General features: G+C 35.0%; 1 protein-coding gene across 1 annotated transcript; it reads left to right on the forward strand.

The window, feature by feature from the left end:
* The first annotated feature begins 11477 nt into the window (after positions 1-11477).
* Positions 11478-17545, forward strand: LOC118062683 (peptidyl-prolyl cis-trans isomerase CYP57). The gene is made up of 10 exons (XM_035076516.2): positions 11478-11844; positions 12294-12472; positions 12555-12659; positions 12988-13094; positions 13190-13331; positions 13908-14163; positions 14834-14870; positions 15469-15664; positions 16250-16390; positions 17038-17545. The coding sequence occupies exons 1-10, from the start codon at positions 11625-11627 to the stop codon at positions 17176-17178; spliced, it is 1524 nt and encodes a 507-aa protein (XP_034932407.1). The 5' UTR covers positions 11478-11624; the 3' UTR covers positions 17179-17545.
* Positions 17546-72089: the final 54544 nt, after the last annotated feature.

Genomic DNA, 72089 nt, shown 5'->3' on the forward strand with positions numbered 1-72089 from the left:
ACAACCTCAATCTTGCACATCTAGCACAATAAATTTTTGTAATCGCATTCTGAGGTAGAGCGGGAAAGTACTTTTTCAATTTTTCAAGAGTGGTGTCCATTTTCAAATGAGAATTGGAGGAGAGATTCAAAGAAAGGAGAAAGAGCAAAGAATTGCACAAATATATACACTGATATCAATTATCATGGGAAACTGAAAGAACCGACTTAAGAGTCACGGAGTATCGTTATCCGCCATTTGACTGAGGTGAGAGAAACTAACAAAACAAAAATCACACAAAAACAATGTGAGAAAAAGAATCAATCTTTATATACAGGATCACCCAATTCAATAGAGTCATTTTCAACTGAAAAATTATCAAAATAAACTTTCAAACGATTGACATTTACCATTCTTTGGATTTTCGATATCACAGGCCCCATATGGATACACATGTTTCACAATAAAAGGACCGCTCTATCTTGATCTTAGTTTTCCAAGAAATAAATGGAGTCGAGAATTATAAAGTAAGACTTTTTGACCAACATTGAATGTTTTTCTCAGTATTTTCTTGTCATGAAACTCTTTGATTCTCGCTTTATGAATTCTTGAATTGTCATATGCATCATTTCTTATTTTCTCAAGCTCATTTATTTGTAATTTTCGCAGCTGACTGGCATCATCAAGGTTTGAATTGAAAGCTTTAATAGCCTAATAAGCTTTATGTTCAATTTCCACAAGCAAGTGACAAGGTTTTCCATAGACTAGTTTATAAGGTGACATACCTAATGATGTTTTATAAGCAGTTCGATAAGCCCAAAGTGCATCATTAAGTCTTAAAGACCAGTCTTTCCGATTAGGGTTCACTGTTTTCACCAAGATCTGTTTGATCTCCCTATTAGCAAGTTCTACCTGTCCACTCGTCTGAGGGTGATAAGGGGTGGCAACTTTATGTGTGATTCCATATTTCTTCATTAAAGACTCAAACGGCTTTGTTACAGAAATGTGTTCTATCATCACTTATGATGGCTCGAGGGATACCAAATTAACTTAAAATATTTTCTTTCAAAAACTTTATCACTATTTTTTGATCATTGTTTCGATTTGGAATTGCCTTTATCCATTTTGAAACATAATCTACTACGACTAATATGTACAAGAAACCAAATGATGGAGGAAATTGACCCATGAAATTCATACCCCAACAGTTAAAGATCTCAATGACAAGAATAGGATTTAAAGGCATAATGTGATGTTTTGAAATAGATCCCAACTTTTGATAATTTTCACAATTCTTAATGAATGCATGTGAGTCCTTGAACATGGTGGGCTTGTAAAATCCGCTTTGTAAGATTTTTGCAATTGTCTTTCTTAATGAGAAATGGCCCCCAAATGTCTCAGAATGATAAAATTTAATGTCACTACTTACCTCATTATTAGGAATGCATCTTCGAAATATTTGATCAGAATAATATTTGAATAAATAAGGGTCATCCCAATAAAAGTTCTTCACTTCGTTCAAGAACTTTCTTTGGTCTTGGGTACTCCAATGAGCTAGCAATTGTCCTGAAACAAGAAAATTAACAATATTAGCAAACCAAGGCATTGTAGAGACAGAAAATAAAGATTTATCAGGAAAGTAGTCATCAATTGTTGTGATGTCAGATCTCGAATCGGTTGTCAATCTTGACAAAGGATCTGCAACAATATTTTCGGTGTCTTTCTTGTCTTTGATTGTGATATCAAATTCTTGAAGTAACAAAATCCACCGCACCAATCTAGCCTTAGAATCTTTCTTGGAGAGAAGATATTTCAAAGCTATATGATCACTAAAAATGACAACAGGTGAGCCAATAAGATAAGATCTGAACTTGTCACATGCAAATACTACTACAAGTAATTCTTTTTCATTGGTAGTGTAATTCATTTGAGCACTATTTAAAGTTTTACTTGCATAGTAAATCACATAAGGTTTCTTATATTTTCTTTGTCCCAAGATAGCATCCATGACATAATCACTAGCATCACACATTATTTCAAAAGGCAGTGACCAATCAGGAGGTTGAATAACAGGAGCAGAAGTAAGCAAGCTTTTAAGTTTAACAAAGGTTTTTTCATATTGTTTAGTCCATTCATAAACATTTTCCTTTGTTAGAAGGTTACATAATGGTTTAGATATTACACTAAAATCTTTGATGAACCTTCTGTAAAAACCAGCATGTCCTAAGAATGATCTAACATCTTTAACAGATTTTGGTGTTGGCAAGTTAGCAATTAAATTTGCCAACCTCAATTCCTTTCAATGAAATAATGTGACAAAGTACAATGTCATTTGTTACCATAAAGTGACATTTTTCCCTATTCAGTACAAGATTCTTCTCTTCTCACCTGTTCAAAACCTTTTCCAAGTTAGTTAAACAATCATCAAATGAATCACCAAAAATAGAAAAATCATCCATAAAAATATCAAGGAAACGTTCAACCATATCACTAAATATGCTAAGCATGCATCTTTGAAATATGGTTGGTGCATTACATAATCCAAAAGGCATTCTATGATATGCAAAAGTACCAAATGGACATGTGAAAGTAGTATTCTCTTGATCTTCCAATGCAATTTCAATTTGGTTATAACTTGAATAGCCATCTAGGAAACAATAAAATTCATGACCTGCAACTCTTTCTAGGATTTGATCCATGAAGGGTAAAATGAAATGATATTTTCTAGTTATTGAATTAAGTTTTCTATAATCAATGCACATGCGCCAACCACTAATAGTTCTAGTTGGAATTAACTCATTTTTCTCATCTGTTATCATAGTGACTCTAGACTTCAGGGGTAAAACTTGGGTAGGACTTCCTAATTGCTGTCAGAAATAGGATAAATGATTATATTATCTAGAAGCTTAATGACTTTATTTTTCACTACTTCTTCCATATTAGGATTAAGCTTTCATTGCAATTCTCTAGAGGGTTTGACATTTTCCTCCAAATAAATCCCGTGTGTGCAAATCAAAGAGCTAATTCATTTTATGTCAGTTATGGTCCATCCTAATGCATTTTTGTGCATTTTTATAGTTTGTAATAACTTACCTTCTTGATGTGCATTAAGTTTGGAAGAGATTATTACCGAAAAGGTTTCATTTTCTCCCAAAAATGAGAATTTTAGATTGAATGGTAACGCCTTCAAATCAGGTTTTGGTGGTTGAACACTTGAAGGTATGGACTCAATTGATCGTGTTGCCAATTCTTCAATTTGTGGTCTTCAATTCTTTAAGTTTGATTCTTCCTGAAAATAGATCATTTGCAAATCGTCAGGTTCATCAATCTCAGTTTCACTGGAAGTGGTTTGAAATTGATCATGAACTAATTTTTCAATAATGTCCACTTCCTATAAATCATTATCATATCCAGGTTGCTTGCAAATGTTAAAAATATTCATCTCCAATGTCATGTTTCCAAATGATAGCTTCATCAATCCATTCCTATAATTAATCAATGCATTAGAAGTTGCAAGAAATGGACGTCCTAAAATAACAGGAAATGAATTACATGCTTCAACAGGTTGTGTATCTAAGATAACAAAATCTACAGGGTAAATGAATTTATCAACTTCTACTAACACATCCTCAACTATTCCTCTAAGCACTTTTACAAATCTATCAATAAGTAAAAGAGTTACAGAAGTTGGTTTTAACTCACCTAGATTGAGACTTTTAAAAACCAAATATGGAAGTAAATTCACACCAGGTTCAAGATCAAGTAAAGCTCTTTCAATTTTATGTTCTCTAATAAGGCAAGAAATTGTAGGCCAACCAGGGTCTTTATATTTCAAAGCATTATTGTTCTGAAGAATGACACTTACTTGTTCAGCTAAAAAGGCTTTCTTTTTCACATTCAGTTTTCTCTTCATAATGCACAAATTTTTCAAAAATTTAGCAAAGGAAGGTACATGTTTAATAGCATCCAATAAATGTATATTGATCCTTACATGTTTGAAAGTTTCAAGGATTTTCAGAATTGTGATTGACTTTTCTTTGTTTGGTCATGGCATGAGGAAATGGAAGTGCTGCCGGGGAATCAGCCTTTTCTTTGCAATATTTAGATTCAACCCCTTCCTTACCCTTAAAGATTAACTCATCATCTTTCTCACAAGGTTCAAGAGTGGGTTTTTCAATAACCTTACCACTGCGAAGAGTGATGACTAATTTGACTTGATCCATGTATTGGCTTCCGGAACTACTTGCATTTGCATTGTATTGCCCCTTTGGATTTTGCTGTGGTTGAGATGGAAACTTACCTTTCTCTTAAAAACTGAGAGTAGATGTGAATTTTGCAAGAGCATCTTTAAAAATTCTCATGCTTTGAGCAAGTTGAGTGTTGATTTTCTCTTGCTTTTCAATGAATGCATGCAATGTTTCCTCAAGATTTATTGTAAGAGGTGGAGCATAAGGAGGTGCATATCCATGAGAATTTTAAAAATTATAGTGTGCTTGAAATGGTGGCTGTGAAGTTTGTGCATTGTTGTTATCACTCTTCCAACTTAAATTTGGGTGATCTCTCCAACCAGGGTTGTATGTTTGCGAGTATGGGTTATGATTGGGTCTTTGGAAACTGTTTAAAGCATGGGCTTGTTCATAGAGGCATTCCTTGAAAGAAGGCAAAGTTGGACAGTCATTAGTTGCATGTTCATTTGTTTCACAGATTTGACACAAAATGTCTTGAACAGATTTTAATTGACCACTCTTTTTTAATTCTAGTAGCTCGACTTTTCTAGCTAGAGATGCAAACTTGGCTTGGAGGTTATGATCTTCTCTAAGGTTATACATACCTCCATTAGATATATGAGATTGAGTTTTACTTGGTGCCTTATAAGTGCCTGTAGTGTCCTAATTTTGCGCATTTTTAGCTAGCAAGTCTAGGTACTTAATTGCTTCATTAAGGTCTTTATCTTCAAAAGTTCCATTACACATCAATTCAACCATTTGCCTATCTTTAGGTGTTAACCATTCATAAAATTGTGAAACCAATCTCCATGTTTCAAAACCATGATTAGGGCAAGTATTAAGCAAGTCTTGATACCTATCCCAACATTGATAAAATGTTTCACTTGGTTTTTGAATGAAAGTGGTGATTTGTCTTTTGAAAGAGTTTGTTTTGTGAGATGGAAAAACTTCTTTAAAAATTGTTGTTGCATTTCATCCCAAGCACAAATGGATCCTGACCTAAGATTTTGTAGCCATGTTTTAGTTTTATCTTTTAATGAAAAAGGAAAAAGCTTTAATCTAACGGTATTCATGCTACAATTTAAGTCATTATAGGTTTTACAAACTTTTTCAAATTCTCTCAAATGCAAGTATGGATTTTCTAGATCTAAGCCATGAAAAGAAGGTAAAAGTTGAATAATGTTTGGCTTAAAATTAAAATGAGATGCATTAGGAGGAACAACTATACATGAGGGTGCACTTGTTCTTGTAGGATTCATGTGATCTCTAAGTGTTCTAACTCGGCTATTCTCATTATTTTCATTATAAAACAACTGATTATCTTCTTTGACCATATTTTCTAAAAATGATGAGGATACCCTACAAAGTCTACAACTTAATGTACGTGACCAAACACTTATACATGTGTAAAAAGAGAATAAAAGGAAGAAGAAAACAAAACAAAAAGAAACAAAACAAAAAAAAAGTTAAAGAGGACTTTGAGATGTAAAATTAATGTGAGGATTAAACAATGATAAAAACAAATGTCAAGGTTAGAGGATCCACTAATGGTATTTCAAACAAGTATAGTATAAACTCTTATTATTCAACTGGAAACCACACACAAAGGAGGTTCTAATCGAATGATTTGTCATTAATAGCTCATTATACATTGTTAACATGATCATATTAATTATCTTATTTAAGTAACACCAAACTTTTAAATATAATTAGGAATTCATGATGCTAACTTATGTTAACAACAAATCAAGTTCCTTTCATAGCACATGTGTAGGTAATGCCATACAGTTAAGCTACGAGAGTGCCAAGCATTTGTTGTACCAAGTGTTATACAACACAAATCTAGATTAATCACTTAACAAGCAAGGTATTAAGAATTAGTAAGATAAAAAGATAAGACATGTTAATATTGAACATTAAGGTCCATGTTGAGTTTACAATATACTTATTCTTACACCATTAGTGTAACGTTTTCACCTTAACATAATGAATTTAGCTAAGCACAATGAAGAAGAGAAACATAAATAAGATACAAGTTAACTAAGTAAAAGAAAGGAAAGGAAATGAAAAGTATAAACAAGATATTAATGAGAGCAAAACTTAAGAATTACAAAAAAAATATAAAGAGAGATAGCAAGAGCAGGTTCTTGATCTGAACAACCAAGCTCTTAAATGCATAGCAAAGGCCTCCTTTTATAGGCCAAAATTTAAAACTATTGATTTGATGACTAATTTTTGAGTGGGTGGCCAACTCTTGACTTGGTGAAAATCCTTATCTTCTTGTTTGAACAAATTGTCATTCCTAACATCAGAACTAGAACCAACTGTACTCATGAAAGTTATAGGAAATTGTCTTATATTTCCAGGAAAAAAAAATTAAGGTCATTTGGACTTCTAGAACTCAAAATATGGGTTGAACACTGAACAATGTCTAGGCTACAGTACAGATTCAGACTTCTTCGTTATTGCTATAATTTGGACTTGAAAACGACCTTTTTAAATCTTGGACTCTACATGAAAGTTGTAGGCCTATGTCTTACCTTTCCATCCATATAAAGAAGACCTAAATCCAAGATCTACAGCTCCAAATATGACCCAATTACCGAACAATATTCTAGTTTGGACTACACCAACATCTCTTTTCTAAGTTTGGCCCTCTCTTTGTCCTTTCAATTTCAGTACTTAAACTCATCAATCAATCCTTTCATTTATGTGATAGGCCTACATTTAAGATAAACATTTCCCATAAATTAAAGGTATCTTATATTATTAGATATGTTATTATAAAACATGCTTTAGTTAAGGAGTTATTGATACTTCAAGTGCAAAATAATGATATAAAACATTGATAAAAATGCATTTTTAAGTACTAATCAGGTCCATTAGGGTTTTTTTAAGTCTAGAGTCAATATAAATAAAGGCATAACCAAACATGTAAGGTTACACAATATTCAGATTAATAAAAATTCTTATTTATCATACTTTGTGTGTGTGTGTGTGTGTGTGTTAGTGAGATAATCTCCCTTCCTTGGTTCTTTAAAGAATTGAAAATGACTTATTGAAGAACAACTGACTTCATGGCATCATCCTTATACTTCTCGTTTGCGAATCAATATTCATTGGGTGGGGTTTTTCTGTTTCCAATAATGTTGGTGCATAGGTACAAGTTATCTTTTTTTGTCACACTCCTATCAAACCTGATTTACTTGGCTTTTTGAGAATTGATGTCTTTGCGTGTGGGTTATGTGACTACTTGATCACGAGTTTTGCATCAGCTATCATCTTCTCCACACAATAATTTTTCTTCTATTCATTTAACATATTAGGTTTCTTACTATTTGTGTATATTTTATCATAAGCTTTACAATTTTCATCTATTTTTATTTTTTTTCCTTAAACAATTTTGTTTTTCGATTGAATCCTTTTTATGGCCTAATTAGATGAGATTAAGTTTAAAATTATGGTAGAAAGACCAAATTAAAATAAAAAATGATGAAAATGTAAAACACTAACAAAATACATGGCTAATTCTAAAAACATTTATCATTTTTATTATGGTCTAAAAGTTTATTTTGTTAATTTTTTTAGTTCATAATTAGAGAAATTAGAGAGAAATTCATCAAAAAAAAAAAAGGTGGTAAAGAGAATATGAGTCAGCGAACATAACCAAAAGATCCATTAGATGTATCAATTAGGTTTATTACAAGGTTTGAAACTAAGAGGATTCAAGAGAAATTGATTAGATTGATTCTGAATATTTGGGTTAACAAGTTGTAAATCTGTTAGATAAGACCTTTATGTACTTTATGATCATATTTAAAGCTACAAGTGGAGTTTTATTGCGATTTCAGTTAGGTGAAAAACTGGACATCTCAAGCTTTTTCATCTATATATGGTAGGACTAACAATTCATCCATATAAGAGAAGAAAAATACGTTTGAAGTCATAATAGAAGTTGTTGAACATGATATGTTATTTTATTTTTATGACTTGTGGACTTTTTATTTAGCAATAATTCATTTTCTATAATGAAAGCATTGATAGTATAAATCATGATTATTTTGGCAAGGGTTTCCATGTTAACAACTTATGTTTCCTTTTGTTTTGTGGATTTCTTCAATAACAAGGTTTTTTTTTTTTTTTTTTTTTTTTATATCATTCAAGGATATTATAGAAACATGCATATATAATATTTGATCTAATATTTGGATCAGACTATTTTACTTCAAATTTCTAGAGGTCTTGTTTTATATCTAGTTAAAATTACAGGTCAATTGGACACAAGAAATCCTTGTGATAAGGTCTATAAACTATTGAATAATATTTGTATTAGTTTCCTAGTTGATTTAAGATTTTATTTTATATACAAAACTCTTTTGTTGTGTTTTTCAATATTGTTTAAGATATTTGTACTTAGTATAAATATGGTTATTTAGCTTGTATTTAGTTTCTTTAAAAAAATATTAATAAGAGATGGATTTGTTACTCAGAAATAAAACTTGTATGTGAGAATTTGTTCTTATTCTTGGTTCCTCATAGAACTACTCTGACTTATTGAATAACTAACCAAGTTTCATGACGTCTTCTATACTTCTTATTCACATCTCAATTATAAGCATCTGGTGATGGTTGGTTGTCTATAGTCTTAGTCTCTCGGTATAAGTTATTATTGTCTCAAGCTCAATTACAAGCTTGAATTTAGCTTTCTTGGATATGGTTAATTTGACCGTGAGTTTTTGAATCTTTATATTCATAAGTTCGCATAAGAGAAAGTTATATAAAAAAAAAATGGTGGAAGAGAGAGAAAAATATTACTTGTCATGATTTTAACAACCAAAATGACAAAATTTGGTGTTAAATGGTTCCATTTGATGAGAGGAGTTTGACAACACTAGTTTTTAGTCTTTATTTTACTGGAAAAGGTAGATCGAAGCTTGAGAAGTTTTTTGGTTTCAAATTATTTGTGCAATTGTTTGTTTGTTTTTTTGCTATTTTAAGGTTATAAATAAGTTTGTTGATGTTTATAGTGTGTTGTTTTCATGTAAAAATTTGGTTAAAATGGTTTTTTTGGTCTAAAAGTAAAATACTCAACTTTCTAACAATTTTCCAGCCACCTAAGATGGCTAGAACTAGACAATAAAAAACATATTGTTTGTTTTATTTTTTAAAAATAAAAAGGAATGCCCAAGCACATGGGCCTCGGTTTACAAGCTTGGGTTTATAGGCGTAAGTATGTCTGGGCCTGGGTAGTTGGGCGACCCAACACTACCTAGCCTTTCTCTTTGTTTTTTTATATAAATTTTTAATTAATAAACTCTCTTTTGTATGTTTTTTAGTTTACATAATTTTTTTTATTTCAATTTAAATAATACTCTCTCTCTTTTTAAATTGTTTTGTTAAACTTTTTTTTAAATATTATTTATTTTTAATTATTTATAATATTTAAAGAGATTATTGTAATTTATATTTTCATTATTTTTTATATTTGATATAAATAAACTGTATTTGTATGATGTATTTTTTTAAATCATTAGTTCTTGGTGAGAAAAAATAACCTCTAAAATAAAATAAAAAAAGCTTAAATTAAAAAAAAGTGGATGTTAAATGCTTACTCATATTTCTTTTGCATTTAGAAGAAATATTAGTTTAATAATTTAGTATTCAATTAATATTTATAACTCTTTTATAATGGATCAATTTAACTATTTTTAAAATTTATTTTATTAAATATAAATATATCTTCACATTTATCAATTAAAAAAAATGATATAGTAAAATATGTAAATAATATTAGTATATTCTTTTATTATATTAAAAATTAGCTTAAAAATATATCCACATTGTAACGTGGTTTTTTAAAATTAATGTGTATTAATGCAAAGCATGTGTTGTAATTTTCAAACAAAATATTTGTTTAGATGGGATGAATTTGAATGGGAAATTTTTATTTGTATTTTTTTTTCTTTCTTTTACGATAAATAATTTGTTTATTTTCTATTAACATGGATATGTGTTTATATATGAGATGGCATACCTGGACGTTGCGGCGAGCTATGAAATAAATGTGTCTGATAGTGTTATAATTGTGAACTAGTGCTAGATAAGAAATAGAAACTAAATGTGTGATGGAGACAAATTCCATGACAGAAAAAAAGTTGTGTTGGTAATAAAAAATTTAGAGACTGAATAGAATGATTTATAGCAATTCACAGTGTTTTGTAAGGAAAGATACAATTCTTTCCCAATATGATTTATATTTTCTGTTAATAAAAAAAAAAAAAATAGAAAGCTAAATTCTTTACTAGCTTAATATTAAAAAAAAAATCAACAAAGACAATTTTGGAAAAAAAAAAACCATGAGGGGAAACACTGTAGCAATCCACCGTGTTTTGTGAGGAAAACTACAATGTTTTTCCTAGTAAAATTGACAAAGATAATTTAAAAAAAATTTATAATAAAAAATAAACCATGTAGGGAAACACAATAGCAATCCACAATGTTTTGTGAGGAAAGCTACACTGCTTCCCCACATGATTTAACCTTGCTTGTAATTGTAATTCTCAACCAGATAAATATTAAAAAGATAAAATCGACAAAGACAATTTTAAAAATCATAAGAAAAAAAAATCCACATGGAAGAAACAGTAGCAATCCATAGTGTTTTGTGAGGAAACCTACAATGATTTTTCTCATTTGATTTAGCTTTATTGTAATTTTCAACCATATCAATATTAAAAAAAAAAATTGACAAAATTTTTTTTAAAAAAATCTTAAGAAAAAAAAAAAACCATGTAGGAAAGAAAAAATTCTTAAAATTAACATTATAGAAATCCGCAATGTTTTAAAGCTAAATTATAACAAGCTCAATATTAAAAAAATAAAATTGATAAAAATAATTTATTAAAAATCATACAAAAAACATAAAAAAAAACCATGTAGAGAAACATTGTAGCAATTCACAATATTTTAAAGAAAAAAAATTACGTAGTTAAATTTTCATTTAACTCAATATTAAAAAAATAAAATTGACAAATAATTTTTAAAAAAATCATAATAAAAAAAAACTATATGAAGAAACAATATAACAATTTACAATATTTTAAAAAAATTATAAAACTAAATTTTTAACTAGATGGATATTAAAAAAATAAAATAATTTAAAAATAAAATCAATAAAAATAATTTAAAAACAAACTAAAAAATACACGGTAGGAAAGCAAATAAAATATATAAAAAAAAGGTTTTCCCGCATGTTTATATATATATATATATATATATATATATATATCAATAATTAAGCGAAGAAAGCTCGAAGGCAACCAATTCACAGAAACAATAACACAAACACCTTTTGCTCATTAAAAACTCCGCAACCTCCCACTCACTGCCCCTCATCCTGCTCACTGGCCCTGCTGAATAATGTCATCGATTTACGTGTCAGAGCCACCAACGAAAGGCAAAGTAATACTAAACACAACGTACGGACCTTTAGACATCGAGCTCTGGCCTAAAGAAGCACCGAAAGCTGTTAGAAACTTCGTCCAACTCTGCCTCGAAGGTTACTATGATAAAACCATCTTTCACCGTATTATTAAGGGCTTTCTTGTTCAAGGCGGCGACCCTACTGGCACTGGCACAGGTAGGTAACTCTGTAATTTCTCTTTGTGTTTCATTGACGGGCTGCAGTTTTTATTTTTGTATTAATATTGGATTTGCCTTAGGGTTTCAGGGTTTCTTGTAGTTTATATAGACTATAGATTGGTGATTTGTAGTGTTTGTTAATATAATTATTAATTACTAGTGATTGAATTTTGTATTGCCATAGCACCTTGTGTTTGAATTTGGTCAAATTGGGATTTATTTACATGTTAGTGAATTTCTTTTTGGGGGGTTAATTTGTGGATAAGGAATTAAAAATTTGTTTAAAGTTTGTTGCTTTGTTTAACAATTGAAATGGGTTTTTTTTCCTTGTTCAATTTTGTAGTTATTAGTAATTTTGGAAGGAATTACTTTTGTCTTTTAGCTGATTTTTTAATTTTTTGGGGTGATATTGTTAATTAGAATATTGATGCTTGTCAATATTCGTAGGTGGTGAAAGTATATATGGAAGTGTGTTCGCTGATGAGTATCATTCGCGTCTGAGGTTTAACCATAGAGGGCTAGTTGCATGCGCAAATGCAGGTAGGCCGCATTCAAATGGGAGTCAGTTTTTTATCTCGTTGGAAAAGTGTGATTGGCTTGATAAGAAGAATACTATTTTTGGAAAGGTAATGTTGGTTTTGGTTTTTGGGTTTGAAATTCTTTGGTGTATTCTGATTGCTTTTTGGAGCTAAGTTTCCTGGTTATCAGGTTACTGGGGACTCGATATATAATCTTCTGTCACTTGGTGAGGTTGAAACTAATAAGGACAATGATTGGCCATTAGATCCACCTCCAAGAATAATATCAGTTGAGGTAGGCTCGTTAGTGCTCTGAAATGCTAATCTCAGATTATAAATGCATAACAACTTGTGAGCTGTTCAAACTTCTATCTTTTATGAAATTGTGATTGATGATCATGTAATGACATGCATGTAGTATGGATGTTTAGATGTATGATATATTGCCGATATTATGGTTATTCATTTTTTTTTTTAAAAAACTGCATCCGCTACATGATATGTCAATGTAATATGCTTTTGCATTTTGCATCAACTTTGATTCTTCATTCTCATGATAGTCCATGGCACAAATTTTACAGGAAGTTTTAATGCGTAGCTATATTATTGAAATTCCTTTTTAGGTACTGTGGAACCCTTTTGAAGATATCATTCCAAGGGTAATTCCCAAGCCCTCAAACAAACCTGCAACTGATACTGAAAATAAAGATTCAAAGAAGAAAGCTGTGAAGTAGGTTCCCCCAACCTAGCATAATGTCATAATTTGAGAATCCAAAGACATTTATTGCTGTCCCTGTTACTATATTAAGGCTTTTCTTAATGCAGAAAGCTGAACTTACTTTCGTTTGGAGAAGAAGCTGAAGAAGAGGAGAAGGAATTGGCAGCTGTGAAGCAAAAGATCAAGAGCAGTCATGATGTATTGAATGATCCTCGTCTCCTAAAAGAAGAAAATCCAAGTAAAGAAACGGTAATGATGCCATACTTACTATGATGCTTCTTATGATAAATAAAAATAGGGTATACCCATGATTAAAGGGCAACTAAAAATCTAGACAAAGTGCATAGAGAAGAAGTGCATGCTTGTGAAATTCTGTTATTGAACATGTAGATATTGCAGTGATTTAGTGTTATAACAGTGATTTAGTGTTCAGATATCTTTAAAATACAGCAACTTTTGCAGAAATAATATCTATGTTCAAGTTTCTGACAAAAGTATGAGGTGCATTGGCAATACTGCATGTTTTGGGGTTCAAACTATTATTTATGTGCTGGTTTTTGTTGGATTAAGGTCTTGCCATGTCCTCAAGTGTCAAACATTCCAAGTATTCAGGAGGAAAACTCTCCTTTGAGTCACACATACTGTAAAATCTGTAGGTGCTGAGTTCGTCCCACCATTATTGCTTAGTAAAAGCAATTCTATGATTTCAATAGATCTACTTTAGAATGATATCCTCTTGAGTTAGCAGGTAAATTTATCCACTATACATGTGAAAGTGGTCTATTTTTATTTTATTTTATTTGAGATGTGTTTGAATCAATGCAGAACTCTTCTGAAGGTAAAACAACTAGGGATATTCAGTTATCTGTTAAAGAAGTTCTAAGCTCAAAGAAAGGCACTTTATCTGTTAAAGAAGCTCCAAGCTTGAAGAAAGAAGCATCATGGAGAGATTCAGCAGCTGAATTTTCCAACAGTGATGATAATGAAGAAGATGAGGGCATGTTTGATGCACGAATGCGCCAGCAAATACTTCAAAAAAGAAAGGAGCTTGGGGATGTTCCACCAAAGCCAAAGCAAAATGGTACCATGACACTTTCCTGTACATTTTCATTTGGTGAATTTTGTTAACAACATTGAGCATGTCTATTTTCCTTGTTTCAAAACAATGTCCCTTTCTATTGTGATTTTTATTCTTTATTTTCAGCTGACTTAATATCACAATGGCAAAGCTGAAAACAGTGGCAGAGAAAGCCTTGCGAATTGTATAGGTTATCGCCATTTCAAAAGTGATTTCTCCTAAGTAACACTAGTCTTATGTTACCTCAAATACAAAGAAGTGTATAGGCACACACAGAGATATACAAACATATACACAAGAAGCTCACTTAGCTGATTGATACAGGCAATTATTAGAAGTTGTCAATAAGCAATTAGTAAACTAAATGCAAATATGCAACTTCTTGATGGAAAATGAAACATAAAATGGAATCGGCGAATGACTTTGACGCTTGATTTATCTCATAATGGGTTTTATTTATTTTATTATTATTTCAACTTTACTCGATGGAAGCCATTGCTAGAGAGGAAATTACAGTTTAGTTGATATCCCAAAGAAGGTCACTATGTTAACATCTTATTCGTTAATAAGTTATCAAAATAATTTTTTTATTCATCATTCTTTGCATGTCCAAATTAGAGTCATCGCATCCTAATACTACATCAAATGCCTGTATTTTTTTTTGGGTGTGCAGGGAGCTCTAGCTCAAAGGATCGTCAAGTCTCTGCAAGGTTAAATATGAATGATTTTCTTTTTTCACTTATGGAATTTTCACTATTTTTTTTGAGATCTCATCCTCAAAAGATTATTGTGATGTGCTCTTTCTTCACTTGGCATTTCAAATTTGCTTATAAACTATATCAGACATATTGTGGCTAGACTTTCCCTGGCCCTCTCCATCAGTGATGCTATACTATTTATCATGATTGACCATGAAATCTTACTAGAGGTTGTGATGGTGGATGGGAAAACTTTTAGTTTCATGAGAGGAAGTGGCTAAGATGTATGATTTAGAGTTTAGTTAAACTGCCAAGTACCCATGCCTACCAATAGAAAGGTGGTGATGTCTGCCACAAAACAATTATGTGGTATGAGGATCAGTGTGATTCATAAATGTTCAAAATAACTTCTGCTTGAATTGGGTTGGTGTGGTACATGTCTCCAGCATAAGTGTTTGTCATATATTTTTGTTTCTCTGTCATTATGATCAATAGGTTTTGTTGTTGGAGTATTTTTACCTGGTTAGTTGGTGAAATTGTTTCTTGTATTTGCAGAATTCTGAAACCAAGGTTAAATCATGAAATTGAATTATAATTTTGTTCCTGCCAGATCCAATAGTGAAAGCTTCAATGATGACCAACCAAAGGTGGAAAAATTGTCAATGAAGAAAAAGGGAGTAGGATCAGAGGCCAGGGCTGTGCGTATGGCTAATGCAGATGCAGACTTACAGTTGTTGGGTGAAACTGAACGAGGAAGACTATTGCAGAAACAAAAGAAGCGCCGACTTCAAGGCCGCGAGGATGATGTATGTTATATGATTACAGTTTATCTGTGGTGTAACTCCCTTGTCTGATTTGTTCCCTTTATATCCTCTTTTTAGCTAGAAGAATTTTGAAGTGATTGATCTTTGTTTGGCCATTGAAATTTTAGTTGCTAGGGAATTTTGAAGGTCAGGAATGTGGTGCGAAGACACATGAGTGAGGACTGATGCATGTTAGCACTGGTGAATATAAGAACACAGATGGGAGAAGTGGATGAAAATATTGGTGAAACTTGGAAATTGATGAGGATTGCGTGAACATGTTTTTAATATTATAGGCAACTTAATATGTTTCTGTTAATTTTCTCTAAGATCATTTTTCTTATCATATTCCTTTACAGAATCAAAATTTTTGGACAATAATTGGTACCATTTTCCCCCTACATCACAGACACGATGAACAATAATTAGTCTAAACAAGGATGAATTATAGATCATGGAGCAAAAAATCTATGCATTTATTTGTTTCTTATTTATCTTCTCATTGTGTGCTTATATAAGCTGACCCCGTTTTTTTTCCACATGTAATACTTAGCTGTTTATTTTAATCCTTTTCTTCTGGCTAATTAGGTTTTAGCAAAACTCGAAAAGTTTAAAAAGGCCCTCTCTACAAAGGCTGATGCCGCAAAGAGCGAATCTGAAGATGCTGATAATGAAGATTTGTCTGACTGGAGAACTGTCCCCCTAACATTTGCACTTGAACGTGGCAAGGTAAGCTTCAGTATGAATTCTATTAATTTCTTCTTATGGTTTTGATAACCACATGACATGACATTATTATATGTTTTCATCATTTTTTGCACTTTAATGTTATAGTTAATTTATAGTGTTGCCAAATAAACATAAGGTTGAAATTGGTAAAAAATGCCCAGAGTGAAATTAAAGATGACTACCTTCACATGAACGGTAATTTTGAATTTGTAAGAGTGTTTTATCTTGTGCTTACATGTATGGTGCTGAAAATATTATATTCATTCTCAAAAGCATTCTGACTCAGTCTATGCCAGACAGTGAAGCCATAACAGAATGAACTGCTTACTGTTCATTTATTGCTTACTGAGTTTCAATTTTGTAAATTAGCATCAACTTACTTGAGTCATGTTATTCGGTATTTCCCCTTTCAACTTGTCATTGTCATTTCATTGAGTTACATTGGACAGTGCAAATCATGCTAAAAACATTAAATAGTTGATATTGGATCTTCTTAAACAAGAACCCTGAATTTCCCAGCATATGCAACATATAGGTTTATATATTCAAAGGTAAAAACCATGGTCATGACAGTAATTATAGAAATAGTATCACTCTTTGTTTTAAATATCTTAATCAATGTACTTACTCTTCTGCAATTGTAACAGGATGGTATGTCTCGCAAAGAGGATCCAAATGACTATGTTGTGCATGACCCTCTTTTGGAGAAAGGGAAAGAGAAATTTAACCGGATGCAAGCCAAGCAAAAGAGACGAGAACGAGAATGGGCTGGAAAATCTCTTGCTTAGACTCTAATATGAAATATGCAACATGAGTTGGTTAACTTGCCTCCTTATATTTGCTCATAGTTGGCTACAGATAATTCATTATTTCTGGCCAAAGTCACAAGAAACTATGGAAAATGGTTCTTGGAGGTGCATTGTTGACCTCCAATTTGTTCTCATTGTGAAGGTTCACTTGATGAGACCACCGTTTTTACCTGGAAACGATGCTACTGAGCAGCTGCCTCATGCTATAATCTTCGGTACTTGCTCTTTTAAAATGCATTTTCCTGCCTTTTTCCTAACTTAAACCTGTCAAATTAACTTTGGTAACAGTACTAACTGTTGTACATCTGCTAAATATGTGTGATTATTAGATTGAATTTGAAAACAATTACTTGTCTGAACAATCAGTAATTTGGTCAATTGTTGCAAATGTTTTTTTTTATATATATATATATATATAAACCAACTCCACTAATAAAATCCTTGAATTTTTCAAATGTTTGACAATGGAATGATGGACGAGGCTTTTTTTTTTTGTTTTCCTGATTTACCTTTGGGAATAGGAATATAGAGTCATGATAGTTTAGACTTGTTGAATGGCCAAAAGCGCACATTGTTGTTGTGGAAGAACATATCGCTTCGTTAGACCTGATCTTGAGTTTTGAGGATTGGCCATATTGCTCATCCCGTCAGATTCAAACAGGTGGTGGCACACGTAAAAGAAGTGCTTCCATGTACTCGAATTTAATTTGAAGCTAGTATTATTATCTTTCCCTGGAAAGTCTTTCAAAAATCAAGTTCATCTAGTTGTTCACTGTTCAATAATTTTAGCAAGACTGCTGAAGGTCAAGAAAAGATTGGTTGCTGTTAACTTTATCGTTTTGAACTTAGCAACTTTAGTAAAAGGAAAAATGACCATCCTTACTATTATTATTTGCCCGTTGCTTGTGGTTTGGTAAAAAATAGCGGGTAATGTTGAATTTGTAAGCGTGTTTTATCTTGTGCTTCCATGCATGGTCCCGAAAATATTATATTCATTCTCAAAAGCATTCTGACTCGGTCTATGCCAGACAGTGAAGCCATAACAGAAAGGACTGCTTACTGTTCATTTGTTAATTAGTGAGTTTCAATCTTGTAAATTAGCATCAACTCACTTGAGTCATTTTATTTGGTATTTTCCCGTTCTACTTGTCATTGTCATTTCATTGGGTCACAAATATAATTAAAAAAGGGAAGGCAGTAAATCTTGCTGACTCTGAGGACTAAATTGTTCCATTGTTTTATATGGATACTGGAATAATCTTATACGAGATCCGCTTAGCTTATCGATCGCCAAGCCTAATTCTGTTTTTTTAATTATTATTATTATCATTATTATTATTATTTTAAGAAATTTCAGTGCTAGTTTAGTTTAATATTTAATATTCACAGCCAAATCGAACATGATTCTTGCAGCTTTGCTAGAAGTTACTTAATGAAGAGAGATCCAAAGCCATGCCATTTTTATGTGCTTGATTTTGGATTACTTTTTTTTCTCTGTAGCCTGGGCGTACATTTTTTTTTACTGGTAAAAAAAAAAAATATTTGTGTTAATGTTGACCTGATTGACAAAATAAAATTGATACATGGACCAATTTAAAAAAAATCATGAAACCTAAAAAACAAATTGAAAAAAAAAGAGGAAATGAAGTTAAGATTCTAGTTAATCAAATGGAAAAGAATAAAAGTAAAAAAAAAATAAAGTGACCTAGATCAACTTGATTAATGCAAGCAAGTCATGAGACTAACATAAGTAATTATAAATCAAATAAAAAAAAAGCTAAAGTTGAATTCTATACAAATCCAACGTAGAAGGATGAATTTAAAAAGATGATCAATTAAAAAAAAATGAAACAAACAAACCAATCTTGTGATTCAATCATGCAAATGAGATAATCGAATAGAAGGTAAACGGAGAAACATCATGCCACTCAATTTCAAAACAACTTAATGCTAAAGGATGAAGCACAAAAAATGTTAAATTTTAAAAGACCGAACCTAAAAAAATCAAGTCAACCTACAAAACTTGCAATCCAAGCGATGAGATCAAGATAGACAAATATAAAGAAAATTAGAGAAAATCATGAAAACCTAATATCAAAAAACCTCAACCTTGAAGGATGGAGCCTAAAAAAAAAATCAATTCCCAACCAGTATAATGTTGAAGGATGTGTTATAACCCATTTCTAGGTTATTCCTTAATTTTTTTAAAAAAATAAATAAAATAAAATAAAATAACAATAGCAAGAAGATTGGTATTTTGGTAAAAACAAGTTAGTAGAATTTCAAATGTAGAAAAAAATCAAGCTGTAATTTTGGATGGAATCGAGAGCATACTTGTACTCCATTATACCCGGAACTAAAAAGACAATGCAAATTCAAGGTCAAGTTACATGATTATTGAACGAATCTGTATAAAAATTAAGCCTAAGAATATAATTAGATTTTTAATAAGCTAATTTGATTTAATCATTGACCAAATTAAAATTTAATTATATTTAATAATTAATTTGGGTCTAATTGAAGGATTTAATTAGATGTAAGGACTTAATTATATTTTAAATGAGTCAAATTAATTTTATTAAGGGCTTAATTGATGAAAAATTAAGTTTGGAAGCCTAATTTGGGCTTAATTGTGAAAATTGAAATTTTTGGAGATCAAGTTTGATTTTTACCAAGTTAATTCATTCAAATTATGGGTATAACTGCAACAAAATCAAAGTTTTCAGGTCAATTAAGGGTTAAATTAAAAAAATTCATAGCCAAAGATCATTTTGCAGAAGATGCCGACCTATGATAACTCAATTTATTGAAATCAGGGGTGAAATTGAAGAAAATTAAAAGTTTAATGGTCAATTGAAGGTCAAATTGTACAAATTCAAGAACAAGGACCAAAATAAAAAAGACATTGAAATCTAGAGCTGACATTAAACTTCACCAGGTGAAAATTGCATAAAATTGAAAGTTTAAGGCTAATTAAGGGTGCAATTGAAAGAAATTAAAAGATGAAGGACCAAATCAAACTTTGGCCAAATTCCTAAATTTAAACCCTAAATCCTTAAAACGAAAATGTTTTGAATAGTAAGAAAAAAGGACCAGACGACGCGTCGTGGCCTTTTATTTTTCCAGGAAAAGCTACTTGAGCTTTATCTCTCCACCAAATTTGACAAAAGTTGCATACAAAATGATGGACCTAACATCTGACTACACATTAGTGTGGTCATTTCTAGCCAATTAACGCTACAACGATTATGACACCGCTTTAAAATGGCTAACCTAACCAGCCCTTTTGCAATAACTTTAGTAGTTTATGATGGCTACTTTGAGCCAACAGTTGAGATTTTAATTAAGGGCCAAGATTTGACACAATTATAGATTTGAGCCAAGATTTTATGGCATGAAGAGGAAGAATATTGGGGGTAAAAATTGAAAAAATAGCCTTCCCCTTAGTTTTTTCTGCCATTATCATCTTCCCCTTTTTTCCCCCACCGTGTTCCCAAATGCCATCACCTCAACACCGCCATGACTAGGTGTAACCAACTTCCTCCACTAACCCATCCTTTCACCTACGACAAGGGTAGCTGCCACAAACTTATTTCCCTCCGCCACAAGTTTTCTCCCAACAGCCAACGCTAGCATCAGTCGCAAGCGTCTCCACCCATAACTCCACCACCAGTCGACAACAAGAGCAACCAGACACTCCCTCTATGCCAGGTAATCCACTCCTCTTTTCTTCTCCATCTTCTTCCCCTTGAAGGTTCGACTCCTGCATGCAGAATGAGAATTTGTTCTGTATGCAAGGAATGAATTATAATTAATATAGTTGTTAGGCATGAAAACAACCATGTTGGCCTGGCCTGGACCCATTTCAGCCCAGCCTAGATGGATGGGCAAGGTCCAGCCCACCAATAAAAAAAGAAGGGTCTATTGGGTTGCTAGTCAGCCCAACCCGATTGGGTCGGGTTGGACCTGTTTTGGCCAAGCCCTCTCGGCTGGGCCAGGTCCAACCCAATTTATAACAACAACAACAACAACAATAATAATATAGTATTATATATATATTATATATACAAAAACAAAAAAAATCCAAAAAATTCCAAGGGTTATTTAAAAAACAATTATGATTTTCATGCATATTTTTCCAATAATTTTACATAATATCGAGCTGTATATTTATATTGTAAGATATAAATCCGGTATTAAAATACCTAGTTTTCTTCAGAACCTGTCTATTTTTTTAAAAAATAAAACATTTTTAAAAATTAATTTCCTCTTAAAAAACAAAAAAAATATTTTGTTTTCATGCATATTACCAAATCCTAAAAGTTTTCTAACTACATATTTTATAAAAAAAAACAAAAATACATTGTTCTCATGTTTTGAAATGAAAAAAAAAAAAGGATATCGTAACTAGTTTATGATTATCCGTTAGGATTTGATTAAAATGTCAAAAACCCTTAACCAATCACTTTGTTCATTTTGTATTAGGGTTTAACAATAGACTTTAATATTTGAAGATGTAAAATTACTCAGTAGAGTATACTCTTAGGTTTTAAAGATACAAAGGAATAAATGTGATGCTATAATTTGGACTTTAGAATGACTACGATTTCATCCAATAAGGTAGAGACTCTCACAAAAGAGATTTATCTTGAACCTTAGAAGAGACCAACAAATAAAAACTTGACCTAGGAAAACAATTAAACAACAATGCAGTTACCTTAGGCATGGTGCACTAAGGGTGATGCATCTTCCCCTTGTACAACCATACCCATACTCTCATAGGCCATAGGTTTTCTAGTAACCATAATACTAGGTGGCGACTCCTGAATCTTATAATCATAATTTTATGATTATACCTAGACCCTTTACTTCTCCAACACCTTTTAGGAGGCATTTTAGCATGTGCTGTCCGATGTCGTTCTGTGATAGGATGACAACTCCACTGGGGAATACCTTATCTAGTGGGACTAAACTTTACTTGTTTGATTGTTCATTAGTTTTGGTCCATTTAATTTTAGCATGTATCTTCACTGCTTTAGCATTTTCACTTCTTGTTCATGCATAAGTATATTAGGTATGGATTAATTTTCTCATGCATTTTAATTTCATAATTGTAGGTTAGCTGGGGAGTAGCGGTCCTCCTCATGACTTTTAGTCAGGGTTCAGATTCGTGAAATATCTAACTATGAGTTGAGTGTTTATTCGGTAATAGCAGTCACATCATGCCCCAACCGCTCCTTGTAAACCCCTATACTACCTTCACATAAGGTGGTCATTAAGTAGTTCATAGACTCTTTTGAAACCAAGTAAAAAGTCTACCCGTCATGTAATGGCCTAAAACCTGCCATTAGGGTATGGATTCCTTAAAAACTCATTTTGCATAAAGATGAACCTTAATAATCCTGAACTCTGTAGGATTTTCTGACCTAAAACCAAGACTTTTCTAAAAAGAGTTTGAGATGATCAGACTACGGGTTTTCACCATCCATACCCAATGTGCATTTGCATCCATACACATACATCCATTCATTATAAATAACATACATGCATGTACTAGGTTGAAATATAGGTCCCTAAAGAGTCTACAACACCCGACTTAAACTGAGAAATATGGAAAATGAAGAGTGTGCTCACTGTGATGCTCATTTCTAAGAAGAGTTAGAGTCTTTAAAATTTAGTGTGGTTTGCCTTACTAACTTACTCGAGCAAGCACTTAGAAATGTCTCTGGTGAAGGACTTTCCAACTAACCTATCACTTTTGTTTAGATCCCAACAACAACTTAACCTAAAGAAAGAATGGGTGTATGTAAGGCCTAACCCACTCCCCTTTGCAGAATATTGTTCACTATGACTTAACCCAACCTGACTTCCACGCCTCATGATTGGCAGCCCACAAGCCCCAAAACGCGTCTTATAAGGTTAGGTACCAACTGCCTTAATATGGCCCGGCTCTAAACACTTTTCTTTCAATGTGGGATGTTACAATCCCTCCACTTTAAGAATGAGTTGTCCTCAACTCTGATACCATATGTAAAGCCCTCATAAATTTTCAGTGCAATCCGACGGTTGGATTGAACTTTATACTTAATAGTGCTAAATTGGTCAGTAGGTGATTTTTATGCAAGAAATATCCAAATTTTCTTGTTTAACCCTTTTATAAAACATATACATTAATCCTCTAAACCCTAGGGGTAATTTTGTCATTTATACATAAACCCCTTGACACGACTAAAAGCTTGATGTCTTCTCCCAAGTGCAGGAGCGTCGAAGTAATAAATAACCCGGCAAGACCGGGGTCGAACCACAGAGAGGTTACTTGTATAAATTATCAATAACAACGCAACAATAACAATAATAACGATAATAATAACAAAAGTAGTACTAGTAATAGTAATAATAATAATAATACTCAGTACGTGGCGTTGTTATACCTGAGAATGATCTAAAAGATCGGGTCACAGGTTTCTAGCCTATATACTGAGTTTATGAACAGATAATAATAATAATAATAATAACAACAACAACAACAATAATAATAAAGAAGAGAAGGAATAAATTAATGAGAACTTTGAGTTGAAAGATTAATGTAAGGATTAAACAATAAATGTCAAGGTTAGAGGATCCACTAATGGTACTTCAAACAAGTATAATATAAACTCTTATTACTCAATTGGAAACCACACATAAAGGAGGTTCCAATCAGATTATAAATTGTTAACATGATTACATTAGTTATCTTATTCGAATAAAGCTAATACTTGTAAATGTTGGCAGGCATTCATGATTATAACTTATGTTAACAACAAATCAAGTTCCTTTCATAGCTCAGGTGTCGGTTATACCATACAGTATGGGCTATGAAAGTGCCAAGTATTTGTTGTACCAAGTGTTATACAACATAAATCTAGATTAACCATTTAACAAGCAAAGTATTAAAAGTGAACAAGATAACAAATATAAAACATGTTAGTATCCAACGTTAAGGTCCATGTTAAGTTTATATTATACTTATTCTTACACCATTAGTGTACCCTTTTCACCTTGACATAATTAACTTAGCTAAACATAATGAAAGAAAGAAACATAAATGAACAAGATAAGAACATAAATGAGAAAGAAGTTAACTAAGTAAAGGAAAGGAAATGAAGTGCATAAACTTGATATTAATGAAAGCAAAATATAAGCAATACAAAGAGAGAAAGCAAGAGCATGATCTTGATCTGAAAACCAAGATGCCTCAATACATGGTAAGTGCCTCTTTTTATAGGCCAAAATTTGGAACTATTGATTTGTTAATTAATTGATGAGTGGGTGGCAACTTTGTGTGTGATTCCATATTTCTTCATTAAAGAAGCAAATGGCTTGTTGCAGAAATGTGTTCCACCATCACTTATTATGGCTCGAGGGATTCCAAATCGACTCAAAATATTGTCTTTCAAAAACTTTATCACTGTTTTGTGATCATTGTTTCGACTTGGAATTGCCTCTATCCATTTTGAAACATAATCTACTGCGACTAATATGTACATGAAACCAAATGATGGAGGAAATGGACCCATGAAATCTATACCCCAACAGTCATAGATCTCAATGACAAGAATAGGATTTAAAGGCATCATGTGATGTTTTGAAATAGATCCCAACTTTTGACAATTTTCACAAGTCTTGCAGAATGCATGTGAGTCTTTGAACATGGTGGGCCAATAAAATCCACTTTGTAAGATTTTTGCAGTTGTCTTTCTTGATGAGAAATGACCCCCACATGCCTTAGAATGACAAAAATTAATGACACTACTTACCTCATTGTCAGGACTGCATCTTCGAAATATTTGATCAGGACAATATTTGAATAAATAAGGGTCATCCCAATAAAAGTTCTTCACTTCGTTCAAGAACTTTCTTTTGTTTGGGTACTCCAATGAGTTGGCAATTGTCCTGAAACAAGAAAATTAACAATATTAGCAAACCAAGGCATCGTAGAAACGGAAAATAAAGATTCATCGGGAAAGTAGTCATCGATTGGTGTGATGTCAGATTTCGAATCTGTTGTCAATCTTGACAAATGATCTGCAACAACATTTTCGGTGCCTTTCTTGTCTTTGATTGTGATATCAAATTCTTGAAGTAACAAAATCCGCCGCACCAATCTAGCCTTAGAATCTTTCTTAGAAAGAAGATATTTCAATGTTGCATGATCACTAAAACAACAAACAAGTGAGCCAAACAAGATAAGATCTGAATTTATCACAAGCAAATACTACTGCAAATAATTCTTTTTCAGTGGTGGTGTAATTCATTTGAGCACTATTTAAAGTTTTACTTGCATACGAAATCACATAAAGCTTCTTATCTTTTCTTTGTCCCAAGACAGCACCCACGACATAATCACTAGCGTCACACATTATTTTAAAAGGTAATGACCAATCAGGAGGTTGAATGACAGGAGCAGAAGTAAGCACGTTTTTAAGTTTAACAAAGGCTTCTTCACAATGTTCAGTCCATTCAAAAATATTATCCTTTGTTAGAAGGTTACTCAAGGGTTTAGATATTACACTAAAATCTTTGATGAATCTTCTGTAAAAACCAGCATGTCCTAAGAATGATCTAACATCTTTAACAGATTTTGGTGTTGGTAAGTTGGCAATTAACTCGATTTTAGATTTGTCAACCTCAATTCCTTTCGATGAAACAATGTGACCAAGTACAATGCCGTTTGTTACCATAAAGTGACATTTTTCCCAATTTAGTACAAGATTCTTTTCTTCACACCTGCTCAAAACCTTTTCTAAGTTAGTCAAACAATCATCAAATGAATCACCAAAAACAGAAAAATCATCCATAAAAATTTCAAGAAAACGTTCAACCATATCACTAAATATGCTAAGCATGCATCTTTGAAACGTGGCTGGTGCATTACATAATCCAAAATGCATTCTTCGATATGCAAAAGTACCAAATGGACATGTGAAAGTAGTCTTCTCTTGATCTTCCAATGCAATTTCAATTTGATTGTAACCTGAATAGCCATCTCGGAAACAATAAAATTCATGACCTGCAACTCTTTCTAGGATTTGATCCATGAAAGGTAAAGGGAAATGATCTTTTCTAGTCATAGAATTAAGTTTCCTATAGTCAATGCACATGCGTCAACCAGTAACAGTCCTAGTTGGAATTAACTCATTTTTCTCATTCGTTATCACAGTGACTCCAGACTTTTTGGGTACAACTTGGGTAGGACTTACCCATTTGCTGTCAGAAATAGGATAAATGATTCCATTATCTATAAGCTTAATGACTTCATTTTTCACTACTTCTTTCATATTAGGATTAAGCCTTCGTTGCATTTCTCTAGAGGGTTTAGCATTTTCCTCCAAATAAATCCTGTGTGTGCAAATCAAAGGGCTAATTCCTTTTATGTCAGCTATGGTCCAACCTAATGCATTTTTATGCATTTTCAGAGTCTGTAATAACTTACCTTCTTGATGTGCATTAAGTTTGGAAGAGATTATTACCGGAAAAGTTTCATTTTCTCCCAAAAATGAGTATTTGAGATTAAATGGTAACGACTTCAATTCAGGTTTTGGTGGTTGAACACTTGAAGGTATGAGCTCAATTGATCGTGGTGGCAATTCTTCAATTTGTGGTCTCCAATTGCATGCCTTTGATTCCTGAAAGTAGACCATTTGCAAATCATCAGATTCATCAATCTCAGTTTCACAAGAAGTGGTTTGAAATTGATCATGAACTAATTTTTCAATAAAGTCCACTTCCTGTAAATCATTATCATCTCCAGGTTGCTTGTAAATGTTGAAAATATTCATCTCCAATGTCATGTTTCCAAATGATAGCTTCATCAGTCCATTCCTACAATTAATCAATGCATTAGAAGTGGCAAGAAATGGACGTCCTAAAATGACAGGAATTGAATTACATGCTTCAACAGGTTGTGTATCCAAGACAACAAAATCTACAGGGTAAATGAATTTATCAACTTGTACTAACACATCCTCAACTATTCCTCTAGGCACTTTTATAGATCTATCGGCAAGTAAAAGAGTTATAGAGGTTGGTTTTAACTCACCTAGATTGAGACTTTGAAAGACTGAATATGAAAGTAAATTCACACTAGCTCCAAGATCAAGTAAGGCTCTTTCAATTTTATGTTCTCCAATAAAGCAAGAAATTGTAGGACAACCAGGGTCTTTATATTTCAAAGCATTATTGTTTTGAAGAATGGCACTTACTTGTTCGGCTAAAAAGGCTTTCTTTTTCACATTCAGTTTTCTCTTCACAGTGCATAGATCTTTCAAAAATTTAGCATAGGAAGGAACCTGTTTAATAGCATCCAACAAAGGTATATTGATCCTTACCTGTTTGAAAGTTTCAAAGATTTCAGAGTTGTGATTGACTTTCCTTTGTTTGGTCATGGCATGAGGAAATGGAAGTGCTGGCGGGGAATTAACCTTCTCTTTGCAATGTTCAGGTTCAACCCCTTCCTTACCCTCAGAGATAGACTGATCATCTTTCTCACAAGGTTCAAGAATGGGTTTTTCAATAACCTTACCACTACGAAGAGTGATGACTGATTTGACTTGATCCATGTGTTGGCTTCCAGAACTACTCGCATTTGCATTGTATTGCCCCTTTGGATTTTGTTGTGGTTGAGATGGAAACTTACCTTTCTCTTGGAAACTGAGAGCAGATGTTAACTTTGCAAGAGCATCTTTAAAATCTGTCATGCTTTGAGCAAGTTGAGTGTTGATTGTCTCCTGCTTTTCAATGAATGCATGCAATGTTTCCTCAAGATTTCTTCTAGGAGGTGGAGCATAAGGAGGTGCATATCCATGAGAATTATGGTGTGCTTGAAACGGTGGTTGTGAAGTTTGTGCATTGTTGCTATCACTCTTCCAACTAAAATTTGGGTGATTTCTCCAACCAGGGTTATACGTTTGGGAGTATGGGTTATGGTTCGGTCTTTGGAAACTGTTTAAAGCATGGGCTTGTTCATGGAGGCATTCCTTAAAAGAAGGCAAAGTTGGACAATCATTTGTTGAGTGTTCCTTGGTTTCACATATTTGACACACAATGTCTTGAACATATTTTAATTGACCACTCTTTTTCAATTCAAGTGCTTCGACTTTTCTAGCTAAAGATGCAAACTTGGCTTGGAGGTCATGATCTTCCCTAAGGTTGTGCATACCTCCACTAGATGTATGAGGTTGAGTTTTACTTGGTGCCTCATAAGTACCTGTGATGTCCCAATTTTGAGCATTTTCGGCTAGCAAGTCTAGGTACTCCATTGCTTCATTAGGGTCTTTATCTTCGAAAGTTCCATTGCACATCAATTCACCCATTTGCCTATCCTAGGTGTTAAACCTTCATAAAAATATGAAACCAATCTCCATGTTTCAAAACCATGATGTGGGCAAGTATTAAGCAAATCTCGATACCTATCCCAACATTGGTAAAATGTTTCTCCTGGCTTTTGAGTGAAAGTGATAATTTGTCTTTTGAAAGAGTTTGTTCTGTGAGATGGAAAAAACTTCTTTAAAAATTGTTGTTGCATTTCATCCCAAGCACGAATGGATCCTGGTCTCAAATTTTGTAGCCATGTTTTAGCTTTATCTTTTAATGAAAAAGGAAAAAGCTTTAATCGAATGGTGTTCATGCTACAATTTGAGTCATTATATGTATTACAGACCTCCTCAAATTCCCTTAAATGCAAGTATGGATTTTCTAAGTCTAAGCCATGAAAAGATGGTAAAAGTTGAATAATGCCTGGCTTAAAATTAAAATGAGATGCATCAGGAGGGAAAACTATGCATGAGGGTGCACTTGTTCTTGTGGGATTCATGTGGTCTCTAAGTGTTCTCATACGGTTATTCTCATTATTCTCATTATGAAGCGATTGATTATCTTCTTCGGCCATATTTTCTGAAAATGATGAGGATACCCTACAAAGTCGACCACTTAATGTACGTGACCAAACTCGCATGCACGTGTAAAAAGAGAATAAAAGGAAGAAAAGAAAAATAGAAGAAAAAGAAACAAAACAAAACAAATAAAACAAAAGTTAGATAAAATGAAAAGTAAAAAGAGAAAATAAATTAAATATTATAATTTAAACAAGAATTTACCTCCCCGACAACGACGCCAAAAACTTGACACGACCAAAAGCTTGATGTCTTCTCCCAAGTGCATGAGCATCGAAGTAATAAATAATTCGGCAAGACCGGGGTCGAACCACAGAGAGGTTAATTGTATAAATTATAAATAACAACGCAACAATAACAATAATAATGATAATAATAACAAAGTAGTACTAGTAATAGTAATAATAATAATAATAATAATACTCAGTACGTGGCGTTGTTATACCTGAGAAATGATCTAAAAGATCGGGTCACAGGTTTCTAGCCTATATACTGAGTTTATGAACAGATAATAATAATAATAATAATAATAATAATAATAATAACAACAACAAGGAAGAAATTAATGAGAACTTTGAGTTGAAAGATTAATGTAAGGATTAAACAATAAATGTCAAGGTTAGAGGATCCACTAATGGTACTTCAAACAAGTATACTATAAACTCTTATTACTCAATTGGAAACCACATATAAAGGAGGTTCCAATCAGATTATAAATTGTTAACATGATTACATTAGTTATCTTATTCGAATAAAGCTAATACTTGTAAATGTTGGCAGACATTCATGATTATAACTTATGTTAACAACAAATCAAGTTCCTTTCATAGCTCAGGTGTCGGTTATACCATACAGTATGGGCTATGAAAGTGCCAAGTATTTGTTGTACCAAGTGTTATACAACATAAATCTAGATTAACCATTTAACAAGCAAAGTATTAAAAGTGAACAAGATAACAAATATAAAACATGTTAGTATCCAACGTTAAGGTCCATGTTAAGTTTATATTATACTTATTCTTACACCATTAGTGTACCCTTTTCACCTTGACATAATTAACTTAGCTAAACATAATGAAAGAAAGAAACATAAATGAACAAGATAAGAACATAAATGAGAAAGAAGTTAACTAAGTAAAGGAAAGGAAATGAAGTGCATAAACTTGATATTAATGAAAGAAAAATATAAGCAATACAAAGAGAGAAAGCAAGAGCATGATCTTGATCTGAAAACCAAGATGCTTCAGTACATGGTAAGTGCCTCCTTTTATAGGCCAAAATTTGGAACTATTGATTTGTTAATTAATTGATGAGTGGGTGGCCACATCTTGACTTGGTGACAATCCTTATCTTCTTGTCTGAATAAGATGTCATTGCTAACATCATAATTTGCCCAGAATCCTCAAGAATGTTCTAGGAAATGGTCTCAGCTTTCCAACAAAAAAAAGATGAGGTCATTTGGACTTCTAGAACTCAAGATATGGGTTGAACACTAAATAGTGTCTGGGCTGCAGGACAGCTTCAGACTTCTTCGTTGTTCCTTCAGTTTGGACTTCAAAACGGCCTTTTTAAATCTTGGGCTCCCATGAAAGTTGTAGGCCTTTGTCTTACCTTTCCATCCATATAAAATGGACCTAAATCCGAGATCTAGAGCTCCAGATATGATCCAATTACCGAGCAATGTTCCGGTTTGGACTGCACCGCCATCTCTTTTCTAAGTTTGGCCATCTCTTTCTCCTTTCACTTTCAATACTTAAACTCATCAATAAATCCTTTTATTTATGTGATAGGCTTGCATTTAAGATGAGCATTTACCATAAATTAAGGTATCTTATAGTATCAAACTTGTTATTATAAAACATGTTTTAGTTAAGGAGTTATTGATACTTCAAGTGCAAAATGATGATATAAAACCTTGATAAACATGCACTTTTATGTTCTAATCACCCCTAACCTTCTGTTATTTGAACATTGACCCCTCTTAGTCTTATGTATTTGTTTTGTCCCTATAAAATTTTTTTTTTCCTAACAATTTAGCACTATATTCACTTTTCATTTCATTAATTTCACCATTTTTATCTTGATTTAGGTTTCTTTAATTTAATTTAACCTATTTTACTATCGATTAAATTTCTCATATTTTAGTAACCTAGAAAAATTATAACCGAGGGTTTACATTCCTCCATCCTTATAAAATTTCATCCTCGAAATTTAAGATTCATACCTATTTGTGAAACAATTTTTGGATTCTTTTTCATCATTTTGGACACCCATATCCACGTTTCTTTTGCAATTTAAGAACTCTTTCGTAATTTTTTTTTCTACAGGAACTGTCTTATTCCCTAATTCCTTTACATGTCGATCAAAATCCTCATTGGTGGCACATCCACAGTCAAATCATCTCAGATCTTAATAGGAACTTATGGCGACACCTTTGTGGAATCTAACTCGAATTCCACCCCAATCCTAATATATTAATCTTACATGCCTTCTATATTCAGGAAAATTAAACCGTCAATCTAATTATTATTATTATTGTAAAAGTTTTGGCCATATATATAGAAATTCAAAGCAACCCATTTTCAACCTTTCAAATCAATCTCCACACATGTTCATCAAATTCCCACACTAGCTTTTAGCAAATCATTTTGGTTACCAATTCATCTACTCTATATAATCATTGGTCAAGTCATTCAATCACTACTTCAATCACTAACTAACTTATCTCTCCCAAGTATGTATCCACCTCATGCACATAATTTGCATTTAATTATTCCTTACTTAATTATTTTACATTTCAAAGATATATCAATAATGGTTCAACTATCACCATTCAACATATCTTTATTCATTCATTTAACAACGAACACACATTCTATTTTAAACCGTCGTTCCTTAAAGGATATGTGTGTGTGTGTGTGTGAATTCATTTTCTCAAAACATAACAATGATTCCATACATCATTAATCAATTTACAATGAAATTTACACATTAATTTCATCATCATTTCATATAATTTATATAAATTCCAATACATAACTTCAACTCAAAATGTAAACTGTAACATCTCCCATTTCTTCCCAACATAAAGGGGTATGACACTTTTAGTCATACAATGCTTCAAAAAAGTCATTCCTATATTCCTAATAACTATTGTTATACATGAATTCCACTAGAGGCAAGTATTCTTCCTAACTCCCTTCAAAGTCTATTATACATGTCGTCAACAAATCCTCTAAAGTCTGAATGGTTCTCTCGGTTAGTAAGTCTGTTTGTGGGTGGAATGTAGTGCTTAACTTCAATTCCATCCCCATAGCATTTTGAATTATTGGCCATAATCTAGATGTGAACCTTGGGTCACGGTCAAACATAATAGATATTGACACTCCATGCAACCTTACAACCTTTTTAACATACAATTTGACCAATTTATCTATTGGGTCAACCATCCTTAGTGGTAGAAAAAAGGGCTAACTTAGTTAAACGGTCCACAATCACCCAAATTGCATCATTCCACTTTTTTTCCTTGTCAACCTTTACGGTTTCACCTTTACATTGTAAAGAACTAGTTTAAACTGTTCCATTATGTGTTGTCTAGCAGCAACCCTTTATATGGAATCCCACCATTAAAACTATTACCTTCTGCATACAATTATATTAGCAAAATTCAGCCACCATTCTCACTCCATCATGATGTTGTTAAAACCATAAATCATACATCATTAAGCTATCCATCATGATGTTTGTTTGTCCGTAACTTATTTATCAAAATAACTACTTCGTCTCCCCCTTTAAGGCCTTCATCTTAGTTCTCATTCCTGGGATTCTAAACTATATTCACCACCCTTGGTTCTTCAGACTTGTATAAATTTTAAATTTGTCTATGCTCCCTTCACTTTCATTGTACTATGATTTTTTTTTGTTCTATTTGTATGGATTATCTTAAACCACTCTCATTACGTGACTTCTAAGCGCACTCCATCATCCTTATTGATCATATTACAAGATGTGTATCATCTTATACTACAAACGTAACATCCCTTTTTATGCACAACTTTCATTTATCCCAAACATTCTCGGTAGGAATACTATTTGGTATAGTACTTCATGTGATATTTTGCTGAAAATGGTTCAACCATCATCATTTTTTTGTAATAAAATATTCAAAACAAGTACAAAATGAGCATTTCGTTGCAATTCATGTGCAGAACCCCATTTCACCACTTCCTCCTTTTATTTCCTATTTAACCGGATTTTCCATTTAAGAAAATCATACATAATCCCTTACATTTTCTTATCAACTTTCTACACATTTACTTGAGTCTACAAACATATTAAACCTTTTCAAAACACAACTTCCAGAATTCTCCGTACTATAGATAGTTAGCTTCCATACATTTCTACATTTGCTAGCTAATTTCTACAAATTCAAAAGAATCAAGGGCAAAGACAATTTTCCCATTGTCTTGGAACCATTTTGAAAAAGATTATGTGCTTTCTCCTCCCCCTTTTCTGCACTTTCTAAGGTGAACTGATTAGTACTTAAAAGTACATTTTTATCAAGGTTTTATATCATCATTTTGCACTTGAAGTATCAATAACTCCTTAACTAAAACATGTTTTATAATAACATACCTAATAATATAAGATACCTTTGATTTATGGTAAATGTTCATCTTAAATGCAGGCCTATCACATAAATGAAAGGATTAATTGATGAGTTTAAGTATTGAAATTGAAAGGACAAAGAGAGGGCCAAACTTAGAAAAAAGATGTTGGTGTAGTCCAAACTAGAACACTATTCGGTAATGGGATCATATCTCGAGTTCTAGATGTCCAAATGACCTTAAATTTTTGAAAAAAATTTGGTAAGACATACGCCTATAACTTTCATGTGGAGTCCAAGATTTAAAAAAGCCGTTTTCAAGTCCAAATTATAGTAACAACAGAGAAGTCCGAATCTATCCTATAGCCCAGATATTGTTCAGTGTTCAGCCTATATCTTGGGTTCTAGAAGTCTAAATGACCTAAATTTTTTTTTCCTGGAATGATAAGACAATTTCCTATAACTTTCATGAGTACAGGTGGTTCCAATTTTGATGCTAGCAGAAACGTTTTATTCAAAGAAGATAAGGATTTTCACCAAGTCAAGAGTTGACCAACCACTCAACAATTAGTCATCAAATCAATAGTTTCAAATTTTGGCCTATAAAAGGAGGCATTTGCCATGCATTTAAGGGCTTGGTTGTTCAAATCAAGAACTTGCTCTTGCTATCTCTCTCTCTCTCTCTTTTTTTTTTTTTTGTAATTCATAAGTTTTGCTTTCATTAATATCTTGTTTATGCTTTTCATTTCCTTTCCTTTACTTAGTTAACTTGTATCTTATTTATGTTCTTATTTTGTTTATTTACATTTCTCTTCTTCATTATGTTTAGCTAAGTTTATTATGTCAAGGTGAAAAGGTTACACTAATGGTGTAAGAATAAGTATGGTGTAAACTCAACATGGACCTTAATGTTTAATATTAACATGTCTTATCTTTTTATCTTACTAATTCTTAATACCTTGCTTGTTAAATGGTTAATCTAGATTTGTGTTGTATAACACTTGGTACAACAAATGCTTGGTACTCTCATAGCCCAACCGTATGGTATTACCTACACATGCACCATGAAAGGAACTTGATTTGTTGTTAACATAAGTTAGCATAATTTATTCCTGATAATATTTAAAAGTTTGGTGTCACGTAAATAAGATAATTAATATGATCATGTTAACAATTTATAATGAGCTATTAATGACAAATAATCCAATTGGAACCTTGTGGTAAGGTTATTGAAAAACCCACTTTTGAACCTTGTGAGAAAGATGATGAGTTAATCTCTGAGGGTAAGGAAGGGGTTGAATCTGAACATTGCAAAGAAAAGACTGATTCCCTGTCAGCACTTCAATTTCCTTATACCATGACCAAACAAAGGAAAGTCAATCACAAGTCTGAAAATCCTTGAAACTTTCAAACAGGTAAGGATCAATATACCTTTGTTGGATGCTATTAAACATGTACCTTCCTATGCTAAAATTTTGAAAGATCTATGCACTGTGAAGAGAAAACTGAATGTGAAAAAGAAAGCATTTTTAGCTGAACAAGTAAGTGCTATTCTTCAGAACAATAATGCTTTGAAATATAAAGACCCTGGTTGTCCTACAATTTCTTGTTTTATTGAAGAACATAAAATTGAAAGAGCTTTACTTGATCTTGGAGCTAGTGTGAATTTACTTCCATATTCGATTTTTCAAAGTCTCAATCTAGGTGAGTTAAAACCAACTTCTGTAACTCTTTTACTTGCTGATAGATATGTAAAAGTGCCTAGAGGAATAGTTGAGTATATGTTAGTACAGGTTTATAAATTCATTTACCCTGTAAATTTTGTTGTCTTGGATACATAACCCGTTGAAGCATGTAATTCAATTCCTGTTATTTTAGGACGTCCATTTCTTGCAACTTCTAATGCATTGATTAATTGTAGGAATGGACTGTTGAAGCTATCATTTGGAAACATGACATTGAAGATGAATATTTTCAACATTTGCAAGCAACCTGGAGATGATAATGATTTACAAGAAGTGGACTTTATTGAAAAATTAGTTCATGATCAATTTCAAACCACTTCCAGTGAAATTGAGATTAATGAACCTGACGAGTTGCAAATGGTCTATTTTCAAGAAGAAGCAAAGGCATGTAATTGGAGACCACAAATTGAAGAATTGCCACCACGATCAATTGAGTCTATACCTTCAAGTGTTCAACCACCAAAACCTTATTTGAAGTCGTTACCATTCAATCTCAAATACTCTTTTTTGGGAGAAAATGAAACTTTTCCGGTAATAATCTCTTCCAAACTTAATGCACATCAAGAAGGTAAGTTATTACAAACTCTGAAAATGCACAAAAATGTATTAGGATGGACCATAGATGACATAAAAGGAATTAGTCCTTTGATTTGCACACATAGGATTTATTTGGAGGAAAATGCTAAACCCTCTAGAGAAATGCAATGAAGACTTAATCCTAATATGAAAGAAGTAGTGAAAAATGAAGTCATTAAGCTTCTAGATAATGGAATCATTTATCCTATTTCTGACAGCAAATGGGTAAGTCCTACCCAAGTTGTACCCAAAAAGTCTGGAGTGACTATGATAACAAATGAGAAAAATGAGTTAATTCCAACTAGGACTATTACTGGTTGGTGCATGTGCATTGACTATAGAAAACTTAATTTAATGACTAGAAAATATCATTTCCCTTTACATTTCATGGATCAAATCCTAGAAAGAGTTGTAGGTCATGAATTTTATTGTTTCCTAGATGGCTACTCAGGTTACAACCAAATTGAAATTGCATTGGAAGATCAAGAAAAGACTACTTTCACATGTCCATTTGGTAATTTTGCATATCGAAGAATACCTTTTGGATTATGTAATGCACTAGCCACATTTCAAAGATGCATGCTTAGCATATTCAATGATATGGTTGAACGTTTCCTTGAGATTTTTATGAATGATTTTTCTGTTTTTGGTGATTCATTTGATGATTGTTTAATTAGCTTGGAAAAGGTTTTGAACAGGTGTGAATAGAAGAATCTTGTACTGAATTGGGAAAAATGTCACTTTATGGTAACAAATGGCATTATACTTGGTCACATTGTTTCATTAAAAGGAATTGAGGTTGACAAATCTAAAATTGAGTTAATTGCCAACTTACCAATACCAAAATATGTTAAAGATGTTAGATCATTCTTAGGACATGCTGGTTTTTACATAAGGTTCATCAAAGATTTTAGTGTAATATCTAAGCCCTTGAGTAACCTTCTAACAAAGGATAATATTTTTGAATGGACTAAACATTGTGAATAAGCCTTTGTTAAACTTAAAAACTTGCTCACTTTTGCTCCTGTCATTCAACCTTCTGATTGGTCACTACCTTTTGAAATAATATGTGACACTAGTGATTATGCCGTGGGTGCTGTCTTGAGACAAAGAAAAAATAAGAAACCTTGTGTGATTTACTATGCAAGTAAAACTTTAAATAATGCTCAAATGAATTACACTTCCACTGAAAAGAAATTACTTGCAATAGTATTTACATGTGACAAGTTCAGATCTTATCTTGTTAGTTCACCTGTTGTCGTTTTTAGTGATCATGTAGCTTTGAAATATCTTCCTTCAAAAAAGGATTCTAAGGCTAGATTGGTACGATGGATTTTGTTACTTCAAGAATTTAATATCACAACCAAAGACAAGAAAGGCACCGAAAATGTTGTTGCAGATCATTTTTCAAGATTGACAACTGATTCGAGATCTGACATCACACTAATCAATGACTACTTTTCTGATGAATCTTTATTTTCTATCTCTACAATGCCTTAGTTTGCTAATATTGTTAATTTTCTTGTTTCAGGATAATTGCCAACTCATTGGAATACCCAAGACAAAAGAAAGTTTTTGAACGAAGTGAATAACTTTTATTGGGATGACCCTTATTTATTCAAATATTTTCTTGATCAAATATTTTAAAGATGCATTTCTGACAATGAGGTAAGTAGTGTCATTAAATTTTGTCATTCTAAGGCATGTGGGGGTCATTTCTCATCAAGAAAGACAACTCCAAAAATCTTACAAAGTGGATTTTACTGGCCCACCATGTTCAATGACTCACATGCATTCTGCAAGACTTGTGAAAATTGTCAAAAGTTGGGATCTATTTCAAAACGTCACATGATGCCTTTAAATCCTATTCTTATCATTGAGATCTTTGACTGTTGGGATATAGATTTCATGGGTCCATTTCCTCCATCATTTGGTTTCTTATACATATTAGTCGCAGTAGATTATGTTTCAAAATGGATAGAGACAACTCTGAGTCGAAACAATGATCATAAAACAGTGATAAAGTTTTTGAAAGAAAACATTTTAAGTCGATTTGGAATCCTTCGAGCCATGATAAGTGATGGTGGAACACATTTCTGCAACAAGCCATTTGAGTCTTTAATGAAGAAATATGGAATCACACACAAATTTGTCACCCCTTATCACCCTCACACAAATTTGCCACCCCTTATCACCCCTTATATGAAGAAATATATAAAGATTGATTCTTTTTTTTTTTCTCACATTGTTTTTATGTTTCTTTTTTTGTGTGACTTTTGTTTTGCTAGTCTCTCACCCTGGTCAAATGGCAGATAACGGTACTTTGTGACTCTTAAGTCGGTTCTTTCAGTTTCTCATGATAACTGATATTTGTGTATATATTTGTGCAATTCTTTGCTCTTTCTCTTTTCTTTGCATCTTGTCTCAAATTCTCATTTGAAAATGGACACCACTCTTGAAAAATTGAAAAAGTATTTTCCCACTCTGCCTCAAAATATGATTACAAAAATTTACCGTGCTAGATATGCAAGATTGAGGTTGTTGATGAATCATGGAATTTCTAAAGATATTCGCTGGCTGATTGAAGCAAAGGTCTGATTATCAGGTGAGTCCTTCAATTCTTTCATTTCATACATGCCTAGAACAAGTAAAAAACACTTTTGCGAAGAAACGTCATGCAAAATGACTGAAAGTCTGTTACAGATGTGCTAGATGGACTTGTAATGCCACATGTTGTTCTTTAGGAATGATATCTGTAAACCATGAAGATAAAATACAATTCATTAGGGATGGCCTGAGTAAGGGGTCTTTAGATAATCTTTTATTGACTCTTAAGACGCACCCTAGTGGAGATGTGCATCGTGCAATTCATGATTTATGGTCACAATTCCATAAAGAACATGCTCGACTTAGTCTTGGGAATCAAACTAAAAAAGACCCTGTTTGCCAGTTTTTAAGAAAACTGGATGGGAAGCCTATCCCCCACCCATAGAGGGCGTTTAAGTTGTTCTTGGACGTAAAACCAAAGAAAGACGTGAGCCACAATCACAACTACCTATACATACATATGCTTTTTCAAAATAAATAAATAAATAAAAAGAGAGAGAGAGTGTGTGAGACTACAGCTGACCTACATATAGGTGGTATGATTGCATTTTTAATTTCTCATTTATAAATTCTTCTCTTCCTTCCCTTCATTTCTACTGAACCCATACATTCATCAAATATAGAAGTGTGTATAAATGGCAAATTCCTCAAGTCATCACATAAGAAATTTTTGTGTTTTTGGTGGATCCGGTCCTGGGAAAGAAAAAGAGTTTTTAGAATCAACAAATCATCTTGGTCTGGTACTAGGTGAGCGAAAGATTCATTTAGTGTATGGAGGAGGCAGCCTTGGGTTAATGGGGGGTGTGTCAATAACTGTATTTTTAGGAGGTAGTCAAGTTTCGGGGGTCATCCCCAAAGCTTTAGCAAAAGGGGACATTATTGAAAAAACAATTGGAGAGGAATTACATGTCTCCACAATGTCCGATAGACTGAATGCAATGTTTAACCATGCTGATGCCTTCATTGCCTTACCAGGTGGTCTGGGCACATTGGAAGAGATCTTTCATATTTTCTCTTGGGCCCAACTGCACATTCACCATAAACCCATAGGTTTGTTAAATGTTAATGGTTTTTATGATAAGTTGTTGTCTTTTCTTGATCATGCTGTGGAACAAGAATTTCTAATATCTTCAGCACGACAAATCATAATCTCTGCTGCTACTGCTGAACAATTGATTGACCAACTACAATCTTTCATCCATGTAATTAATCCCTCAATGAGTCGCATAAATTGGTCAACTAAGAAAAGCCGTAAAAATCTTAGATTGGATTTGAGCCTTTGTTTGTAAAAACTTTATGTCTTTTGGTTTTATTATTGTGTTTTGTTGTTTCTTATTTTTGTTTAAATGTGTTTCAGGTTTGTCAGTGTTCGCTATTTCAGGTGATGTCTTCTATACTCTACCTTTCTACCTTAGGACATTGAGGACAATGTCTCATTTTGGTTGGGGGGAAAGGGTAGTGGTTGATTTTTTTTTTTTTAAAAAAAACTAACTATGTTTTCTATTTCATAAACTATTTGCAAAATTGTTGTTACTAGGATGACATAGTAAAGGAGATTTTTTTTGTTAAAGTGACTCTTGAGACGCATCTTAGTAAAGATTTTTAACAAGGTCTATCAGAATACATTAATCTTCCATCTCAAAGTTCTCATCAACTTCTTCTTCATCTTCATTATTATTATTATTATTATTGTTGTTGTTGTTATTGTTATTATTATTGTTATTGTTATTGTTATTGTTATTGTTGTTGTTATTGTTGTTGTTGTTGTTGTATTATTGTTGTCTATAATTTATACAATTAACCTCCTTGTGATTTAACCCCGGTCTTGCATGGTGATCCCTTTATTCGGGATCCTAACATACACTAAATGTATGCCAGTCCATGCCAATTTCACCCATTAATATTATCATTCTTTGTTTGACCATAGTTATCATTACAAATTTTCATTTTGAACATGACTTGTTTCTTTTGGAAGCTAAGATATAATATCACATGTTCCCCGAAGGGAAAGGACCCAAATTTTCTCCCTTTAACGCGTCTAAATAGTCGCTTTAGCGACTTTCCGAATCTATCGATAGAGATCATATTCCAACCTCTCCTTAGATTTATGAATATATCACCATCCAAAACTACAATTACTATGAAGGAATCCAATCCTAATTCCCTCATCTTCCTACTCAAATTCTCTTCAAAAGTCAAGAGACGAATCTGTTTAGATTCATCAACCTTTCCATTTACACACAACATCCATAATTCAACTTTTTCTCTTTTATCTCGACCCCTAGCCATATCACATACCATATAAGAGTGTTAAAAAATATCTTTTTAAGAGTCAATTTATCATATTTATTTCAATCTTCCTTCTTAACATCAAAATAGAACATTCTCATCGAATTTTACAAACTTTCCGAACAATATTCTTCTTAACACAATCCTTGACATTTCAACATGCATTTTTTCCCCTTATTTTGACATAATTAAACACATGTCATCAAGCTAAATATGTGAAATTAAACATCCTCCCCTTTTGATGCATAATTGATCGAAAGCATGGCCTTAAGGAACCAATAATTCCCTCATTCTTTTCATGCTAATTTCATTCAATTCACACACACATTCACATAAAAAAACAACCTATTATAATAAATTCATTAAGGAAAACCACAATTTGCCTTTTTTCCTCTTTGCTCTTCATATGGTCAGCTAACTTTCCTTGCCCCCACTCATTTGGCTAGCTCTTTATATCAATCTAAGTTGTCCTTAGAAATGAGGATAACAAGCACAATAATCTTATACAATTTTTTTTCATGGCAACACTCATGACACCAACCGTCATGTTTAATCTTGTTTCCATTATCAAATTTCTCATTCTTTACTATTGTAAATCAACATGTAGCATAAACAAATAAAATTTTAGAATATATTAAACTCTTCAAAATATAAAGAGGTGAGGTGGGAAACATGTACTTGTTCCTTTTAGTGGTCTCGTTCTGCTAGCTTGAGGTCCAAATCACTTTATATGAGACTCTAATTTCCTATAAGTTTTTGTTCTTGGAGCTGTCCAAATCAGCCTCTTAACACCCATTAGTAGGGCTGTCATAATAGCCTTGCTTTAGTTTCTTGGAAACATTTTTGATCCCTAACAACTCTACACTTAAAGCTGTCATTCCAGCCCTTTAAAAAAAAAAAAAGATTTGGAGAGGTATTTTAGCCCCACTTAAACATAGACTTTCAGGCAAGGTTGTCAAAAACGTATTTTTGACACGGTGCAAAAAATGTAAAATAAACTCGGATTGTAAAAACAGATCGTAAAATCACAAGGAATTTTTATATAAATATAGTTTAAGCATCTTAAAATACATGGTTCAAATAAAAATTAATACATAGTTCAAGTACCTTAAAATATATGATTCAAATAAAAATTCATACATGGTTCAAGCATAAAATAGACGGAGAGCATAATGAAAAAGAAATTAATTGCAGTCGTAACAAAAAAATAGGGAAGAAAGCTTACGTTTTATTTTGGGCCACTTTGCCCCCTGGTTTAGATGCTTTACGGTCAAATTCAAAATTTCAAATATGATCAGCAAGTTCTATATATGCCCTTGAAGATGTCAAGGAAGGAGTTCACTCTTTATGACAATTTGATCGAAGAGATAACCTGGAAACTACATAAAGAAATAAAGAAACAACTAAAATGAAAATAGCAATTGAAAAGATCCATTTGTTATTTGTTTATTTATTAACAAGTTAAAATAAATAATAGAACATGGAATATTAAAAGAAAAAAAACAATAAACATGAAATTATTGGTTGCATTTTAATCACCTGCAGGTCAACCCTAATTAATATATAGGGAGAGACTACTTTTTTCCATTATAATATCCTGAATGGATAATAATACGTAATTGTTGACATGTCAGCATATACAAGTACAATTTTCAACATTGAACTACTATATATTTTTGCAGATCTCGATATCAAAAACAAAAGTGGCCTAAAATTTCTTCCTATGTTGAAATCGTAAAATTGGTATTAAAATCATGATTTCTTGTGATTTAGCTGATTTTACCAATTTTACCAATTTTTTGAGTTTTTAAGATGATTATGCACGTTAAGGATATATTAACTCGTAAAATTGTATGATTTTACAAGTTAAAACATGATTTTAACAACCTTGATTTTAGGGCTATCACAACAACCCCAAAGTCACTTAAAAATTAATTCTCTCTATTGCTCCATTTCCTTTTAATTTTAAGGTTGTTTCAGCTCACACAAAACTAATTTTGACAACAGTTTCAATCAACCATAAATAACAAATGAATAATATTACAAGCAATCCATACGGTCAAGTTATAAATGCATTATTATAAGTATAACATATCCAAATATAAACACCATCCAATGATGAAATTTCTAGAAACCTTGGTCTAACCGAACTAACCTAAAACTTGTAGACTTGCAAGAAGCATGCTTTGAGCCGTTATTCAGGTTTGATGTGACCAAACCTCTTCTTCAATGAGTAGCAATTCTATAGGTATTAAAAGGAAAACGACCTTCGAAAACTCCTATAAACATTTAAGCGTGATCCAACGATCGGATCAAAATTTATGGCCTTTGTAATCCTTTCTTCTGACCTTGGTCCTCCAGACCTCTTAAACGAGTTGTGATTTCATAGTTGCCCCTAAAAAAATGACCACCAGAAACTCCTATAAACATTTGAGCGTGATCGAACAATCGATCAAAAGTTATGGCTGTTTTGAGTTGTTATTCCAGTTTGTCACGACCAGACCTCCTCTTCAATGAGTAGCAATTCCAATGGTACTCTAAGGAAAACAGACTCCAAAAACTTCTATTAAAATTTGAGCGTTATCCAACAATCGAATCAAAGGTTATGAATATTTTGAGTTGTTCTTCTAGTCTGGAGTGACAAGACTTCATCTTCACCAAGCAGCAATTTATAGGTACTCCAAGGAAAACAACCATTGAAAACTCATGTAAAAATTTGAGTGTGTCCAACGATCAGATCAAAAGTTATGGCCCTTTTGATATGTTCTTCGGGTTTGGCTTGACTAGACTTCTTCTTCAACGAGTAGGGATCCCATATGAAATATAAGAAAAATAGCCTCTGGAAACTCAATATTTTGAGCGCGATCCAATGGCCTGATCAAAAGTTAAGGCCTTTTTGAGCCAGTATTCAGGTCTCACATTATCACACCTCCTTTACAACGAGTAGTGAATCTATAGGTAAGCCAAGGAAAACGCCCTCTAGAATTTCCTTTTAACATTTGAATGTGATCCATCGATCGGATCAAAAGTTATGGCCCTTTTGAGTTGTTATTCTAGTCTAGTCCGACAAGACCACCTTTCCAACGATTAGTGATTCCATAAGTACTCAAAGGAAAATAGCCTTTAGAAACTCTTGTAAAAATTTTGAGCATCATCCAACGATCAGACCTCGTTTTCACCAAGTACCCATTCCATAGCTGCTATAAGAAAAATGACCTCCCAAAATTACTGTAAAAATTTGAGATCAGTCCAACGATCAAATCAGAAGTTATTGGCCTTTTGAGTTTTTATTCCGGTCTGGTGTGACCAGACTTCCTCTTCAACGAATAGGGATTCCAAAGGCATTACAAGGAAAACGACCTTCGAAAACTACTGCAAAAATGTGAGTGCGATCCAATAGTCGGATAAAAAATTATGGCCTTTTGAGCTGTTATTCCGGTTTGGCGCAACCAGACCTCCTCTTCAATGGATAGGCATTGCATAGGTACCCCAAGGAAAATGATCTACGGAAACTCTTGTAAAAATTTAAGCACGATCCAACAGACGAATCAAAAGTTATTGCCCATTTGAGCCGTACTTCCGGTTTGGTGCAGCCACACCTCCTTTTCAATGAGTAATGGTTCCATTACTACTCTAAGGAAAACAACCTCCACAAACTCCTTTAATAATTTGAGCACAATCCAACAATCACATTAAAAGTTATGGCCCTTTAAAGCTATTATTTTGGTCTAGTGCGACCAGACCTCCTCTTCACCAAGTAGTCATTCCATGGCTACTTCAAGGAAAACGACCTCTATAGGAAGTCACTTTTTCTCTTATTATACTATTGGATCTCCCAGAACTAGGCCTGAAAGTTTTTATTTGGGTTAATTTTGTTATTTTTCCTAAATCTTTTAGATTTTATGATTTAATTCAGATTCATGTTTTATTCCAGTATGCTTTTAGATTTCTAGTTGTTTCTTAGTAGAGTTGGATTTTCTAGCCTATTTAAAGGTCTTGAAAACCTATTAAGAAGGAAATCATCATATATTTTATTTTCATAGTATAAAACCGTGAATTTAGAATTCACATCTGCAACCTTTTTCGTTAATTAAACCTTATGTGTTTTAAAATTTGAGGGTGATCAAATAGTAGTATCAATAGCTATGGCCTTTTTGAGCTGTAATTGTGACCTTGCATGGCGATCGATCATCTTCACCATGTAATGATTCCATCGGTACTCTACGAAAAACGGCCTCCGAAAACTCTTGTAAAAATTTAAGCACTATCAAATGGTCGGATCAAAAGTTATGGCCCTTTTGAACTGTTCTTTTGCTTTTACGCGACCACCCCTCATCTTCACTAGTAATGATTTTATATGTACTCTATGGAAAAAACCCTTTGAAAACTCATGTAAAAATTTGAGCTCCATCCAATGGTCAGATACAAAATTATGGCCCTTTTGAGGCGTTCTTCCTATCTTGCGCGACCACCCCTCATATTCACCAATTAGCGATTCCATATGTACTCAATGAAAATCATCCTCCGTAAACTCTTGTAAAACTTTGAGCGCGATCAAATGGTAGGATCAAAAGTTATTGCTCTTTTGAGCTGTTCTTCCAGTCTTGCGCGACCACCTTTCATATTCACCAATTAGCGATTCCATAGGTACTCCATAGAAAACGGCTTTGGGAACTCTTGTAAAAATTTGAGCGCGATCAAATGGTTGGATAAAAACTTATGGCCCTTTTGAGCTATTGTTCTGGTCATACGCGACCACCCCTTATCTTTACCAAGTAGCGCTTCCATAGATACGCCGTTAAAAATATTTGAGCTCAATTGAGCAATCGGATCAAAAGTTATGACCATTTTGAGATGTTCTTCCTATCTTGTGTGACCACTCCTTATCTTTACCAAGTAACGATTCCATATGTACTCCATGGAAAATGGCCTCCAGAAACTCCTCTAAAACTTTGAGCGCGATCCGACGGTTGGATAAAAAGTTATGGCCCTTTTGAGATATTCTTCTAGACTTGCACGACCACCACTCATCTACACCAATTTGCAATTCCATAGGTACTTCATGAAAAATAGCTTTCGGAAACTCTTGTAAAACTTTGAGCGTGATCTAACGGTAAGATCAAAAGTTATGGCCTTTTTTAGCTGTTCTTTTTGTATTGCACAACCACTCCTCATCTTCACCTTGTAACGATTCCATCGGTACTCTATGAAAAACGGCATCCAAAAAGTCTTATAAAAGTTTAAGTGCTATCAAATGGTTAGATCAACAGTTATGGCCTTTCTGAGCTGTTCTTCCGGTCTTGTGTTGTCACCCCTCATCTTCACCTTGTAATGATTACATAGGTACTTCATGGAAAACGGCCTCCGGAAACTATTGTAAAAATTTGAGCGCTATCAAATACTCGGATCAAAAGTTATGGTGATTTGGAGTTGTTGTTCCGGTCTTGCACGACCATCCCTCATCTTCACCAAGTAGCGATTCCATATGTACTCCAAGTAAAACGGCCTCTGAAAACTACTATAAAACTTTGAGCGCCATCAAATGATCGAATAAAAAGTTATGGCCCTTTTGAGCTGTTATTCTGGTTTTACACGACCACCCCTCATCTTCTCCAAGTAACGATTCCATAGGTACTCCAAGGAAATGGCCTTTGAAAACTCTTGTAAAACTTTAAGTGCGATCCAATGATCGGACCAAAGTTATGCCCCTTTTGAGCTGTTGTTCCGATGTTGGGTAACCACCTCTCATATTCAACAATTAGCGATTCCATAGGTACTCTATGAAAAACTACCTCCGAAAACTCATGTAAAAATTTAAGTGCAATCAAACGATCAGATAAAAAGTTATGACCCTTTTAAAGTTTTGTTCTTGTCTTGTGCGACCACCTCTCATCTTCACCAAGTAGCAATTCAATCGGTACTCCATGAAAAACGACCTCCAGAAACTCCTGTAAAACTTTCAGCATGATCTAGAGGTCGGATAAAAAATTATGGCCCTTTTGAGCTGTAGTTCCAGTCTTGCACAACCACCCCTCATCATCACCAATTTGCGATTCCATAAGTGCTCTACAAAAAATGATCTTCGAAAACTACTATAAAACTTTAAGCACCATCTAGAGGTCGGATTAAAAGTAATGGCCCTTTTGAGTTGTTGTTTCAGTGTTGCGCGACCACCCCTCATCTTCACCATGAAGCGATTCCATCGGTACTCCATGGAAAACGGCCTCCGAAAACTCCTGTAAAACTTTCAGCACTATCTAGAGGTCGAATTAAAAGTTATAGCCCTTTTGAGTTGTTCTTCTTCTTTTGCGCGACCACCCCTCATCTTCCCTAAGTAACGATTCCATAGGTACTTGACATGACCAAAAGATTGATGTCTTCTTCCAAGTGCAGGAGTGTCGAAGTAATAAATAACCTGACAAGACCGGGGTCGAACCACAAAGAGGTTAATTGTATAAATTATAAATAACAATACAACAACAACAACAACAACAACAATCATAACAACAATCATAACAATAATAGTAATAGTAATAATAATATTAATAGTAATAATAATAATAATACTTAGTACGTGGCGTTGTTATACCTGAGAATGATCTAAAAGATCGGGTCATAGATTTCCAGCCTATATACTAAGTTTATGAAAAGATCAAAGATAGATTTTTGATGCGAATGAACAAGGCAGGACCAATAATGTCAGGATCCTTGATAAAACACAGAGCATACTTAACGCACATAAAATATAACAAGAATTTAAATAGTAGTAGTAGTAGTAGTAGTAGTAGTAATAAAAAGAGGAAGAAATTAATGAGAACCTTGAGATGAAAGATTACTGTAAGGATTAAACAATGATAAAAACAAATGTCAAGGTTAGAGGATCCACTAATGGTACTTCAAACAAGTATAGTATAAACTCTTATTACTCAATTTGGAAACCACACACGAAGGAGGTTCCAATCGGATGATTTGTCGTTAATAGCTCATTATAAATTGTTAACATGATCATATTAATTATCTTATTTACGTAACACCAAACTTTTAAATATTCCCAGGAATTCATGATGCTTACTTATGTTAACAACAAATCAAGTTCCTTTTATAGCACAGGTGTAGGTAATACCATACGGTTGGGCTATGAGAGTGCCAAGCATTTGTTGTACCAAGTGTTATACAACACAAATCTAGATTAACCAGTTAACAAGCAAGGTATTATGAATTATTAAGATAAAAAGATAAGACATGTTAATATTAAACATTAAGGTCCATGTTGAGTTTACACGATACTTATTCTTACACCATTAGTGTAACCTTTTCACCTTGACATAATAAACTTAGCTAAACATAATGAAGAAGAGAAACATAAATAAACAAAACAAGAACATAAATAAGATACAAGTTAACTAGGAAAGGAAAGGAAATGAAAAGCATAAACAAGATATTAATGAAAGCAAAACTTAAGAATTACAAAAAATATATAAAGAGAGAAATAAAGAGCATGAACTTGATCTGAATAACCAAGCCCCTAAATACATGGCAAATGCCTCCTTTTATAGGCCAAAATTCTGAATTATTGATTTGATGACTAATTGTTGAGTGGGTGGCCAACTCTTAACTTTGTGAAAATCCTTATCTTCTTGTCTGAATAAAACGAAATTACTAGCATCAGAACTGAGACTACTTGAAAACATGAAAGTTGTAGGAAATTGACTCAGCTTTCCAAGAAAAAAAAATGGAGGTCATTTGGACTTCTAGAACTCCAAATATGGGCTAAACACTAAACAATGTTTGGGCTGCATGACAGATTTGGACTTCTCTGTTGTTGCTATAATTTGGACTTGCAAACGGCCTTCTTAGATCTTGGTGTCCACATGAAAGTTGTAGGCCTATGTCTTACTGAATTTGTGTAAAAATTTGAGATCATTTTGACATCTAGAACTCGAGATATAACCCAATTACCAAATAGTGTTCTAGTTTGGACTGCACCAACATCTCTTTTCTAAGTTTGGCCCTCTTCTTGTCCTTTCAATTTCCATACTTGAACTCGTCAATCAATCCTTTGATTTATTTGATAGGCTTGCATTTAAGATGAACATTTACCATATATTAAGGCATTCTATAGTATTAGACTTGTTATTATAAACATGCTTTAGTTAAGGAGTTATTAATACTTTAAGTGCAAAATGATGATATAAAATCTTGATAAATATGCACTTTTAAGTACTAATCAGTACTCCATGGAAAACGGAAACTCTTGTAAAACTTTGAGCGCGATCCAGCAGTCAGATCAAATGTTATGGCCCTTTTGAGTTGTTTTTTTGGTCTTGGGTGAGCACCTCCTATATTCACCAATTAGCGATTCCATAGGTACTCCACAGAAAACTGCCTTCGGAAACTCATGTAAAAATTTAAGAATGATCAAACAATCATATAAAAAGTTATAACTCTTTAGAGCTTTTGTTCCTGTCTTGCGCGACCACCTCTCATCTTCACCAAGTAGTGATTCCATATGTACTCTATGAAAAAGGGCCTCCGTAAGCTCCTGTAAAACTTTAAGCGCCATCTTCACCAATTAGAAATTCCATAGGTACTCCATGGAAAATGGACTCGAGAAACTTTTGTGAAAATTTAAGCGCAGTCAAACAATCGGGTTAAAAGTTATGGCCCTTTTGAGTTATTCTTCAAGTCTTACGTGACCACCCCTCGTATTCACCAATTAGCGATTCCAAAGGCACTTCACAGAAAACAGCCTATGGAAACTCTTATTAAATTTTTAGGGCAAACAAAAATGTTGGATCAAAAGTTATAACCCTTTTGAGCTATTCTTTCGGTCTTGCGTTACCACCCCTCATCTTTACCAAGTAGCAATTCCATAGGCACTCTGCGAAAAATGGCCTCTAGAAACTCCTCAAAAAATTTGAGCGTGATTGAGCAGTCGGATTAAAAGTTATGGCCCTTTTGAGCTGTTCTTCTTCTTTTGCGCGACCACCCCTTATCTTCCCCAAGTAACGATTCCATAGGCACTTCACGGAAAACAGCCTCCAGAAACTCCTCTAAAAATTTAAGCGCGATCAAACGATTGAATAAAAAGTTATGACCCTTTTGAGCTATTGTTCCTGTCTTGCGCGACCACCTCTCATCTTCACCAAGAAGCGATTCCATTTGTACTACATGGAAAACAACCTCCATAAACTCCTGTAAAACTTTGAGCACGATCAAACGGTCAGATCAAAAGTTATGGCCCTTTTGAGCTCTTCTTCAAGTCTTGCGCGACCACCCCTCATATTCACCGATTAGAGATTCCAAAGGTACTCCACGGAAAATAGCTTTGAGAAACTCTTGTAAAAATTTAAGCACGATCAAAATTTATAGCCCTTTTGGGCTATTCTTTCGGTCTTATGCGACCACCCCTCATCTTCTCCAAGTAGTGATTCCATAGGCACTCCGCGGAAAATAACCTCTGGAAACTCCTATAAAAATTTATGCATAATTGAGCGGCCAGATTAAAATTTATGACCCTTTTGAGTTGTTGTTCTTCTTTTGTGTGACCACCCCTCATCTTGCCCAAGTAATGATTCCATAGGTACTCCACGAAAAACGACCTCTGGAAACTCCTGTAAAAATTTGAGCGCCATCTAGTGGTCGGATAAAATGTTATGGCCCTTTCGAGGTGTTCTTCCTGTCTTGCGTGACCACCCCTCATATTCACCAATTAGCGATTCCATATGTACTCAACGAAAATCATCATCCGTAAACTCTTGTAAAACTTTGAGCGTGATCAAATGGTCGGATCAAAAGTTATTGCCTTTTTGAGCTGTCGTTCCGGTCACGCGCGACCACCCCTCATATTCACCAATTAGCGATTCCATAGGTACTCCATGGAAAACTGTCTCCGAAAACTCATGAAAACTTTGAGCGCAATCCAGTGGTGGGTGAAAAAGTTATGGCCTTTTTGAGGTGTTCTTCCAGTTTGCGCGACCACCCCTCATCTTCAACAAGTAGTGATTACATTAATTATCTTATTCGGGTAATACCAATACTTGTAAATATTATCAGGTATTCATGGTGATAACTTTTGTTAACGACAAATCAAGTTCCTTTAATACTAATACTAATAATAATAGTAGTAGTAGTAGTAGTAGTAGTAATAAAGAGGACTTTGAGATGTAAGATTAATGTGAGGATTAAACAATGATAAAAACAAATGTCAAGGTTAGAGGATTAACTAATGGTACTTCAAACAAGTATAGTATAAACTCTTATTACACAACTGGAAACCACACACAAAGAAGGTTCCAATCAGATTATAAATTGTTAACATGATCACATTAGTTATCATATTCGACTAATACCAGTGCTTTTAAATATTATCAGGTATTCATAGTGACAACTTATGTTAACAACAAATCAAGTTCCTTTCATAGCATAGGTGTCGGTTATACTATACAGTTAGGCTATAAAAGTGCCAAGTATTTGTTGTACCAAGGGTTGTTCAACACAAATCTAGATTAACCATTTAACAAGCAAGGTATTAAGAGTGAGAAAGATAATAAATATAAAACATGTTAATATCAAGCATTAAAGTCCATGTTAAGTTTATAGTATACTTATTCTTACACCATTAGTGTAACCTTTTCACCTTGACATAATACATTTAGAAAAACATAATGAAAGAAAGAAACATAAATAAATAAGATAAGAACATAATTATGGAAAGGAAATGAAAAGCATAAACTAATATGATCCAGGCAAGGTCAAATTTGGATTTTGACGTAAAATATGCAACTATCCAATTTTACAGCAATAGTCATAATTCTCAATTCTACCTTTGGATCGGGCTGAAATTTTATGTGGAGTCTCATGACATGTTGTCCTACCATGGGTTAAAATATCATGTTAATCGGAGTTCGGCAAGGCATCCAAACACAGGTCAAAAGAGGTTGTACGAGTTTTGTTGTTTACTTCCTTATGACTTGTGGACTTCCTATTTGGCTAGGGTTCTTTTCCTAAAAGGATGTGTCAGCTTATTTTGGAAATCTTCTAATTCTACAAAGATATTTAATAGGTTTCAACATAGTTTCCAAGTGTGGCAAGAATTCATAAATGTTTCAGAATCCTTTTCTTACAAGGATTCCTTATTCATCCTAGCTACAAAAAGGAAAGAAGATTTCAGAATTAATTCCACCTTCAGATTTGATTCTCCTAAAGCATATGGGACTTCTAAAAGGCAACAACTCTGATCCTTTCATATTTAGGATATTAAATTCGGATTTATTTATTTTCTTATTAGTTTAAGGGTTTATTTATATTATTTAGGTTTAATTGTAAGTGGACATCATATAAGTCCACATAAAGGGTCCATTAGGTTTATTTTAGTTTGGAGTCACTATAAATAAGGGCATAACTAGACAAGTAAGATTAGACAATTCATATTAATAAAACTTCTTGTTTGCCGCACTTTGTGTGTGTGTGTGTGTTGGTGAGATAATCTCCCTTCCATGGTTCTCTAAAGAATTGAAAAATAACTTATCGAAGAACAACTATCTTTGTGGCGTCATCCTTATCCTTCTCGTTCACGAATCAATATTCGTTGTGTGGGGGTCTCCATTTTCAATAGTGCTGGTGCCTAGGTACAAGTTATCTTTGTGTCACACTCTTATTAAACCTGATTTACTTGGCTTTCTAGGAATTGTTGTCTTTGCGTGTGGGTTGTGTGACCATGTGATCATGAGGTTCGCATCATAAACAAGAGATTAATATAACATAAAATAAAACTTGAACATTACAAAAATATAAAGAAAGAGAGCAAGAGCATGATCTTGATGTTAACACCAAGATGCCTAAATGCATGGCAAATGTTGTAGTTCCAGTCTTGCGCGACCACCCCTCATCTTGACCAAGTAGCAATTCCATATGTACTCCACGGAAAACATCCTCCTGAAACTCCTGTAAAACTTTGAGCATGATCCAGTGGTGGGATAAAATGTTATGGCCCTTTTGAGGTGTTCTTCTAGTCTTGCATCACCACCCCTTATCTTTAATAAGTAGTGATTCCATAGGCATTATGCGGAAAACGATCTCTGGAAACTCTTGTAAATATCTGAGTGCGATCAAACGATCAGATCAAAAGTTATGGCCCTTTTGAGCTATTCTTCTGGTATTGCGCGACCATCCCTCATATTCACCAATTAGTGATTCCATAGGTACTCCATGGAAAACATCCTCCGACAATTCTTCTAAAAATGAGAGCGCGATAGAATGAAGAAAGAGCTATCAGAAGAAAGAGCTCTTAGTAAGTAAGAGAGAGAAGCTCTCGGTTGTAGGTAGAGTCACGGTGCTACTGTTAGCATTTTTCTCCTCTCTTCCTGTGCAACATCTTCTTCTCTTACTCTCTGCATTGTCATAGACTCTTCTTCTGGTCTCTTTGTGTTGTTTCTTCATGGCAAAATCTAAGAAAAAGTCATCAGTGTTGCGGTCTACCCAGCAAGACTATGATTACTGTTCATCGTGACCCTCGTCATCGAATGCTTAGCGAGCCTTGAGCCGGAGTGTTTCTCTTGATATGCAGCACCCCTCCAGTTCCCCTCCACCTCCTAGTCCTCTGCGAGCAACAATAGCCCTTGATGATGTTGTTAATTTCCAATGCCATTCCAGGGTTTGAACTAAAAATCAAAATAGGGGTATACACCATACACCCTCTGCTACTCCTCAATTGTCTTCTCCTTGCTGCTGTGGGCTCACTACATCCTCCCCTGTCTCAACCCAACCTCGCTATGGTCCCCTTGGTGAACTTGTGTCCCCTAACCCATGGTTTGGTGTTGGAAACCCCAACCTTGAGGCGATGACTGGTGCCGCTGCTTCACCACCTCCTCATATGCTTAGTAAAGCTTCAACAGAAAGCCATAAGCCTTCCTCCCCAGTCTGCCCCATAGGTACTCCCATCGTTCCTCAATCCCCTCCCCTGGTGCATTTTTCTACTTACACGGCTACATCATCTTGCACATTTCTGGACACGGATTTGGGTACATACAAAGACCGGTGGAGGTTTGATCTAATTGGGTTCATTGCTGGCAAGTTTCCAGGTTACACTTCACTCTCTACTTTTGTCAATAATTCCTGGAAATGCAATGTTAATTTCTCCATGCATGATTCTGGTTGGTTAATCTTCAATTTTGATTCTGAAATGGATATGTTAGAAGTGCTAAATAGAGGCCCTTACTATGTACATGACCGGCTTTTGATATTGAAAATTATGCCTGAGCTCTTTGATTTTGATACCTCTGATATGGTTCAGATGCCAGTATGGATTAGATTTCCTAATTTACCTCTTTAGTACTAGTCCCTGCTTTGCCTCTCTAAACTAGCAAGTGTGATAGGGAAACCGCTCCACTTGGATACCCCAACATCCTCTATGACTCGGTTATCATACGCCAGAGTGCTAGTTGAGACTGATTTGTTAGCTAAATTGCTTGAAATGATCAACATTTCCCTGCCTAATGGTGTAACCATGACCTAGAAAGTGCTATATGAATCATTACCACAATTTTGCAAATAGTGCAAGACCTTGGGACACAACACCTCTTCCTGTGCCAACAATTCCAGCCATAAATGCAAAAAGCATGCTCAGACAACTCCTACTCCTTCTGGATGCTCTAACCCTTCAACAGACACTGAAGTTGTGGAGAAACAGCCTCTTTGGGATGAACCTCAAGGCGAGACGGAGTTTGATCCAATGTCTACTGAGGCCGCTGTGGCTAGGGAAGAGTGAGCAGGTATTTCTGATCGCAAGTGGGCCAAATTGGCTACACCTACTGGTCCTCTAGGTGACCATCCTCCTGGCTCTCCTTCGGTTGTGCCTGTGTCTGAAGATGATACCACTGCTGAACTGCTGCCCAAGAGACAATATTTGACAAGGAGTAAAGTTGTTGCCACTTCTGACCGATCAGGGAAGGCCTCATGGAAGAGTCATCCTTCCAACAACTCCTCTTTGGCCGAGACTCAACACAGCCTCTACTTCCTCACCCTCTTTATGATGTTCCTTGGTTTTGACTTAGGAACCTATTCCTTGTACCTGTTTTGGGTCTCTGCTTGTTTTAGTTTTGATGCTGCTGCCTTTGTTAGCTTGGCTATTGTTTGTTGCAGTATTCTTGCCTGTAGCTATTCTGTTTCTCCCAGTTAATTGGATTGGTGGCCTTTGGGTCTGCTGTTAGGATTTCCCTAGCTGTTCTACTGCTTTCTTATAGTTTGGTTGCTTGGGTTTCTCCTTGCTGGATTGCTGACTACCAGATATTTTGCTTGATGTTTTCTGGATGTGGCCAACTGGTTGGCTTATTGGTTCTCCAGGGAGAGTCTCTCGTTGGTCTTGTGTTTGCTAGCTGCTGGCTGGGTGCTTTTTGGAATTGTAGCAGATATACTGCTATCAACTGCAGTTTTGATTTGCAAGTAATGAGGTGCGGAGGTGCTTGGGTGTTGAGTTGTTGGTTGATGTGTTTATGGGAAGGCTTGCTGCCTATTTGCTAGGTTGAAACGGATCATGTTGGCTTGCTACCCATCTACTTCTGATGCGGCTGGTTTTTTAGGTTTCTAAGTAGATGCCTCTTGTTTGTTAGGTTAGACTGATGTATATATGTAATGCCGCTGGGTTTGTTCAAGGGAGTCTATTCCCTTTGCTGATGTATGTAATGTTCTGCTTGTCTCCAACCATTCCACAAGCTTGTCTTACTATTAGGTTGGTTTTATTTCATATGGATTTTGCTAGGGTTTGTTCAAGGGAGTCTATTCCCTTTTTCTGATGTATGTAATGTATTTTTGGTTTCCAACTTGTTCCGCAAGCTTGACTTGCTATTTTTGATCTATATAATTCTTACATTTGATAAAAAAAAAAATGAGAGTGCGATTAAATAGTCGAATCAAAAGTTATGGCTTTTTTTAGCTGTTCTTCCGATCTTGCGTGAACACCCCTCATCTTCACCAAGTAACGATTCCATTGTCAAAAGTTATGGCCCTTTAGAGGTGTTTGTCCTGTTTTGCATGACTATCTCTCAGCTTCACCCAGTAGCAATTCCATGTATACTCCTTGGAAAACTACCTTTGAATCTTGTAAAAATTTGAGCATGATCACATGTTCTGATCAAAAGTTATGGCCATTTCGAGCTATTGTTCTGGTTTTGAGCGACCACCCCTCATCTTGACCAAGTAGCGATTCCATATGTACTCCATGGAAAACAGCCTCTGAAAACTCCTGTAAAACTTTGAGCGCGTTCCAGAGGTTCGATAAAAAGTTATTGCCCTTTTAAGGTGTTCTTCCAATCTTGCGTGACCACCCCTCATCTTCTCTAAGTAGCGATTCCATAGGTACTACATGAAAAACATCCTTCAAAAACTCTTGTAAACATTTAAGCGCGATCAAATGGTCGGATCAAAAGTTATGGCCCTTTTGAGTTGTTGTTCTATTGTTGCATGACCACCCCTCATCTTCACCATATAGCGATTCCATAGGTACTCCTTAGAAAATGGCCTCCAGAAACTCCTGTAAAAATTTGAGCACGATCGAGCGGTCAAATCAAAAGTTATGGCCCTTTTGAGCTATTCTTCTGCTTTTACGCAACCACCCCTCATCTTCTCCAAGTAATGATTCCATATGTACTCCATAGAAAACGGCCTCCAAAAACTCCTGTAAAACTTTAGGTGCGATCTAGCAGTCGGATCAAAAGTTATGGCTCTTTTGAGCTATTTTTTCAATCTTGCACGACCATCCCTCATATTCACCAATTAGCGATTCCATAAGTACTCCACTAAAAACAACCTCTGGGAACTCTTGTAAAAATTTCAGCGCGATCAAATGGTGGGATCAAAACTTATTGCATTTTTTAGTTGATCTTCGGTCTTGCATAACCACCCCTCATCTTCACCAAGTAACGATTCCATCAATACTCCATGGAAAATGGCCTCCAGAAACTCTTGTAAAAATTTGAGCTTGATCAAATGGTTGGATCAAAAGTTATGGCCATTTTGAATTGTTGTTCCAGTCTTGCGAGAGCACCACTCATCTTCAACAAGTAGCGATTCCATGTGTACTCCATGGAAAACAGCCTCTAAAATCTCCTGTAAAACTTTGAGCGCGATCCAGTGGTTGGATAAAAAGTTATGGCCCTTTTGAGGTGTTCTTCTGATCTTGCACGACCACCCATTATCTTCTCTAAGTAGCGATTCTATAGGTACTTCGTGGAAAATAGCCTCTGGAAACTCCTATAAAAATTTGAGTGCGATCAAACGATCAGATCAAAAGTTATAGCCCTTTTGAGCTGTTATTATAGTCTTGCGAGACCACCCCTCATATTCACTAAGTAGCGATTCCATAGGAACTCCACAGAAAATGGCCTCTAGGAACTATTGTAAAAATGTGAGTGCGATCAAACGGTTGGATCAAAATTTATGGCCTTTTTAAGCTGTACTTTCGATCTTGCGCAACTAGCCCTCTTCTTCACCAAGTAAAGATTCCATCGGTACACTGTGGAAAACGGCCTCTGGAAACTCTTGTAAAAATTTGAGAGTGATCAAATGGTCCGATCAAAAGTTATAGCCATTTTGAGCTATTGTTCTAGTCTTACGCGACCACCGAAGATCTTCACCAAATAGCAATTCCATTTGTACTCTATAAAAAATGGCCTCTGAAAGCTCCTGTAAAACTTTGAGCATGATATAGTGGTTGAATAAAAAGTTATGGCCCTATTGAGGTGTTATTCCAGTCATGCGTGACCACCCCTTATCTTCTCCAAGAAGCGATTCCATAGGTACTTCGCAGAAAACGGTCTTTGAAAACTTCTATAAAACTTTGAGCGCGATCAAATGGTCGGATCAAAAGTTATGGCCCTTTTGAGCTATTGTTCTGTTCTTGCATGACCACCCCTCATATTCCCCAATTAGCGATTCCATAGGTACTCCACGGAAAACATCCTCCGGAAACTCCTGTAAAACTTTGAGTGCGTTCTAGAGGTTCGATAAAAAGTTATTGCCATTTTGAGGTGTTCTTCTAGTCTTGTGCGACCACCCCTCATCTTCTCCAAGTAGTGAATCCATAGGTACTCCATGAAAAACGTTCTTCGAAAACTCTTGTAAACATTTGAGCGCGATCAAATGGTCCAATCAAAAGTTATGGCCCTTTTGAGATGTTGTTCCATTCTTGCACAATCACCTCTTCTCTTTACCAAGTAGCGGTTCTATAGGTACTCCAAGGAAAACGGTCTCTAAAAACTCTTGTAAAAATTTGAGCGTGATCAAATGGTCCGATCAAAAGTTCTAGCTCTGTTTAGCTGTTTTCCGGTCTTGCACGTCCATCCCTCATCTTTACCAATTTGCAATTCCATAGGTACTCCACGAAAAACATCCTCTGGAAACTCTTGTAAACATTTGAGCGTGATCAAACGGTCGGATCAAAAGTTATGGCCCTTTTGAGATGTTCTTCTGCTTTTATCCGACCACCCCTTATGTTCTCCAAGTAATGATTCAATAGGTGCTCCACGGAAAATGGCCTCTGAAAACTACTATAAAAATTTAAACGCGATCGAACGTTTTGATCCAAAGTTATGGTTCTTTCAAGCTGTTGTTGCGATATTGCACGACCCCCTCTAATCTTCACCAAGTAGCGATTCCATAGGTACTCCACTTGAAACATCCTCTAGAAACTCTTTTAAAATATGAGCGCGATCAAACGATAAGATCAAAAGTTATGGCCCTTTTGAGTGACCTCCTTTCATATTCACCAAGTAGCAATTCCATAAGTACTCCATGAAAAATGTCCTCCAGAAACTCTTGTTAAAATTTGAGCGCGATCAAATGGTCGAATCAAAAGTTATGTCCTAGTTGAGTTGTTATTCAGGTCTCGCTCGAAAAGACTTCCCCTTCAATGAGTAAGTATTCCATAGGTTCTCCAAAGAAAACAGCCTCCAAAAACTATTCTAAAAGTGGCTTTCACTGACTTCGCTACCCCATCTAGTGGAGTTAGGGTTTCTTCTAAAAGCAGGAATAAAACCATGCAAAAAACTCATTCCTCTGCTTCTTGTGACAACAAAGGCATCTCCTCTAGTGGCTTTAGGGCTGGTTCCTCGACAAGCACTAAGAGGGCTGGGTCTACCCCTTCTGCGTCCAACCCTCCTAGTTCGCCTCTCCAGTCAACTACTACACCGAGAGGTACTTCTCCATAACCATCAATGTTTTTTCCAACCTCTGCTGATTCTACTTTTGGTTCTTCTCTGGATCGGCCCGCTAAACCACAAATGAATGCTAGACAAACTCACCTAGGTACTTCTTAGTCTCCTGGTCTCGTTCACTTTCCTGATTTTACATCAATTGCTTCATGTCAATTTAAGGATACGTTAATAGTCCTACTGATTTGTGGAAATTCTCTTTAATTGGGTTTGTTACCGAGAAGTTCACTGCTATGCTTCTTTGTCTCACTATATTGGTAAACATTGGAAATATCATGCTAACTTTAAAATGCATGATTCTGGTTGGTTGATATTTGCATTCCCTACTAAAAATACAATGCTGGAAGTTCTAGGTGGTGGACCATATTATGTTTTTGGCAGGCCACTAATTCTCAAGGTCATGCCTGATTTTTTTTACTTCAAGCCTCATGACATGACCAAGATACCAACCTGGGTGAGATTTCCCAACCTGCTTATTTGATGCTAGACTCCCCTCTTCTTATCAAAATTGGCTAGTGTGATTGGTAAGCCAATTCACTATGATGACCCCACTACCAACATGACAAGGCTCTCCTATGCTCGGGTTCTTATTGAGGTTGATTTGCTTGGAGATTTTCCCAATTCAGTCTATGTTGTTCTCCCCAATGGCTCACCCCTTGCTCAACAGGTTCTATATGAGTCACTCCCTCGTTTCTGTAAATTATGTCATGTCATGGGGCATAATGCTATTGCATGCCGCAAAGGCTCTATGTCAAAGCACAAGAAAAGGCCTTAAAACCTTCATGAAGGTTCTGGTAGTCCATCTGCAAACATGGTGGCAAATGAGAAACAACAACCGTATAGTCAGGGCCTTCATGTTGACACTCCTATTGATCCCATGTCCACTAAAGCAGCCATTTTTGAAATCAGGAGACACTCGTCCCCTGGGCATAAACAAACTAAACTTGTTGCATCTTCCATCCCTAAACAAGCCTCAAAACCTGCTCTTTGTCCTGAATATTGTGAGGATTTGCCTATCTTACCGGTTAAAAGGCAATATTTAACCAGGAGCAAAGCTAGCAATATGGTTACCCAACCTAGTTTAGGTAAACCGGGGACTACCAAGCGGCTTGTTACTGTACATTGCAGCTATGATGATTTAGCACCATAGTTGTCGATGTAGTTTGGTTAAGGGTTTGGTCCTCTGTTGGTTGTTGCTGTCTTCTGTTATCTGTATTATGTTTTGTGCGATTACTCTGCTGGTTGGCTTTTTGCTTGTTTGCTCCTATTTGTCAAGCTGATTCCTAGGGAATGCAAGGTGTTTCCCCTATTTTGCTTGCTTGTTCTATGATATCCTTGTTGCTGGATCTAACTTGTTGGTTGTATTGTTGCTTGCTCTTCTCTACTCCTAATTGTCAAATTGTTTCCTGGGGGTGCTTCCCCTGTCTTTTTGCTGGGTTTGTGCTTTGCTTGTTGCTGGCTGGGTCCATTCTAGAATGGTTGGCTATGGTCTCTTGGCTTTGCTGCTTTTTCTGCAGGTTGTTGTCAAGGTTTACTTCTCGTCTAATGTTGGTTTGCTCATGGGCTTTGTTTTGCTTTGGTTGTAGGAGCCTATTCCCCTAGCCTCCTTTTGTTTTTGGGTGCCTGTTCCCTCTTTTCTTTGTTCTGCTTTGTTGATCCTTGCCTGTCGTCTTGGTTAGGTTGCTAGGTTTGCTGTATGTTTCTGGGGGTTTGTTCCCTATGTTTCTAGGGAGTCTATTCCCTATTTTTTTGTATATGCCTGTACAATTGACTTGCTGTCTCTAGCAATGTTCTATTTTTTATCTAAATATTTCTTACATTTGATATAAAAAAAATTAAGCGTGATCAAACGGTCGGATCAAAAGTTATGGTCCTCTTGACCTTTTTTTCTCGTCTTGCACAACCACCCCTTATCTTCACCAAGTAGCGATTCCATAGGTACTCCATGAAAAACAGCCTCTAGAAACTTTTGTAAACATTTGAGCATGATTAAACGGTCGGATAAAAAGTTATGGCCCTTTCAAGTTGTTGTTCCAGTATTGTGCAACCACCCCTCATCTACACTAAGTAGCGATTCCATAGGTGCTCCACCAAAAACAACCTCCAGAAACTCTTGTAAAATTATAAGCGCGATCAAACGATCGGATCAAAAGTTATGGCCCTTTGAGTATTTGTTTCGGTCATTCGCAACCACCTCTCATCTTCACCAAGTAGAGATTCCATATGTAATCCATGAAAAAAGTCCTCCGAAAACTCTTGTAAAAATTTAAGCGTGATCAAACAATTAGATCAAAAGTTATGACCCTTTTTGAACTGTTATTTAGGTCTAGCTCGAAAAGACTTCCCCTTCAACAAGTATTCCATAGGTTCTCTAAGGAAAAATTCCTCTTGAAAATCTTCTAAAAATTTGAATGCGATAAGAAAGAGCTCCAACGCTCCCAGTAGTACTAGTGAAAGGAGAGAGACGCTCTTGGTTGTAGTGAGAGAAGGTATCACTGTGCTTCCACCATGCTCTCGGTTTCCTCTCATTGTGTATCGTTTTTCTTCTCCTATCCCACTGCTCATTGTAGCTTTCTCTTCAATTCATTATGAAGAAATCAAAGAACAAATCTTTGCGTTTTAAGTCTGCCCAAGGTGATTTCAGCCTTCAAGCTCCTCATCGTGGGTCTGCCTTGCGAGTATCTAGGGCTTCGTCTAGAAGCTACTCTCTTGTCCAACAAAACCCCATGCCCTCCTCTCCAGTTTCTTCTCCCCCCAGAGCGAAGGCAGTCCTCGCTGATTTTGCTAGCCCTTCGCATGGTATTAGGGTTTGTTCAAATCACAGGAACAGACTCATGCAGAGGAATTGTTCTCCATGCTCTTCTTCTCCTGATCATGGTGATGACTGTTCCTCTGGCAGTTATAGACCCACCCTTTCTCCACCCTTTCTCCAAAGGCACATTTAGCTAGGTCTTATCGAAAGGATTCCAACCCGGGTTCAAATACTCCCACTCCCAGTCGAGCATTTAACCCTCCCTCCCATATAGCTTTTGGAAGTAGTCTTCATGCCTCTCCGCACAACCCTAACAGGTACTTCCACCTTTTCGCCTCCACCTCTTGTGCATTTCCTTGATTATGTGTCCTTTGCTTCCTGCCAACTTCAGGACACCAACATTGATGACATTATTCCAATGTGGAAATTCTGCCTGATAAGCTATATTGCCGGGAAATTCCCAGGATATGCAGCTTTGTTCAATTTTATTGGGAAAAATTAGAAACACAAATCTAATTTTACAATGCATGACTCCGGCCAGTTGATATTTGCTTTTCATTTTGAATTGGAAATGTTAGACATTATAAGTAATGGTCCATACTTCATATTCGGTCGACCCCTAATCTTGAAGGTTATGCCTGGATTTTTTTATTTCCAACCCTCTGATATGGCTAGAATATCGACTTGGGTGAGATTCCCCAATCTCCTTCTTTGTTATTGGACCCCAATCTGCCTCTTTAAGATTACTAGTATGGTTGGAAAACCCATCCATTATAATGTGCCCACTACCAACATGACCAGACTTTTGTATGCCAGAATTTTGATTGAGGTCGACTTCCTTCAAGACCTACCAGTTGCTGTCAATGTGATTCTGCCGAATGGAACCCCCTTTTCCCAACAGATTACTTTTGAATCTCTTCCTTGTTTTTGCAAGAGATGTCAAGTTATTGGCCATTCTACTAATGCATGCAAGAGGGGTCCCTAGAAACAGCCTTATATAGCTCCTTCTGGCCCTGATTTTGGTAGCCCATCTGAAGAGACTGTTGTTGTGGAGAAGCAACAACCATATAAAACAACCCCTCCTATGGATCCCATGTTCACAGAGGTTGTCATAGTTGGTGACATTCGATCTCAATCCCTTGACCGTAAGAGGTCTAAAACTATAGCCGTAATGCCCTTTGGATCCAAGCACTCTACTACTCCAAAAGGTAGTGCAACTTTCTAAAGATGGTGACCCTCCTACTGTGGAGCCTCCTAAAAGACAGTACTTGACTAGGAGCAGGCCAGCTGCATTGCCAAGACACCTGCTGTAGTTGCAAGGCCCCTAAGGAGTTCTGAGGACATTGCTCCCTCATCCACCTTTTGATTTATTTGTTTGTAATATGGATCTTTATTTGCTTATATCTATTGCTACTTTCATGTAGCTTGTTCTCCTAATTTGTGCAGGTTCCCTACTTGTTTTCATCTGTTGTGCATGGTAATTTGGTTGGCTTGCCTTTTAGGCTTGTTGCTGGTTTAGCTGGCTTGTTCAGATTTTCTACTTCAAATTTGCTCTGCTGCTCTTTGCAGTCCTGTGGTCTGTACGGCTCTGCTATTTGGCTTTGTGTTGTTGCTGGTGTCTCTACATCAATGTAGGTTTTTTTCTTTCTAGGTTGCAGGCTTGTTCCACTGCTAGTGATATTGGTTGCTGGTTTTGTATTGGCTTTGTGGGAGTTTGTTCCCTTAGCCTTTTATTTTGGGAGGCTTTTCCCTTTCTTGGTTTTAGGCCACGATGGCTTTTTAGATTGTATATGTAAACACCCAAAAGAATATATATATAATTGATGACTCCACCATCGTTCTCGATTTTTGAATCTGCAGCGATGCAATCTCGCTGCCTATTTCCTGAATCAACTATGACACAATTCTCACTATTGATTTCCTAAATCAACAACTATGCAGTTTTTTGCTATCAGAAATCGGTAGCAATGCAGTCTCGCTATCAATTTCCTGAATCGACAGCAACATAGTTCTCGCTGCCGATTTCTGAATCGGCAGTGAAACAATTTTTTAATTGTCTTAAGGAGTTGGGAGGGAGGGGTAAAACTGGTTTTGTAGAGACCACCAAACCAAGAATAAGAACACATTTAAACCAAACCCAAACACCCCATCTCATTTAATGGGGAGTATAAATACAAGGCGGAGAGATAAGGTGACCCTTCCTCTTCCCAAAGTTGTCTGCAGCAGCTGCATGTCCAGCTAGCTACATGTTGCTCTTCCTTTCCTCGTTCCCAACAGAAACCTAAACCAAACCAGCAGAGTGTGCCTTGTGAACGTGTGAGGGAGAGTTAAGACCTTGAGAGAAGATTGGACAGCTGCCTAGAGGGAAAGGAAAAAGGGGCCAGAAAATGTGAGAGGAAGAAGAAGGAGGAGAGCCAGCAGGAGAGGAGAAAGAATCCTGTCAAACCTTCCCCAAACTTAGTTAGATTCAAAAGGTATGGGTTATGAAACTCCCTTCCTCTTCTCCTTAAGACCCAGAACCGAAAATCAAGAAGAAGACCCTAAGAAAATTGACCTAAGACCTAAGCTAGCTGTGAAGGAAATTGAAATTAACTAAGAGGACAAGGAGACAAAAACTAAAAGAGGCCAATTCCCATAACATCTAAAATGAATAAAATGGAAAGAACAAATCATGGTAGAGGGCAGGCCTTAACTATGGGGTTGGCCAGCATGCATGTGTGTGTTTTGCTAGAATTTGTTGAAAGATGATATGTTGTAATTGATGGTTTTCAATGTGTGTGTTCTGCTGGAACTTGTTGAAAGATTATATGCTGGAATTGATGGCTTCAATGTGTTAACAAAAGATTATATGTTGAACAGTTTTCACTGCTGATTTCTACAATAGGCCTTCTAAGCAGAAATGACTTAAATGCTAGTAACAATTTCATGGTATGATGGTGTAAAATGTGGAACCCTTGAAAGTGAACATATGAACTCTTGAAATAAGTGTGGTGACGAATGTGATTCAAAGATATAAATGTACTAATTTGTGACCATTGATGTCTTAGATGGTGCGGTCGGGATTGGACCATTGTCAAGATAAGAACAACCCATAAGTGGAGCAGGTGAGTGACTTTCACCTTCCTTTTTCATATGTTGAATTAAATACATTATCATGAATGTTACCATATTGTGTTAGAACATATATCAGATTGTCAAACATTTAGATGTTCACAAATGGTTGATTAGCTTTGGTTAATGACATCCAAATGGATGACCAAAACAAATGAATGGCATCTGAGTAGGGTTTTTGGATTTCCTTTCCCTATGACTTGTTTGGCCCTAATTGTTAGGATTGCTTGATTCGAGGTCTATCCTTTTTTTCTAGGGAGTCTGGTCCCTCTTATTGTATTTACTTATATAGCTGACTTGCTGGTTTCCAACGATGTTTTATTTTGATCTATAATACATACTTACATTTGATCAAAAAACAATTGAATGCGATCAAATGGTCAAATTAAATGTTATGGCCCTATTGAGCTATTTTTTTAGTCTTATGAGACAACCCCTCATCTTCACCAAGCAGCGATTCCATAGGTACTCCATAAAAAATGGCCTCCGGGAACTTTTTTTTAAAATTTCATGAGATCAAACGGTCGGATCAAAAGTTATGGGCTTTTTAAGCTGTTCTTCTAGTCTTGTGTGACCACCTCTCATCTTCACCAAGTAACGATTACCTCGGTACTACACGAAAAACGGCCTCCAAAAACTCTTGTTAAAATTTAAGCATAATCAAATGGTTGGATCAAAAGTTATGGCCATTTCGAGCTGATGTTCCGATATAGCGCTACCACCCCTCATCTTCACGAAGTAGCGACTCTATAGGTACTCCACCAAAAACAGCCTCTAGAAACTCTTGTAAAATATGAGCGCGATCAAATGATCGGATAAAAAGTTATGGTTTTTTTGAGCTGTTGTTCCGGTCTTGCATGACCAACTCTCATATTCACCAAGTAGAGATTCCATAGGTACTCCGAAAAAAATCCTTCGAAAAGTCCTGTAAAAATTTGACCACGATCAAACGATTGGATCAAAAGTTATGGCTCAGTTTGAGCTATTATTTAGGTTTGGCTAAAAAAGACTTCCCCTTCAATAAGTATTCCCTGGGTTCTCCAAGGAAAAAGGCCTTTAGAAATTCTTTTAAAAATTTGAACGCGATCAAACGATCGGATTAAAAGTTATGACCCTTTTGAGCTTTTTTTCAAGTCTTGCGTGACCACCCCTCATCTTCACCAAATAGCGATTCCATAGGTACTGCACGGAAAATGGCATTCGGGAACTCTTGTAACACTTTGAGTGCGATCAAACTGTCGGATTCAAAGTTATGGCCCTTTTGAGATGTTGTTCCGGTATTGCACAAACACCCCTTATCTTCACCAAGTAGTGATTCCATAGGCACTCCACCTAGAACGACCTCCAGAAACTCTTGTAAAATATGAGCACGATCAAACGGCTGGATCAAAAGTTATGGCCCTTTTTTAGCTGTTATTCAAGTCTAGCTTGAAAAGACTTCCCCTTCAATGGGTAATTATTCCATAGGTTTTCCAAAGAAAACAGCCTCTAGAAATTGTTCTAAAAATTTGAGCGTGATCAAACGGTCAAATCAAAAGTTATGATCCTCTTGAGCTTTTTTTCTAGTCTTGCGCCACCACCCTTCTTCTTCACCAACTAGCTATTACATAGGTACTCCACAGAAAACAACCTCTAGGAACTCTTGTAAAAATTTGAGCACCATCAAACGGCTTGATAAAAAGTAATGGCCATTTCGAACTGTTGATCCGGTCTTGCATAACTGCCCCTCATCTTCACCAAGTAGCGATTCCATAGGTACTCCATGGAAAACGACCTCCAGAAACTTTTGTAAACATTTCAACATGATCAAATGCTCAGATCAAAAGTTATGGCCCTTTTGAGCTGTTGTTCAGGTCTTGCGCGACCACCTCTCATCTTTACCAAGTAGTGATTCTATATGTACTCCACGAAAAAGGCCTCTGGAAACTCCTGTAAAACTTGAAGCGCGATCCAGTGGTTAGATAAAAAGTTATGGCCCCTTTGAGGTGTTCTTCCAGTCTTGCGCGACCACCCCTCATCTTGACCAATTTTTAATTCCATAGCTACTTCGCGAAAAACAGCCTCTGGAAACTCTTGTAAACATTTGAGCGCGATCAAATGGTTAGATCAAAAGCGCTCAAATGGTTAGATCAAAAGTTATGGCCCTCATGAGTTGTTTTTTCATTCTTGTAAGAGCACCTCTCATCTTCACCAACTAGCGGTTCCAAAGGCACTCCACGAAAAACAACCTTCGGAAACTCTTGTAAAACTTTGAGCGCGATCAAATGCTTGAATCAAAAGTTATGGTCCTTTTGGTTGTTTTTCCAATCTTGCAAGACCATGCCTCATCTTCACCAAGTAGCGATTCCATAGGCACTCCGCAGAAAGTGGCCTCCAGAAATTCCAGTAAAAATTTGAGCGTGATAAAACGGTCATATTAAAAATTATGGCCCTTTTGAGTTGTTCTTCTGATTTTGTGCGACCACCCCTCATATTCTCCAAGTAGCGATTCCATAGTTACTCCATGCTAAACAGCCTTCGGAAACTCTTGTAAAAAATTGAGCCTGATCAAACGCTCGGATCAAAAGTTATGGCCCTTTTGAACTGTTGTTTTGGTCTTGCGTGACCAGCCTCATCTTCATATTGGAGCGATTCCATAGGTACTCCAATAAAAGAAAAGAAATATAAGAGAATGATAAAAATAAAATAAAATGCGAAAAATAAAAGATAAGGGAAAAAGAAAGGAAATCTATTTTTTTTTTCTTTTTATGATGGGTTGCCTCCCAGTAAGCACTTTTGTTTTATGTCATTAGCTCGACATGTTGCATGCTCATTATTAATAGATTGTTTCAGCTAACTTCGCAGAAGCGATGAGTTTTGTCATCTAACCTTCATAGAAAGGTTTCAAATGATGCACATTGACCTTGAGTACTTTGTTGGTTTCTAAACTTGTAATTTCAACTGCACCATAAGAAAAAACAATAGAAACAACAAAGGGTCCAATCCAACGAGAGCACAACTTTTCAGGAAAAAGTTTCAAACCCGAATGATAAAGAAGGACTTTGTCTCCAACATTAAACTCTTTTCTTGTAATCATTCAGTCATGAAGACTTTTGATCTTTTCTTTGTAAATCCTTGCATTCTCATAAGCATCATTTTGTATTTCTTCCAATGTAATTCCAATCTTTTTGGGCACCAAAAATATAGGCGCCACCCATTCACTATCCATGATGAGGTGAATGATTCCTACATCATGGGGAATAGTTTGTAAGGCTTGCAAAGCCAATGCTGATTCATGCACATTTTGGGGAGCACATATATGCCTCTTCATCTCTTCTACGCTTAATCCATCCTCACTATTAAAATCACAAACTTGTTGCACACACTTATCAACTTGGTCATAACATGTGATAGAATAAACATTGCTATAAGGATATGTCATTGCATCATGAAAATTAAATTCAATTTTTTCATCTCCTATATCTATAGACAAAGTATCCTTACCACAATCAATTTTTGTATTGGCAGTTTTCAACAATGGTCTGCCAAATAATATAGGAGTGTTATTTGATGAATCATAAGAATCATGTTCCATATCAAGAATATAAAAGTCGCATGGAATGCCCAAACTATCAATCTTGACCGGGACATCTTCTATCACACCAAGTGGGTAAACAAAACTACGATCCGCAAGTTGTATTACAATGCTAGTTTTATTCAAAGGCTTAAGACTAAGAAAATCATAAACATGTTTAGGCATAACACTAATAGATGCACCTAAATCGCAAGGCCCTTTTGAAACTAGCATTACCAATAACACATGGGATAGTAAATGCACCTAGGTCATTTTGCTTCAAAGGCATATTCTTTTGAACAACAGCAGATACAACTTCACCCATACTTACCATTTCATGACCTTTCAGTTTAAAAGCTCTGTTGGTAGTACATAACTCTTTCAAGAATTTGGCATACTTGGAAATTTGATTAATAGCATCAAGTAAAGGAATGTTGAGTTCTACTTTCTTGAAAACCTCTAAAATCTCTTTTTCTTTATCCTCTTTCTTTGACCTAGAAGAACTCATAGGAAAGGGTGGAATTGTTTTAAAACTGGAATTCATTAAGTGAGGAGTTACCTTTGGAGTGTTGGTTAATGGTTTAGTTTGTGGAGGAGGAGGATGTTCCTTCTTTATACTCAATTCAATTTGTATCTCTTCTTCTTTCTCCATCTCAATTTGTTTTGACATTTTCTCTTCAAGTTCATTCCCACTTCGCAACATGATCGCACTAACATTCTCTATTAAATTCAATGCTTGGGAGGGCAATTTTCCATTCATTTGTGCTTCCAATTTCCCCACACTTGAAGCTACTTGCCCCATTTTCTTCTCCAAGTTGTGAATACTTGACCTTCTTTCCTGTTGGAAAGACATGATATTTTGCTGCAAGGTTATAGTGTTAGAGGCCAAAGTTTTCATCATCTCATGAAGATCATCAATGGATGACAAACCCATAACATTGGAGTTTGTGAATGGAGGGGGTTGTCTTGCTTGATAATTCTGTTGGGGCTGAAATCCATAGGGATGGAATTGTCAGCCTTGATTGCCTTATTGAGGTTGGTTCCCATAACGTAGGTTGGGATGATCTCTCCATCCAAGATTGTACATGTGGGAAAAAGGATCATACTTACATTGAAGTTGTCCATTGAATCCTCCATCAACTGCATGAACTTGTTTAATGTAATCTTCTTGCATTGTTGGGCACATATCTGATGTATGTCCTCATAAAGAACATATGCTACAAACTTTCACCTGTTATACATTTCCACAAGCCAAAGAACGAACAAGAGAAGTAAGATCATTAACTTTATTTTTAAGGTTAGAAATACTTACCTCATTTACTCATTTGTTTGTGAATTCTCCACATGTGCCAAATTGTTTCAAGTTGGCTACCATATTTGAGATCAATTGGCGTGCATCCTTGGGTTTTGTATCTACCAATGCCCCTCCATTTGTAGCATCAATGATACTACGGTTAGTAGGCATAAGTCCTTCATAAAAATATTGAATGAATAGTTAATCAGGTATCTGATGGTAAGGGCATTGAATGCACAATTGCTCAAATCTTTCCCAAAACTCGGAAAATGTCTCTCCATGTGATTGTCGAATTCCACATATTTATTTCCTTATGTTGGCAACTCGAGATGTTGGGAGATATTTTTCAAGGAAAATCTTCTTCATTGCATTTCACATTTCAATGGAACCTGGGAGAATAAAGAAAAACCATGCCTTTGTTGCCCCTTTTAAAGAGAAAGGGAAAGCTTTCAACTTAACATGTTCTTCGTCAACTCCATCCGATTTCATGCCAACGCAAACCATATGGAACTCCTTGAGATGAGTATGAGGATCTTCACCTGCAAGACCATTGAATGTTGGTAGTAAATGTATAAAACCAGATTTGAGCTTGAAGTTTACATTATTGTCGATGTTTATTCATAATGGTTGATTTTCAACGTTAGGAGCAGCAAGCTCCTAGAGTGTTTATTGTCATGCAATAGCCATGGTGTTGACACGAGCTTCCTTTCATAACCTACGTAAAGTGTTTTCTATTTTGAGATCCACCTATGCTTGACTCTGGTTAGTAGAACGAGTTACAAGCATAAATCGTCAAGAAAACTCAAAAGAAACCAACCACACAAGAGATTGAAAACAATGCAAATTGTACGAAAATCCTACGCTAGAAAACTAAACCTGCCTAAAAACCCTAGAAAACAATAGAATTTGGCCTCGATAGCATGGGGCTAGTGGTTTACCACTAGTCCTGTTTAGAACGTCATACCGTTGTCGTAATGAACAGTGCCGCATCTAACAAAAATTCTATTTCTTTTTTTTTTTCAGAAAAAGAAATAACAATCACAACAAATAAAAATAATAACATAAGAATCAACTAAAATTACTTCCCCCGCAACGGCGTCAAAATTTGTTGCGATGTCATGATCGCACAAATTAATTACCCTAGCTTTAAACACAACACACTCTTAGTATAGAGCAAGCAAGGGATTGATCCCACGAGGAAGGTTCAAGTCAGATTTTTATGCTAGATGATATGCAATTTGGGGGGGTTTGGAAGTTATCTATGTTGAAGCAAAAGAAAACAAAAAAACTATCAAACAAAATTTAATAAAATCAGAAAATTATCAAAACAACAAACTTTGGTTGCAAGCACACATCCACCTATAAAAATCAGAACTAATCATGGAAATGAAACATCAATTTATATTCTGAATATTTATCTCTTCTTAACATTGGTTAGTTAATGGATATGCTGTATAACTAACCCTAACCCTAACCATCAAACAATCACAGTATCCGCACTAGTAATTTAATTCAATGGCAACCTTAAGAACTAGATAAGTTTATTAATCAAGAAAACATAATTTTTCGCAGTCTATGTTTGATTTGATTGAATGTTCTCCCTAAGATTAATAACGTAGATCCGCCACAATTATTAAACTCAGTTGCTTCACAAGTTCATATACCACAACTTTGGTTTTGATATCAAACTTAGCAATAGATTGTCTACAATAATAACTTAGAGTCCACTCTAGCAATTAAAATAAACAATCATAGAAAAAATAAGCATATGAGAACAAACATATTCATCATATAAATGAAAAGAATAGGTAAAATAAATCTCACAATTCTTGAAATCTGAAGGTTTTCATGTCCTTATAACCAAGAAAAAATGTTTAGCCTTGCATGTTTGTTGAACAACTAATCAAAAAGATGGAGGAATGCATGATTTTAAGTTTCTTAGAAGAGGGGGGGTGTTTTTCTCGTCATAGCCGGCTACCCTCATTCTCTTCTCTTCTCTCATTCTTTTTATATCCTAGGAAACCTTAGTCTCTATTTTACAAAATAGTCCTCCTTTAAGTAGACAATTTACATTTAAGTACTTCAATAACTATTTTCCTCAAAAAAAAGAAGAAATAGCCTTGCATGAAATCTTCAAGCATTGACTTAGAGGAGGTAAATTGCTGAAATAAAAACTTGGATATCGGTTTAGATGCTTGGAAATGTAATTTGGACTCGT

Source organism: Populus alba, chromosome 18, assembly GCF_005239225.2.
Source record: "Populus alba chromosome 18, ASM523922v2, whole genome shotgun sequence".
Classification (NCBI taxonomy): Eukaryota; Viridiplantae; Streptophyta; class Magnoliopsida; order Malpighiales; family Salicaceae; genus Populus; species Populus alba.

What these genes read in the sequence shown, in the direction of transcription:
- LOC118062683 (XM_035076516.2), top strand. Translation starts at nt 11,625, where the DNA reads ATGTCATCGATTTACGTGTCAGAGCCACCAACGAAAGGCAAAGTAATA. An exon ending in ACCAAAGCCAAAGCAAAATG is followed by an intron (nt 14,164 to 14,833) that starts GTACCATGACAC and finishes TTGGGTGTGCAG; the next exon opens with GGAGCTCTAGCTCAAAGGAT. An exon ending in GATCGTCAAGTCTCTGCAAG is followed by an intron (nt 14,871 to 15,468) that starts GTTAAATATGAA and finishes TGTTCCTGCCAG; the next exon opens with ATCCAATAGTGAAAGCTTCA.